Below are 72,089 nucleotides of genomic sequence, written 5' to 3' on the forward strand. Positions count from 1 at the left end.
TCTATTGGGCACGATATCCTTCGTTGTGAAGTTGAAATCGTGGGTGACTCATTCGTCGTGAAGTTGAGTCCAATCTTGGATGTTTCGAGCATGATATCATTCGCTGTGAAGTTGAATTCTCGTTCAAAAACTGAACTGAAAAGTGGCTTCTTGTTTTCAAATCGTAGTCAACCTTGGTCTTCTTCTTGGCTTACAGACCTCGGTTTGAAATTCAACCAAAAACTAGTTCATCGCTGCTACTATACGGTTGATACACCATCGAATTGAATGGATTCGAACTCGAAAATATTTGTTGACATACAACTTTTCTTGACTTAAGCTATGTTGTAAATTAGACTGGGAGATAGTTTCTTGTTGCTAAATCGCAACCAACCTAGGTCTTCTTTTTGGCTTAAAGACCTCTATTTAAAATTCGACCGAAAAGTAGTTAATCGCTGCTACTATGCGGTTGATACGCCCTTGAGCTGAATAGAATCAAATTCGAAAGTTTTCGTTGACAGATATCCATTCTTGCCTTGAGCTATGCTGTAAATGGTTCCTCTAAATGAAAGATGACACCCCTTCGCGGGTCTAAGCCGATAATAATTCTTTAGATGACTCCCCTTCAAGAGAAATTCAGGTGAGATGATTCTTCTTCAGGGTTTAATTTGACCTTGATTCTTCAGATGACTTCACTTAGCGGGAAAGCCAAGTGGTATTTCTTCAGGTGATTCCCCTCGCGGGTCTGAACCAGGTGATATGATATTTGGATGACTCCCTTTTACGGGGAAAGCCATGTGAGATGTTCCTCGAGTGACTCCTCTTTGCAAGAAAGACAAGTGAGGTAGTCTGTCATCCAGATATCATCTGCCGTGGAGTTGAAATCTGGCTTGAAAATTTTAACTGGAAACTAGCCACTTGACGTTGAGTTAAACTAAACTGAATTCGTTCTGAATTGACTCTCGAACCCATCTGAATTATCTCTCGAACCCGATTTGAAGTTGATTCTAAGATATGTCAATCTTTATATAGGTCAAGTTGATTAAGGTGTAGCTCCTCACCGCTGAGTTAAGCAACCACCATCGATTTTTTAAGTCACTTTTGAATTCAGTATCATTCGTCGTGAGGTTGAAACTTGACTCTAAAGTTGTAAAAATTATGTACGCGGAAAATGGTAAATGTGATGCTCTTAAATATGTCTAAGATATAAGCAAAATGAAATAGTTCTTGTTTTATTTCTTGGACGGAGTCTCATTCTTTGTCTCATGGTCTTGTGTTTCGAATCGATCTTGCCCCAGCACTGACGACTTCATAGTAAATTTCTGACATTTGATCATTTGTTGGCTTAATCCAGTGATCTTACATTCCTGATTGTATGGATCAATTTTTATCCAGATATTCTTAAGTTTTCTTTTAGCCTTTGTTTACTTGAGGGAGTAAGACGCTTTTACATTTCGGTTGATGATCAACTACTGGAACTGGTTGAATCATCATCGTAGTTAACACATCAATATTCATTGAAAGGCTTCCTTACATGGCTTTAAAGCTCAAATGGCAACTTCTTCAGCCAAGCCTACCTCCTCCAGTGTCCGTAAAATTATTCTGATTGTCATGGAAAAAAACTGCCAAACAAGAAGACATGTTGCCTTGAAATTATATCAAGCAACCTTAGTGCTTCTTGTGAGTTCTCTGCTTCTTGTACTCGTAGAGTACTTTGAATTTCTTGCATAGGAATCTTGGCAATAAATTTTGTCTTTACTCTAAACGTCGTTAAGTTATAAGCATCTCGCCCTCTTCCTTTCATACTCATTTGGGTTGTCATTATCATAAGGGTTTGCATTCCTGTTGTTTCTCTTTGATATGGAATCCTCAAGTACAATAGTAAACTCATGCTTAAGGAGGGACCCGATAGTGAATGAATTTCTCGTCATCACGGGCTAAATTCTTTCTGGCCAACTCATTGTTGTAGGTCTCTTGCACCTTACTGGATGACCATCTTCATAGTAAAGAGAGACATTATGTTGGATGAAGCAACCATCTGTATTGCTCATACTCACTTTGAAATGATTGGTTAAAATGGTTATTTTTGTTCCTTTGATCTAGTATCACGCTAGACCATGGATTGTAATACTACATTTTTCTTCGCAATGTCAACATTTTTCTTCGCACGGTAGTGGAAAGAGAAGATATTGGAAACCTAGAGATACCCCACATCGTTTCAGGTCCTTCAATCGATTTTTCGAGAAACTATGTCTTGTATGAGATATATCTCTTTTTTTTTTAAGGTTTGGCATACAAATGATGGCAGAGCATTTGAAGCATGTATCAATTCATTGAATATCAAATAAACGAATCACACAAATTGTTTTCAAAAGTTATAGCTCTTTGACAAGTGTCAAGATCCATAGTGATATGAGAAGGCCATACGATTTGGTTTTGATTTTCATAATTTTCAAATAGGATGTAAACAAAATAGCGCAACTGATGCATTCCACTGTAAGGCCTTTTAGAGAGCATTTCTATTTCAGTTCTCAGGAATCTTGTATTTGTTCAAGTTTCACAGACTCCTAAAGTAGAGATAACATCGAAATATTGATCTAAAAACAAAACCCCTGAGTGTTTTTTGTGTAGTCAACTATAACAGATATTTCCTGACTCCTTTAGACCACCTTTTATAGAAATTTAATTTCAAATCCATGTTTATTTCAAGCCTTATCACTTTTCTTTAAATTATACTTTGTTAAACTTGATGTCCTCGCTTTAGATTTTGCTGAGAGATTCATCTCGACACATAGAGACTAGTGTCATGATCTGAATGTACTCGTATTCGTAAAGTTAAGGAACTTAACATTGCTCGTTACTTTAGTGGAATACCCATAGTTAAAGGATTCAAGTGTCACAAAGTCTTCGACTTTACAAACTCAAACGAAACTCACTTCATAAACTCGGACATTACCACCGTAGATGCTTTTGACATTACCTTCGAAGATTAACAACCCACTACTTTCAGTTGAATGCCCCTAACATTGTTAAAATTATTGTTCATTAATATCACACTAATTCTTCGATTTGGAAATTTCCTAAGGTTGTTAGGAAGAATCTATTATATTCTGAGTATCAGTGGAAATCAGAAAATTTCATATTTAGAGCTCAATTCATAAGCAAATGGTCTAAGCCAAATTTGTTTATTCCACCATTCCATTTGTGAAAATTGTATATTGTCACGAAATTTCCTTAACAAACATGCAAAATAATTGGTCTTGTAATGTTATGCATCAGAGATGGCCCATCTTGTCTACTTCCATACTTGACGCGTGAGATATTTTTTTCTTATTTTGGGTAAAAGATATGGATATTTTTTATAAAAAAAAGAATTTGATCTTGGAATATGTCAAAAGGCTATAACCTTATTTCTCGAAATGTGAATTTCATTATACTTGATATTCACTAAATTTCAAACAAATCTATATTACTCAAAGAAATGTCATTTTTTTTTTAAATTTCAAGCATATAAAAGATAAATTCAAACAAGACATCATTTAATAGGTAACACAACTCTGTGGTAATAGTGATGATCTCCTCTTGTCTTATCCTAAGATACCCTATTCCTCGATTTCTGCATTCCCTTTTCAGATGTCTCTCCAGTTAAACAAACATCCGCTTCGGGAGTGTCATTGCTTTCATCGTAAAATTCTAGCTCTTTTATGTCCATCATTAGCTGGATCAAGGCTCTAGATTTGACACATTCTTGTACACCATGTTCGTGCTCATTGTGACAACAGCAACGACTGCCACCTTCGTACTTTGGTGAGCTAAAATGTGATGTAAGAAATCATGCCTTTACCATCTGCCTCCATACCCAGACCAGAGGAGACTTCACTTCAAAAACGCTTGTTTTAACTCTCTTTCCCATCTCCTCAATAATTGCATTAACTTCACTTTCCTAGTGGTTAGGCAGAGGGTTCTGTGCAACGTTAGGTGATTTTGAATTGTTGAAATGAATCCAGTTCTTGTTGCGCATTCTTTGGACAATCCTAGGTGAGGAAGTTTTCAATAGCATGCCCCAGAACACCTCCATGATATTTATAGTGTGCATTTTCATTATACCACCTGTGGTATTAGGGCTTTAGAGGTTCCTCTGGATATGGTGTAACACCCCCAACCCGTACCCGACCCGAATACGAGTCTGAGGTGTCACATTGACTTTTTAAACTTTAACTCTTGAGAAAAAATCAAAGAAAATTTAAAACTTTCATTAAACTAAAAGCAGTTTATTTATATAAAGTGACCAAAATAACCAAAATCAATTAGAGCATTTTCAACCCAATCAATTAGTACATGCCAACTATATTCAAAATAACCAAACACATTTAAATTATCTACTTTCTGATCTGAAATTTTGTAAGGGAGATGCTAACCTGTCTTGCTCTTCTTTGCTTCTCTTCTCGATTCTGTACCTACGTGTGAAACAATCACACGCTAAGTCTATGACTTAGTGAGGAAAATAAGCATGTAATGTAACTATAACTTGTAATAATGCTGTAACAATCACTGCTATCATATCCTATCACTCATATCCTTATTCATGTAACAAATACCTAGAACACCTATACAATATATCATTAAATGTAAGAACATACACACATATACTCATCACTCATCATTTCCATCATTAGCCTTATTTTACCATCAATATTATTATCATTTATATCCCTTAACAACATCCTCTTATACCTATCATTTTAATCAACATATGACTCATTCATTCATACAATCTAAATATAATAATATATATAACATGTAATATAATTCATAGAACAAAATCATATAAATCACATGTAATATGGTTATTGTTATCTCTTTATTAGCCTATGTACACATGTGAGAACTATATATATGTGAGTCTATAGAGGTTGTGCACAAATGCTGTCACTACAACTCATATAATTGCACCGAAGTGCCACGTAGAAATGCACCGTAGTGCCACGTAGGATTGTACCGAAGTGCCATATAAAATGTCCCTAAGGACCACGTAGAAAATTCCTTAAGAATCATATACATATACAAAGGATCAAGTATGTGTCTCAAAAGACATCACACATGTTCCAAGGAATACATATATATCCCGAAGGACCTCGTAGACCCTCGACTCTTGGCATGCCAACTATACCCCTAGCTCTCATGACACATAACATGGGCATTATTATCTATGTCATTTCATATTCACACATTCATAACACTTATCTCTTATCGCATGTATGATCTCTTATAATCATGTAATCACATAGCTCATGTCATTTCTTGTGAAATCATACATATCATGTAAGACATATCAGACATGTACACACAAATCACTTCATATAATTCACATAATTTATTATCTCGTAGATCATATCACATTTTCATACAATTTCACAAATCATTGTCATATACGGATATCACATTTGTACTTACTCACATAGATAATGTTATATAGCACTAAAATCCCATAGTTCCTATTTCGTAGCATATATATATATATTGTTCTTATATCTTTTTATAGACATATAAACACCTAGATCATAATTCCCTAATTTATTGTACTTAATCATATCATCATTTATATTTATAACCCCTAGCTCATATTTTGTTCTCTTATGCTTACATAGATCCTATAACATATATTGTAGCATACTAACATATATCACTTATATAAATTCATTTATATACAAATTTCTTATATTCTCTTAATTCAAGTTTACGTTACTCTTATAACCTTTTCCTATGACTTCATAGATCTTTACAATGAAATTTCTATATCATAGCTCATAACATATAATATGAAAAAAGTTGTAACATCCGCAATACCGGGTTAGTGACTAAATTGAAAAGTTTCAGAATTTGGTGATCAATTTAGGAAAAATTGAAAAGTTTAGGGATTTAAAGTGTAATATTTTGATAGTGGATTAATGGTAATTATGGAAGAATTGAAAGGGTATTATGGTCTTTTTATGTAAAAGATATTTATCTTTTATTTAAAGAGAGAAGCTTATGAGTGAGGAAGTATCTGGAAAGCTTCATTCTTCTTCTTTCTTCTTCCCGTTGGTTTACTTCATAAGGGTGAGTTTAATTTCAGCTTCTTAATTCTTGAATTATAAATTAGTTTTGATTCTTTGGGTATTAAATAAGCTTAAGGAAAGCTTACATGGGATTTAAACAATAAGATAAAGGAATTAAGAAGGAATTTGTAATATGAGTTTTAAGATGAAATTTTGATATGATATGGTTGTTGAAGTTTTATGAATGAATTTGACTTGTCATCAATCTAATTAAGAAGTATGAAGTGTTAGAATTGGAATTAGAACACATTGAAAATTTAGTGTGATTCTTGAATGCCATGTAAATGATGGAATTTTGGATTTAAAGAAGTGATTATGGAATAGAAATGAGTTTAAATATGTGTATGGAAGTTAGGAATATTAAAGGAAGTAAAATATGAAGGTTTAAGCTGAAATGAAGTGAATTTCGAGCTCAAAAATATGATTTCTGGGCAAGGGGAATCGGTACCCATTCAAGGGGAACCGATACCCCTTCAAACGAACAAAATTTCCAGAATGTCATGAGGGAATCGATACCCCCATAGTAGGGAACCGATTCCCCCTAAAGGAAAAATGTGCATATTGGTTTAATAAGTTCGTTTAAGTTGCTAGTATCCAATTACAAGGTGTAGGTATCTAATAATTGTCTTAAAATGTATAATTATGTAGATTCAGAGCCTAAACGAGTTCCGAAATCATTGACAAGTAAGATCGATAAAAAGAGAAGATAAGAGATTGGAATGGACTAGTGAGGCCAGGTGAGTGCATATTAGTATTATATGATGTTAAATGGAAATAAGACTTGTAACAAGTCTATTTCCATAGTAAAATGCATGAATTTATAAATAGAAGTATATACGTGTATGATTTATATATGTTGACATGTTATTGTATATATGTATTATATGGTTGATGTGAATGTGTGATATGTTATGATGATATAAACCATATGATATGATAATAAACTATATGAATATATGATTATGAATAGGTAGAAAGGAAACAAATGATGATATAAGAATCCATTATAAGATTTATGATATGAAAATATGATAGTGAGCTATGTGAAAGAACTATGAGATATATGAGTTATATGTAAAATATATGCGAACAAGATATGACATCTATGTTTATATGAAACAATGCAAGGTGATATGAGCTGTGTGAGATATGAATATAAGATCATATGAGAAGTGAAAATAATTACATGAAAATAGACTAAGTGATTACATGTATATATGAAAGAAGCTATATGATAAGATCTATGTGATTACATGCAACATATGATATTAGATATATGTTTACACATACATGTGGTATGTGACAGAAAAGAAGGAACATGTGATTATGAGATCAATGATTACACGTACATATGATACGTGACTGAAAAGAAAAGATAGGTGGTTATAAGAGAAAGAATATGAATAAGTAATGTGAACTGTTATAAATGATAATGCCCATGTTATGTGATATGAGAGCTAGGGGTATAGTTGGCATGCCAAGGGTCGAGGGTTTACCTATGTTCTTCGGGACATATGGACTGTTTACCTATGTTCTTCGGGACATATGGACTGTTTACCTATGTTCTTCGGGACATATGGACTGTTTACCTATGTTCTTCGGGACATATGGACTGTTTACCTATGTTCTTCGGGACATATGGACTGTTTACCTAGGTTCTTCGGAATCTATGGACTGGTCCTTCAGGACATTGATCGAGCTGTGGTGACAGCATATGTGTGCACAACCTCAATGTACTCACATACCTTAAGTTCTCACTAGTGTGCATGGGCTAATAAAGTGATTAAACAAGCATACTGAATGTGATATGTATACGATGGGTTTATAAGTGGTTTGAGATGTGTTACATGAACCATATAATGTTATGTGTGTTTCTTAATGATAATGATGGTATATGTTTATGTATGATTTATGTTATATGAAATATTATATGTTTTATATGCCTCACTAAGTCTTCGACTTAGCGTGTGATTGTTTCACACGTAGGTTTCGAGAAGAGTAAAGAGTAATGCGGAGCAAGACAGGTCAGTTTTCCTTACCAAATGTCAGATCAGAAAATATATGTACTATATATAGAGTGTAGTTGGCATGTAGTCTAAAGACATAAATTGTATGAACTCTGATATATATTTTGTAAACGTTTTGAATAAGTTAAATGTTATCAAAGTTTTTAAATTACTCACTATTTTATACGAATAAATGTTTGAAAAGTCAATGTGACACTTCGGACTCGTATCCGGATCGGATACGGGTTGGGGGTGTTACAAAAGCATATACACATAATACAATCCTTAATCATGCTTCTATTCATGCAAACATAAAATATTGGAAACAGACTTATCACAAGTCTAATTTCCATATAATAATATGCACAACCTAATAATATGCACTCACCTTGGCCTCACTAAGTTTCATCCCCTTTTTATGATTTCCTCTCTTTTGATCGAATCTTAACTTGATACTCGTTCCAGAACTTGTTCATGTTCAATATCTACATAATCATACATTGATACATATCAGTATTTAATTGTTATACTCTAATCTATCATTTCTTATACCAAATGAAATATATATTTCAATTTCCCCTTGAAGTGCATCGATGCATTCTACAGTGCATCGATGTATTCTTTAACATGTGCATCGATGCACTACCCATGCATCGATACACCAATCACCTTCGATGTTTTCATTTTAAGTGGGGTGCATCGATGCACTAACTGCATTCGATGTTTCCATTTTTAAGGGGTGCATCGATGCACTTCCTGTGCATCGATACACTCTGAAAAATTCTGGAAATTTACTCTTGATGCATCGGTCTCAATGTGCATCGATGCACATAGCCCAGAATTCATTTTTAAGCCCGAAAATCTACTCAATTCAACTCAAATGCTTCATCTTTCATCCCCTTTCATGTTCTCAACTCATATACACATGTTTAAACTCATTTATGTTCATTTACCTCTTCTTGAACCTTAATATTCTCTCCTCTTTATTAACTTCCAGAATCATACCAGATTTTCAACATGTTTTAAAACTCATTTTATCACTTCATATCTCTTAATTTAACCCTTGGCAAGTTAAATTCAACTTCAAAATCTATTAACTCCTTCTATTTCACTAATTCACTTAAAAACTCTTCATATTTAATCCTTCATAACTCATCCATTTTGAAGTTTCAACATACTTTAATCTCTAAATAATCTTTCTTAGCACCCCAAGAATCAAAACTAAGCTTAAAACTCAAGAATTAACCAACTGAAATTAAACTTACCTTTGCCATGGAGCTTACGAGAAAAGAGGAGGAAGGAGATAACCCAAGCTCCAGACTTTTCTTTTCTTCTCACCCTTTCCACGTGTTTTATAACCTTAAAAGAAAGATAAAAATCTTTCTGGTCAAATGACCATTTTACCCTTTATTTCCTTTAATAATTACTAAATAACCTTCATCATATATTTTCAATAATCATTGAACTATTTCATTCTTTTACTTTAGTCACCAAATTCTGAAACTTTACAATTTAGTCACTAACCCGGTATTGCGGATGTTACAAATCTCCCCTCCTTTTTAAGAAAATTCGTCCTCGAATTTTCACTGAACAGCTTTATAAAAAAATATCTTCTAATGTTCTCATGTTGCTTCATTTACTTAATATTTCTTGTCATCATCAGAAAACTTACTTTTCAATCCTTTAGATTTTCAATTACCTTTATCGTGTCTGATCCTTTAACTCAATTCCTTTTATTTCTTTATTCCATTCTTCCTTTATTCATTGCTTATACACAAATCATATCTTTCCTTTCATATTCACATACTCTTGTCTTATCATCTATACTTATCTCTATGTACCAATCTTCATTGCATCCTCATAGCTTTGATAGCCCCTTTTTCTTATACAGAACTTCATTCTTTATCATTTCTTATACTTGTATTTTCCTTTCTTAAAGTTCCATGCAAATACTTATCTCCTTTTTTTTACATCATAGCTATCTGATCAGAATACACAACTATATTCAGATTCATATCATAATCAATTAACTCAGCTTTATCTTTTCCTCCAATCTTATAACTCTATTACCTTTACTTTGATGGCTCATCAATAGTCTCTATTCAATCTAGGGCATAATCCCTACTCAACCAATCATATACATCCTTTCCAAAAGAAATTATCTCAAAATTAGTTTACATAACTTATCAATTTCACCTCTATTCTCATACATCCTCAAATTTCTGTTATTCAAACTCAACATCATAACTTCCTTTGTCTTATAAATTGATCGTCGATATATACCTTCTCAAACTCTTCTTATCAATCCTTACCTTTACTCAAATATACAAATCCTTATTTCCTTTACTATATCACTTTACTATGGTCCAAATATACAACTGTATCCAGATCCATTTTATATTTGGTTGTCTTATCCTGACAACATCTCAAAATATTAAATTATATACCTTTTCCATCACATAATCTGGTTAACCAACGCTAACTCTGTCCATCCAAAATGCAAACCCTTATTCTATCCACATTTTTTCTTATACATGGTACTATTCCTTTATTTCAAACTCATCAACTCTGGCTGTATATATCTTATACACTTGTCACTAATGCACTTATTCTCGAACTCTCCACAAATTCTAACCACATATTTATATCTTTTAATGTCCTTATGGTGACACTTGCTCACCATATTCTATCTTATTCACTTTATAACAAAACTTCTCCATATCACTTTTTTGATTCGAAACAATGAAAACCTTTTATCACTATTCAAATATGATTTCAATTTTCTGAAATCAACCTTTAATCTTATAAGACACTTTCTGAGGTTTCTGCTCTTTATCCTGCCTGGCCAGGGCAGGTGAATTTCTATAACCATCAAATTTGTCAGTTATCGATTCACTTCGATAATTTCTATAATCAATTTCTACTATATTATATAAATATTGTTCTATTGGCAAGACAACATACTCCTTACCCTATCAGATCAGAAATTTTCACTCTGTGTTGGCATGTACATATTTTATGACACTTTGGACTTCAGTTTATGCTGAAAATCAACTAAAATGTAGCTCTGATAACATTAAATGTAACACCCCCAACCCGTACCCGACCCGAATACGATTCTGAGGTATCACATTGACTTTTCAAACTTTGACTCTTGAGAAAAATTCAAAGAAAATTTAAAACTTTCATTAAAATAAAAGCAGTTTATTTACATAAAGCGACCAAAATAACCAAAATCAATCAGAGCATTTTCAACTCAATCAATTAGTACATGCCAACTATATTCAAAATAACCAAACACATTTAAATTATCTACTTTCTGATCTGAAATTTTGTAAGGGAGATGCTGACATGTCTTGCTCTTCTTCGCTTCTCTTCTCGATTCTGTACCTACGTGTGAAACAATCACACGCTAAGTCTATGACTTAGTGAGGCAAATAAACATGTAATGTAACTATAACTTGTAATAATGTTGTAACAATCACTGCTATCATATCCTATCACTCATATCCTTATTCATGTAACAAATACCTAGAACACCTATACAATATATCATTAAATGTAAGAACATACACACATATACTCATCACTCATCATTTCCATCATTAGCCTTATTTTACCATCAATATTATTATCATTTATATCCCTTAACCACATCCTCTTATACCTATCATTTTAGTCAACATATGACTCATTCATTCATATAATCCAAATATAATCATATATATAACATGTAATATAATTCATAGCACAAAAGGATATAAATCACATGTAATATGGTTATTGTTATCTCTTTATTAGCCCATGTACACATGTGAGAACTATAGATATGTGAGTTTATAGAGGTTGTGTACAAATGATGTCATCACAGCTCGTATAATTACACCGAAGTGCCGCGTAGAAATACACTGTAATGCCACGTAGGATTGCACCGAAGTGCCATATAAAATGTCCCTAAGGACCATGTAGAAAATTCCTTAAGAATCATATAAATATACAAAGGATCAAGTATGTGTCTCAAAAGACATCACACATGTTCCAAGGAATACATATATGTCCCGAAGGACTGCGTAGAGCCTCGACTCTTGGCATGCCAACTATACCCCTAGCTCTCATGACACATAACATGGGCATTATTATCTATTTCATTTCATATTCACACATTCATAACACTTATCTCTTATCGCATGTCTGATCTCTTATAATCATGTAATCATATAGCTCATGTCATTTCTTGTGAAATCATACATATCATGTAAGACATATCAGACATGTACACACAAATCACTTCATATAATTCACATGATTTATTATCTCGTAGATCATATCACATTTTCATACAATTTCACAAATCATTGTCATATATGGATATCACATTTGTACTTACTCACATAGATAATGTTATATAGCACTAAAATCCCACAGTTCCTATTTCGTAGCTTATATATAAATTGTTCTTATATCTTTTTATAGACATATAAACACCTAGATCATAATTCCCTAATTTATTGTACATAATCATATCATCATTTATATTCATAACCCCTAGCTCATATTTTGTTCTCTTATGCTTACATAGATCCTATAACATATATTGTAGCATACTAACATATATCACTTATATAAATTCATTTATATACAAATTTCTTATATTCTCTTAATTAAAGTTTACGTTACTCTTATAACCTTTTCCTATAACTTCATAGATCTTTACCATGAAATTTCTATATCATAGCTCATAACATATAATATGAACAAAGCATATACATATAATACAATCCTTAATCATTCTTCTATTCATGCAAACATAAAATATTGGGAACAGACTTATCACAAGTCTAATTTCCATATAATAATATGCACAACCTAATAATATGCACTTACCTTGGCCTCACTAAGTTTCAATCCCCTTTTTATGATTTCCTCTCTTTTGATCGAATCTTAACTTGATACTCTTTCCGGAACTTGTTCATGTTCAATATCTACATAATCATACATTGATACATATCAGTATTTCATTGATATACTCTAATCTATCATTTCTTAGACCATAAGAAATGTTTATTTCAATTTTCCCTTGAAGTGCATCGATGCATTCTACAGTGAATCGATGTATTCTTTAACATGTGCATCGATGCACTACTCATGCATCGATACACCAATCACCTTCATTGTTTTCATTTAAAGGGGGGTACATCGATGCACTCCTAATGCATCGATGCACTCCTAATGCATCGATGCACTAACTGCATTCAATGTTTCCATTTTTAAGGGGTGCATCGATGCACTTCATGTGCATCGATACACTCTGAAAAATTCTAGAAATTTACTCTTGATGCATCGATGCACATTGAATGTGCATCGATGCACATAGCCCATAATTCATTTTTAGGCACAAAAATCTACTCAATTCAACTCAAATGCTTCATCTTTCATCCCTTTCATGTTCTCAACTCATATACACATGTTTAAACTCATTTATGTTCATTTACCTCTTCTTGAACCTTAATATTCTCTCCTCTTTATTAACTTCCAGAATCATACCAGATTTTTAACATGTTTTAAAACTCATTTTATCACTTCATATCTCTTAATTTAACCCTTGACAAGTCAAATACAACTTCAAAATCTATTAACTCCTTCTATTTCACTAATTCACTTAAAAACTCTTCATATTTAATCCTTCATAACTCATCCATTTTGAAGTTTCAACATACTTTAATCTCTAAATAATATTTCTTAGCACCCCATGAATCAAAACTAAGCTTAAAACTCAAGAATTAACCAACTGAAATTAAACTTACCTTTGCCATGGAGCTTACGAGAAGAGAGGAGGAAGAAGATAACCCAAGCTCCAGACTTTTCTTTTCTTCTCACCCTTTCCACGTGTTTTATAACCTTAAAAGAAAGATAAAAATCTTTCTGGTCAAATGACCATTTTACCCTTTATTTCCTTTAATAATTACTAAATAACCTTCATCATATATTTCCAATAATCATTGAACTATTTCATTCTTCTACTTTAGTCACCAAATTCTAAAACTTTATAATTTAGTCACTAACCCGATATTGTGGATGTTACATATGGTGACACTACATGTGTGTAAAAAAAGTTATTGATAAAGCTCTTTATATGTCATGGGAATATGATCAAAATGTTTCTTTCTTCTTTCTTTCCTTGGTTCCCTCAAATCTTGTCTAGAAGTACCTGACGGTAAAACTATAGTTGGTTTTGATTTAGAGATCGTAATGTTTTTTCTGGTACTGAAAGTGTTGATATTGTTGATCTATTCTTCTCTCTTCTTCATGGGAGGTCTTTTAATTAACCTACCTCTTTCTTTATTTCCTTGCTTAATGGTCGTTTTCACCTCTCTTCGGTCATCACCAAATCAAAATAATTCTCGAATGTAATTGCAACCAGATGCCCTAAGAAAGGAGCCTTCAGTGTATGTACAAAGATGTTTCTTATTTCTTTTTCATTCAAATGTGGATGAACCTGCACATCTAACTCTCTCCCTCACTGTACAGATTTTCTGAAATTTTTGATATACTTTTTCTCCATATTTTGCAGCATGACATGATCTGGTCTCATGTTAGTTACATGCTTATATTACTCCAAGAATAACTTGGCGAGATCTTTCCATGTCCTGATGTGTGAATGGTTCAGCTGATTGTATCATCAGATGAATGAACCTGTCAGGTTCCCCTGTAAACAGTGAATCAGAAGCTGATCATTCTCGACATATCCTGTCAACGTTCGACAGAACATAGTAATGTAGGCAAAGGGGCAACTGTTCCAATCAAACTTCTCAAAATCTGGGACTTTAAAATTAGGAGGAAGAATCAAATCTGGGACCAAATGTTTATCTTTCAAATGCTTGATCTTTTCCTTTATCTTCTTTGCTTTGTCCTCCTCATCAATGCATGGAATACGATAATCATCTGGATTATTTTGAAGGATGGTTATAGAAACTTGTGCTTTTACAGTAGATGAGTCCCTTTAAAGTCCTTATAAGATTCCAGGTGAAATAACTAACTGTGGAGTAGGTGGTACAACCACCCCTTTAGATACCCCTATCCCAGAAGTATTCATTTGAATCAAGCCAGACTACCTGGCAACAATCTGATCAACCCAGGAATCTTGGTTCCTAGTGATGGAATCAAAGATATTTTGTTGATTCTGACTTATTTTCTCCTCAAGCTCTTTTTGCAATTTAGCATATTTTACTCAAGCTGAGTGATCTTAACTTCCATCTTCTTCTTCTTTGAACGGGTATTATGAGGATGAGGTGTGTCCAGTACTTGATGAGGTGTGTCCAGTGTTTGATCCTTTCGTTGATGAGAAATTTTTTGTTAGTTAAGGTGAATGTAAATAAATAAAAAGGAAAATAAAAATGTAAAATATGAAAGAATGCATGATGTATGAAGTTTTCGAGTCATTGATCCAAAAACGTGTATGTTATTGTAAATAATCTTTATTGGGACAAAAGTGTTATTTCTAAGAGACTAAAACAACTCAACGATACATTTTAGGTAGGTCATCTAGGCCCTGAATGACTTCTAATAGATTGACAAGTCTTTTTGCTTCATTTTTCACTGGCTGAATACCTTGTCGAACAACTCTGGCTTCTCTTTCCAAGCCGAGTAAGGAACGTGTCGCTTTCTGTACTTGCTCTAAGAAGTCTTGAATAATCATATCTTTAGCTTTCACCCTTTGTGAGTCTGTTCCCAATGAAAACGCCATTGAAGTCCTCCATTAAAAGGAACTATCTGAAGCTTATTTGCATGTTTCTTGAATTTGTCAACAATGACCTCCAACTCAGCTATAGTTTTGCCATCCTATTCTTGTTTTTTTAAAGGGACCTCTCCAGATATGCTACCTTGGTCTTCAACCATTTGTTCTGGTGTTGGCTTTCTAACAAACGTCTTTGGGAAGTCTTTAATTGTTCTTTCAGTGTCTCTCTTTCATCTTGTCACTCGAACTTCCTTTTCAGGTTGTTGGCTTCACATTTCCAATATTCAGAAGATCTTTTCATACTGGAATTGTTCTGAACTTGCTCCTGATACCCTTTTCCCAAATCTTCCAACTCAAAGCAAACTTTCTTTTGTTCATTTTCTAGTATGTCTGCTCGATCCTTTTGAGTATCGACTTCTAACTTCCATTGGAATCTTTCAGCTTCAAGTTCCCTTAGTATTTGTTTCGGCTCCTCTTTTTCAGCTTCGAATTCTTTCTTTTCTATCTCCAATTCGGAGGGAATTGGTTTAAGATGCTCTTCCATGATCTGAGTATCTTCATGATTTGGTACGGGAACAGTGTCATTCTTCCTTAGCTTCCGCCATTCTAAATAATCTAGAGTAAGCATGTCTTTAGCAGCCACAATATTTGTCCAAAATATCTTCTTCCATGACTCAGCTACATCTTTGACCTTCTTCTTGTAGTTGTCCTCCTGGTATGCAAACTCTGATCCAAATATATCATGTGTAACCAGGACAAACTGACGTGCCCTATACTATCGAAGTGCTAAAAGTAGAGAATAACTAACTCCTCCCCATAACCCAAGTAACATTATGATTCTTGAATATCCACATTGATAAAGGATGTCACTATGGGTCACCCAAGGGGCTCTCCAGACAATGTCCTTATCTTGAAGGTGTGTGAATACCTTTACCCATTTTTCCTTCGAAATGCCTTCTCGCCACTTTTTTGTAAGGAATTCTTCCAGATGAGAGTAAGTGGTGTTGAATCGGCGGTAAGAAATCCCATCAGTCTTCTAGAAATGAATATGGATCTAAATCTAGAGAAGTTGTGTGCACCCTATAAATCTTCCCCCCAGTCTTTCTACAATGGTTTAGTGAACGAAAAGTTTCAGCTAAGATTATTGGCACAGGGTTCACTCGCTTAGGCAGTTGTTCGAACAGTTCCACCACAGTCACCTCAATGTATCTTAAAGTTTTTGGAAAAATAACCAAGCCATAGATACCCAGTGCAAAAAAGGTCAATCACCTTCCATTCATCAGGATAATTCCTCATTAATTGCTTGATATGGGTACATGCAATTCCTTCTCTTTTACCTTTGTGTTGAATCCGGTCAGTTACCAACTTTTCATCTACCCCTACAACCATTCTCAACCCATTATTGAAAGGATGACTTTTGGTATATTTGTTGTAGAACCGATCCATTTTGATTCCTTCACAATGTATTAAAGTAGTATACTCCTCAATTATGGGCATCATGTCTTCTTAGTTGAATGTAAAACAATTGTACCCCAGATTCCAAAATTGCACTAAGGCTCAAACTAGGGGCTCATCTATCTTGACATAGAGTAGATGTGTGATATCACCATATCGCTGACAGAATCTATGTTTCTTGTCATTTTTTCGATTGTCCCAAATGTTTCACAACTCCTGAACATCGTTCTGTTTAAGGCTGACAGAAGCATAACCAACCAGATCTGACACATAGTTACTTTGCAGATTGTCTCCCTTTTCCTTCTGAGTATTCTCTGACCATAGTCAAACCTCTTTATTTTTCATCTCTTGCATTACAACTTCTTTTTCCATTAATGCAAATTATTTGAGTTTAACGAACACTTTTTGCGGTTCAACACCTCTTTAAATGATACAAATGATAAAAATAAAGAAAACAAAAATGAAAAGGAGACAAGTTAGTATGATAAAAATAATAATCAAAATAAAAATAAAAATAAAAATTCCTACCCCACATAATATTTACCCCACATGCTTTTATTTCTACCCGGACATGATCTCTATCCCACATGTTAATTTTTAAGCAAGTCCTAATCGCATATATTTATAGTTCGCATGCTTTGAATTGAAAATAAAGTAGGAAATAACTCAAGCATCCTAGGTTTTGAAATGAAGTTTCGGGGTGGGATATTATTCCTTCCTGTCTCATGGTTTAGGTTCTAAAAAAGGTACCCGAGTTCTCCTTGTTTGTGCCCCCTTGGGATTTCCAGACCTCAGTCTTAAGCTTATTACAAGCTTGTGTGGACCAAGTTAAACTCGAGAGGACACATTCCCTTACGTCTGTACGGAGAATAAATTCACACGAAGACATAAGATATATGAATCCTGAAGGTTACTTGCTAGGACTTTACGGAGAATAAATTCTCATGAAGGCGTCGCTTTTACCTCCACTTACGAAAGAGTTTGGAGCTCGAGTGTAGAGCCTGAGATGAATTTTTGAAAAAACTGAAATCATTAAAAACATCAGTACAACCATTTATTTAAAAAATAATCAAAGATAAATAATAAGAATAAAAAAGATAAATTAAAATTTAAACTTACAATTTTAACTTAAAAAGACAATCGGAAATTAATTTTGGCCTGACTCACTTACTAATCCCCAGTAGAGTCGCCAAGCTGTCGTAATTGTCCATCGAGTGGGGCCGAAATCGGGTTCTAACTTAATTTCGATGTGTTAGAGCCGCTAACGATCATTTAAAATAAGGTTGATCGGATACCTTAACTTACTGTTTACCTGATATTCGTTTTACCAAAAATTAATCGGATTCGGGAGTCAATTACAGTCAGTGAAGGATTTACAGCCTTGTAATGCCCTTTCGGTACCAATTCAATTTTTCGATTGTCTTAATTGCGAAAATTAAAAGTTATTTAAAATTCGATCTGATTTACTTACCTTTGACCAATTAAAGTTGTCCTAAAAAACCAAATTAATGTTAAATAATAAGATAAAATAAGATAAGATAACATAAAATTTTAAATTAAATTAAATTAAATAAAAAGAAAATAAAAATTTAAGAGGGATTAAATTGGAAAACATTAAAAATTGAAGGTCTAATATGTTAATTGAAGGCTACAAGGGGAAAAATAAAAAGTTAGGGGCCAATTCACAAAATATAAAAATTATAAACTTGGATTAAATTGAATAAATTCAAAATTCAAGGGAAAATTTACAATATGTAACCAAAATGAATTACACTTCAAAATCAGAGGGACTGCGAAAATAATTAAACTAGTTCGTAATTACACACAAGCCTCCCTATAAATAGCCCAAAAACCACAAAAAAATCATTCTAATCCATTTCACACAAAAAAATATTTTCTCTAAAAAAAAACTCTCAAACCCTATCCCCAAAATCCCAACCGACCAACGACCGGCCACTAACCAGCCACAGCCACTGCTTGGGTCACCCCCTCCGATGGATGGAAAAACCCAAACTTTACCAAAACACTCCCCTCAACACCCTAAACCCGAATCCTCTAAAAAAAACCCCAAACGACGTAGATCAAGGATGAAAGTTGTGACTTTTACCTTTCCCAGTGAACCTTTTCAACTTCCATCGATCGAAACCTTCTCGATTCCTAAGCTAAGTTTATTTCACTCTCGGTTTTTTATGATTTTTTGTTTGGTGAGTAATTCGAATAGCTAATATTTGGTTTATTTTTTGGTGTTTCGATGCTTCCTTTTTTTTGTCCTCCATGTCTTTGTTCGATTTGCAGGTATATATAGCCCATCGGGAGAGTTCTTTTCTTCCTAATTCGGTGGTGGTTAGTCGAGAACTATGGGGTTGTTCTCCCTGTTGTCTAACGTGCTTGGGTTTGGGATATATTCCCCTCTAACCGAAAATCATGAGAAATATGGGTTTGGTTTGTTTGCTCCGATTCTGTTTTGATTTGGGTACGATTCAGTGTGTAGTAGCGTGCGCTTTGGGTACGAATTCTGGCCATTGGATCAAGTGGTTAGATCCAACGGCTCTTGTGCGACTGTGCATGTGATGAAATGCTTAGGGCTTCAAAACCCTAATTATTATGCGATCTAAATCGTTGATCACTGCTCGATCTAATGGTTGTATGCCATGCCGCGCTAGGACTATATACCAAAACCCTAATGGACCTTTTTTCCTACTGGCTTGCTCGTTGAGCCTTACACCGGGTTTACTTGCTGAGTCAGGCTTGTAGGCTCGGTTGGGCTTAATTTTTGGACCCGGACTTTGGATTTTTGGACTCATTAGACATGTTTAAAAAAATAAAATTAATTAATTAAATAATAATATAAATATAAATAATATATAATAATATAAATAATATATAATAAAAACTATATAATATTATATTTTCAAAAATAATATATTTTTAAAAATTATATATTATATATGTTTCCAAAAAATCGTTTTAAAAACTATATATATGTTTTCAAAACTATATTATATATTATATATGTTTAAAACTATATATATTATAAGTTTTCAAAAATGTGTTTTCAAAACTATATAATATATGTTTTCAAAAATGTATTTTCAAAATCATATTATATATTTTTAAAAACCGATTTTTAAAAATTATATATTATATGCTTTCAAAAAATGTTTTCTAAAAAATATATATTATATATTTTCAAAATTTATTTTCAAAAACTACATTATATTATTATATATATACTAAATAAAATTCGGACGAAAATAAGTGACTACAATAGTATTATCCATATAAATATGATTGCTGAAATTTTAATTCATCTCCAGGGGCGGAACACAAGCTGGACTAGAAGGGGTCATGGTCTCCCAAAATTTTAAAAATTCTAATTTTATCCTTACAATTTTTTAAAAATTCAATTTACCCCCTATTTTTAGAAATTCAAATTCAAATTTAATTTTAATTTTTTAATATTTTTAATTAAACATCCTTTCATAATTTTTAAAAATTCTCATTAAACCTCTCAAAATTTTAAAAATTGAATTTTTTAAGAAAAAATATAAATTAAACCCTTCAAAAATTTTAAAAATATTAATTTAAACATCTAAATCTTTTAAAAATTTAAGTCGATCTCTCAAACTCTATCACTAAGGTTGGCCATTGTCACGTAACAAGAATATTCCTCGACAAGTATTAATTAAGCAAACAATTTTCATATTCAAGATCTGATCCGACCGGTACAAATCCTGTTTTTTCCTTGTGAAAGTCTACAAATCTAGTGTTTGAGATTAACATAACATAGTTTGGTTTATCTACCCAACTCACAAGAATTTCAAGTCTTGTTTTATTTATTTATTTATTTTATTTTTTTTGAAAAAAATTCTCGTGAAAAAGCACACACATGTAATAGCATAAAAATGACAGTTACACGAGGAAATTTGCTGGGCAGATACAATCAAAACCAATAAATTTTCCCATTTAAAAACATTAATAACTTAGATATTATGAAACAGATTCAGATTTTCCATTAACTTCAAAGAGATCAACCTTATGTATTTCTTCAAATACACTCCTTCAAAGTTTCTTTTCCATCACAAAGTTGAAGAATTTGTAAACATGAGACTGGAAGACATCCACTTTAAGCTCAAGGTAAGCAGAATCCAACGCCATTTTCAAAAAAAAAAAAAATTGGGTCAAAGGTGACTTTCTTCATGAATTTAACGTAAGAAAAACGAAATGAATCGTTTCATAGATTGAAACCCAGATTTTCTTTTCCATGTTTGATTTCATATAAAGCTTAGTTTTCAATGTACCAGCTCTGGGATTATTTTTTTCTTCTCTTTTTTTTGATGTTTTCTGGGTTTTTTTTTTTCCTTTTTGGTGATGGAGCAGGCATTTAAGCTGAGGCGATTTCGTATAGGAGATGGTGGGAGCAAGAAAAGAGAGAATGGGGTTAAAAAGAAGCCTTCATGGATGATGCCAGTCTCTCATGGATATCATGTGGTTGAAAATATGTTGCTGAGAGGCTGCTCTGATGAACGAGAATTTGATACAGTCGTGGTCCAAAGAGCGCAAATTGATGAGCTCGAGTTATGGTTCTTTGGAGTTTTTGATCCCCGGATCGGCGATGGTGTTACCAAGTATGTACAGTCTCATTTCTTTGATAAGAAGCCTAAACAGGTAAACATGGAATCATATGTGCATGTGCAAGTGTGGATTGTGATTTTGTCCTTTGAATCCCTCGCATTTATATCAAAAACTTTCGTTGCAGTCTCGAATCTATAGGAAGACTAAGGAGACGATAAAGAAAGCGTATCCTGGAGCAAAAGCAAAGGCGAGAGAGGAGCAGAAGGAATACGTGACATTTCAAGCAGAGTCGGCGTCTGTGATGGTTATCAACAGAGAAAAGCTCGTGGTGGCTAACCTGGGTGGCTATAGAGCCGTCGTATGTAGAGATGGTGTGGCTCATCAGCTAAGCAGCAAGCACTATGGTGGAGCTAGAAGACATTGGGCCCGAAGATTGTTTCCAGGTATATGCAACCACCCTGAACAAATAATACATTTTGTTAGTGGCATTATTTGATGCTGTGTTGTGTCATATTTGTGCCTAAAGTTCGTATATTAGCATGCAATTCAAGTAATGTGGCAGCGATAAGGCATCCCAAGAGCTCAGAACTTGTGGTTGGGGCCGAAAATCTCGATGCTGAGACTGAATTCATCATTATAGCAGGCACTGGAATCTGGGAGGTACATCAAAATAAAACCATTTTTCATTGTGTTCCAATGATTTCTCAGATATAGGTATAGGGGACATGACCCTCTATAATTCAAAGGCATGAAAAATACTTCAAAAGCATACGTCGAACACATGTCGTTATCCGACATCACAGCCGAGTCTGAGTAACATAGGCTCAAGCTGCAACTGGTTCTACTCATTATGCGCACTGTTCTTCATTCCAGGTGATGAAAAATCAGGAGGCTGTGAATCTCATTATGCATTTAGAGGATCCACAAGCAGCAGCTGAGTGCCTAACAAAGGAGGCTTTAACAAGAATGGGCAAGAGCAATATATCATGCATCATTATTCGTTTTGATTAGTAGCACTATCTGTTTTCATCTAGAGTTTTAAGCATCCATTGTTATGTATCAATGCATCATCATTCGTTTTGATTAGTACTTTAGTAGCAATATATCATGCATCATCTTTCCTTCTCTCTCGATTTGTTCTCTTAGATTACAACAGAAACTCTTTCAAGAACCAACTAAGCTAAACCTCATGTTCGACGTAAGGAAACCAATGAAACTCCCAATCCTTGTATAAAAGACAGCGAGACTTGAAAAACTTGATGGAATTTTCTTATTTTCAGTAAACAATGGCAGAATTCATGGATACAAAAGAGAGTAAATATAAGTCGGGTGGAAAAGTCTGCTAGAAACAGATTTCAGTTCAAAAACATCAACCAATGACTGGCTGCGGAAAGAACATTTTTACAAACATATTCGTAATGGTAACTAATCTTTTCAGGTTGCAAAAAGGGAAAATAACAAAGTTCATGGCTTCAACTTCATTGTCAAGCCGAATACTTCTTTTCATTGGTCTTGCTTCGGAATGATGACAACAACGAAAATGAGCGAGAAGCTGCATGATTATATTTATGAGGTCCTTAAGATTCTCCACCTTAGTGATGTAGAATACTGATATTCGTGAGCATTGGGGAAAAATGAATCGAAGGGTAACAAGAAGAAAATACTTACATTTTTGTGGAGTATTACCAGTTGTCAGGGTCTCATCCTGAGAGATCAGATTCTTCAACGTATGAACTGATAGCAACCAGAAAACTAGTCAGCTTCAGAACCAAATACAATCTTAGCACATTTGGCTAGTGACTAAATAACAGAAGATATGAAAAAAGAACATTGTTCAAGCTCCACCGTAACATGTTTTGATTATATATATCCTTTTTAAGAGCCTCGTACAGAAACAAAATATCATTCATGCACATACCGTGACATTTATCTTGTTCAAGAAATGAGGTAAAGTTAATGCAGAATGCAAACAGGCTATCAGACCCCGAGATAGTCCCACTTTTTTTGGTTAAAAGATAGTCGTGCATTTTGTATCTTGGAACACAAGGCAATTACCTTCACTAGAAGAGACAGCGTTCACAACCAACTCCTCAGCCTCACTGTTTGAGTCAACACTATGTTCGCTTCTAGTTGAGCTATGGCTCTTTTTTCCAAACTTCAACAGCCGTCGAAACCCTTTCGATGACTCCTTCACCTGAGGCTTATCCAGCACTTCAGGAATCTTTTCTAGCTTCAAGCCATTAGTGTCAGCTACAAGAGCTCTAACATTCTCTGAGTCTATTGTTGCAGCCTGCATGCTAGCTGGAGGTGCTCTGTCATACTCTGAAATTTCAGTACATGTATCTTCCAAAGAAGAGGCCCGAGCTAAAGGGGCTTGATACTGGTTTTCAGCAACACTTGTGCATGTAAATTTTGACGATTCCTTCTCAGTGCTACTTATGTTTCCCTTTTGAACCTGCAAATAAGTGCACAACATATTCAGAGACATGAAATATTTATTCAGTGTTGCTTAAGAATAAAGTTCCAATTTAATATGGGAATTGCTATAGAGCAGAAACTACAAAAATAAGGTTCCAATGAGCTCTCTACAAGGATGACCAGTCCTCATTTGCAGTGTGCCATGATTAAATAATAAAAGATGATTTAAATGTTTGAATAATCAACACAATTCTACGTATGAAAAAGGAAAGAAATGTGGTTAAGCGGCATGATTCTTGTAACAAACCAGTACTGATAATTAGAACTATAAAACTCTAGGCTACATTTTTTATAAATCCTACCTCATAAGCTTGTGGTTTTTGTTGTATCTGGTGTTCTTTATCAAGTGCTTCAAGATTCAACGAAGAAACTGGTGCATGAATGGCAGCATAATCTGACGTCATCTCAGTTTCCCTCCTAATTTTAGCGATACCATCATTTTCCTTCTGAACTACAGTAGTTCCTTCTGATGAGTTTACTGCCGGAATGGATTCAAGCATCACAACAGTTTTCTCAACCACTGTACTGTCATCCTCATCGCCATTAAGTGGAACTTTTTCCTTGTTCCTACTTGGTTCATTAACATCGGTGGTCGAAGAAATACTTCCAGTCACCTTCTGAGTCATTGCATTTCCTTTAGATTTGCTACTGGTAACATCAGGGGCTTTAGTTGTTTTAATTTTAAGCTCGGGAAGAGACGCAATCTTACTTTTATCATGGTTCACAATTGCTGATATTTTTTTGCTTTCAGGCCCACCAGATACTTTTTTTTTCTTTGATGGCTCGGAGTTCCGTGATTTCACTGAAGAAACAAGTGGGCTGCTACTTGTTTTCGGTTCTGATAATCTCCTAATCCTTGCCATGGATACCTTTATATCAGGAGTTACACCACCAATGTCCTTCTTCGTTTCAGGCAATGATGAAACTGACCGGCTTAATCTATTTCCATGGGATGGGGTTCCAGTGTTCAGTTTGCTGGGTTTAGAAGCTTTGTGAGAATCAGCTGATCCCACAGAAGCAGGCTTGATGGACCTTTGTAGTGGCGATGACGGTCCAGGCTCACCATCAGTAAACTTTGATGCCTTATAAGAGCTTGGAGAAAGTTTTGATGGCAATTGTTTCCGGCTTTGAGCAACCACCGATGCCTGAGCCGGAACAGAACCGCCTCTAGCAGCAATTCTCTTTTGTCTCTCCATCTTTAATGCTTCAAGTCGTTTAATTTCGGCCTTCTCCTGAAAAAGTGGTAAAAAAAATGAATTACTATTAACGAAAAAAAAATTCATTTGATAAAGCATATGAGCTAGTTGTAAAGAGACTGAGGTTGTACAATAAGCATTCGAAGAATTCAGTGCACCAAAAGCACCATACCTTCTCCTTCTTTATTTTCTGAAGATCAGCTTTATAGGTTCTTAGCCTCTCAGCCCGGCCTTTAGCTTCATCCAAAGGACTCGGTTTTGAAGGTTTTCCTCTCCTTATTGGTCCTACAGCCTTCTTTTTCTCAGAAGGATCAGCAATAAGTTTCGATTTTCGGTCCTTTTCTGACTTTTTAGACCCTTGCATTCCCTCTTTATTTTTCTTAACCAGTGAAGTACCATCTTTGACATGAGCCTGCATTTCATAATCCAAAGCCGGATCATATCCGATTGACCCCATTTCTGTTACACGCTCAGGCATCAAACTCAAATCATTGGGTTCACAATTGACCTGGCTTCCAACCCTATTAGGTATATTTTCTGCTTTCTGAAGTGACAACGAGAAATCGGAAACCATATTCATAGCACTACGGTCATCAGTTCCAGCCTGAGTGACTGAAGTGGACCTGAATGGAACAATGTAGGAATCATTGTTTATATCATTTGATGATCTTCTTTCCAAACCGTTGGATGAACGTTCAAACCGATTAAAAGCCTGTGGATCTGATGGAGAATTTGTAAAATCTGGCGGATTATATTGTCTATCTAGGATGAATTCATCATTTATAGTCCTTGGATAAACTCTCCTGCCACCCATTTCAGCATCAATGGAAATCCTGCCACCATCAGCAGAGTGACCACCTCTTCCAATGGTCAAAGATTGATCATTCGATGCTTTCGGCATGCGAGAGCCACATGCAATAGTATCATGCATGACGGTTGCATTCCCTTCTTCGAATTGACCCATTTCTAGTCCCCCAAAAATTAAAGGGTCTTCACTTCCACGCACTCTGTTCGGTCTTCTCTTTCCGTGAACTTCCTTTTCTGTCGAAAACATTTCTTGACCAGTTCTACGTTCTTTGTCTTCAGCATCTCTAAGTAAGTAATTTTGAAATGCTTGCCAGTGTCCACCATCTGTCTCCTTCCCGTTTACTGTTTCTTCGACAGACTTTGTTCGACTTCCATTCTCCTTTGAGGATCTCCGAGTGTTCTTATGCTCTGTATCTCCATCTTCCACATCCTCTTCAGAGCCAGAATATGACTGTGAATCACTACCTGAAGAGTTCTCCCTTTTTGAAGTGATATAATTGATGTTCCGAATGACTACCACTCCCGACTGCTTTTTACCTGACTTGCTACTCTTCTTTCTCGGTTTTGGACTTAGTGAAGTTCCATTATCCAACTCCTCGTTATCTTGAGATTTTGCTCTTTCCATCTCCCAAGTATCTGATCCACTATGGCTTTCTCTACTCTCCATTGAATGATGTTTCTGTATTCTTTTACCAACATTGTGTCTCGGATCCTCCATTGACGGATAAGGTTGCTGAAAAAATGGACTACCTCCAGGATAATTCGGGTAGTAAGGCATCCCTTGCATAGGATATCCTTGAAAGGATGGCATACCAGCCGGTGGAGAATGGATAGGCCAGGGAGGAAACATGGGATGCAGATACTGAGATTGGTAAGATTCTTGACGATCCGGGGTTTGTTGATCCATTGAAGGCTTCTCATCTGGCCATATCAGAATTTTATTTATTTCAGTTCGTAACTTAGGTGATAAACTAGGATTTATCTAGACACCTATAAAACACATACCTGTACTTGACTCAACACCATATTTTCCGTTGTTCTCGGAAAACACAATGCCAGCTGCATTTATAACAGGAAAATCAGATCGACTGGACATTGCTTTATCTGCTTCAATCTCAAGCCACTGGCCAGTTTCATGCTTTCTTTTCCATAATTCAGTAAATTTTATACAAGCATCCCTGCAATGAAAAGATAACTTAATTGAGAGACCATTCACAGGTGCACAAATTACTCTTCCAGTGGGCATTATTGACGGAAAACTGTCATATTAAACTCGGGTAACTTTGATCTAAGAGAAATCAACCGATTAATATATGACATTTAATCACCGATAAGATTATATGGCTGCATAGAACTAAGTTCCCTATTTGAAAAATACCACGTACCTAAAACGAGAGGCTCCAAAAGTTTCAGCAAATGAAATCAAAGATGCCATGTGATCGATGTCAAAACCAGCAGCTACAGCTCGTGCAAATGCCATACTTTGCTCTTTCTGCAGCACTGTCTTCCTTGTCTCCAGGACTTTCAAAAGTTGAGCTCTGGTGATAAGCCGAAACAATACGTTATATATGGCCTTAAGGTTATTCAAACAAATTATACATACTAAAATAGATGATAAGGTTACTGCATTAAAGAATTGATTCACTAGCTATAAGTGAGGACTTTCCAGGAAGCTAGATGGATGGAAAAATACATTTCAAATATGGAAAAATCAAAGTGACTCCTCAAAACTATTCATAATATTCAATTTGATACAAAAATTTCCATTCAGCCACACTACAACATACTTAGAATTTCCTTCCGCAGAATATGCATTCGCTTCAGAACACGGTGCACTTGGCTGCAAGGAAAAAAAAGATTTAAGCAAATTTGTGAGAAGATCTAATACAAGCTAAGAACTATTTACGTATACTGACTGAGTAAAGGACGATGGCTTTCTCGTCATTGGAATCTGGTTTAGCCCTGCTGCCTGTCGAAAGCCATCAGGTATTATACAATAACAAATAAAAAATTAAAAAGAAAGAAGTTTTGAATAAACATGAAGCTTCGTTAGTAACTCAAGAAAGGAATGGTACCAAAATGGTATTGACTTCTTGGTCCAAAATCCATCCTTAATTTGTATTAAAAATGGTACCAGTCCAAGTTAGAGTGAAGGCCAATACCATAGGCTAAAAGTTACGAATGATACCTTCTGTGCCGTTGCTTTCCACAGGTTTTACTCGATGTTCTTCGACCTGTCAAAAGAAAAGAAAACATGTATAATGAATCTATATGGTTTACAACATATAATAAAACTCCCAAAAATATCACTTACAGCACTCAATCCTACATTGTTATTGCTTTGAATTGCAATAGCCTCTTCAATCTGCAAAATCTCAGATTCAACAGTATACACCCGTTCCAAGATCTCGGGGGTACTCACGAACCGAACAAACCTTCAAATGCCAAAAAGATAAATCACTTTCTCATGCAAAATTTCGAGCCATATTCGACAAGATCGATAGACATGATAGACTCAACCATCACACTAGTACAACACAGAAACAGTGATCCAATGCCATTTTACAACAACGACAAAAATGATTCATCAAATGAAAACAATCCCATCAATAAAGAAGCACCAAATAGGATTGTAAACCTCTCCACTGTTCCTTTTGTGAACCAAGAAGCATCAATGGTAAGGTCTGGTTGAAGGATGATTGAATAACCCCCCTTGGCAATCTGTTCTTGTGCAGTCTTCAAATGGGCAAGGAATGGATTAAGCAAACCAGAAGCCATCTTCTCAGTCTTCCCATTTGCGCATATCACCAAATCACACCTGGTAAAAGTGAAAGCAAAACATAATAATTCATATCTACAATCATTACATACAAACAATACTAAGTTCAAAAACATATATAAACACACTCTAATGCCAACACTATGAAGCTATGTATTAGCAACAAATCAAAGAAAATCCTAACCTGGTTCGAGTTGGTGTGAGCTGGAACACCACTGAGTCAAGTCGAGCAGAAGATTTCATTGTTACCCCTCAAGAAACAGATCTTTGAAAAGCAGCAATTTTTCATGAAAATTCCAAAAAAGGAACAAGTTTTGACATTTGGGTTGTGAAGATAGCTCACTCAGGTAGCCAAACAAAGGCTTGCAGTACCTCAAGGAAAAGGAAAGTTCTGAGAGAAACAGAGGGTTTTTAGATAGAGAAAGTGAAACCAAACAAATAAAAAAGCTTCCTTTTAGATAGAGAAAGAGAGGATCCAAAGACTGTTTTTGTTTTGTTAGAGACAATTGGTGTGATAGTTGGGAAATGAAAGCTGATGACTTTTTTGCTGGAGGTAGAAAATGGAATGCTCAGGGGTATAATGGGAAACCAGGTTAAAGTTGATTGCTAATATTGAAAATGCTGAAGCATGAGGGACAAATATTAATTGGTTGATGATATGATTTGCTTTGGAATTTACAATAGTAGCCTTTTTTCATCAATGATTTATTAATTATATGTTTTTTATTTTATTATCTTAATTTTTTATTGTCACATTATACATCAAAAGTGTCATTTTCACCCTATTTTATTCATCGTATATATTTTTTTCTGTCGACACGTTTTTTTATCTTTTGATACGTTTTTAATCTTCTTTATAAGTTGTTTGATCTTTTATTTTGTTTAATTTTTTTAGGATTGGATTTAATATCGCATCGACTAATTAATATGGTGTTAATTTGTTATCCTATTGATTTGCTTTGCTTTGGACTCTTAAATAAATTTGGATATGCAATTTGTGTTAAGGAGAAAATTTTCTCACAACGCTCGACTCTTATTTACGATTATCAGTGATCTTTCAATAAATTAATTTTTTATTGTGGTTCGTTTGTTAATGCAGTGGTTTAATTTAAGGTACCACAATCGAGAGGAAATGAATTTTATTTTTAATAGGCTTAATACCCAAATAAGTGCCCACACTATACATTTTTTACCGAACAGGTGCCTATAGTATTTTTTGGCCCATCCAAGTGTTTATTGTTACAAACATTATCACTTTAAGTGCTCGGGTCGTCAACAGCGTTAATTTCTTTTGTTAATTAACACGTGTCACAATTTGATAATTTTAAAACTTTTTATAAAATTTAAAAAAATTATATATTTTAAAAAGAAAACATATAAATTTCAAAATAACCCAAAAACTTTGAAAACATTCATTTCAACCCCTAAACCCACATCGCCCGCCACCTTTTGCCGCCGATGAAGCTCCACCCGACATCACCTCCCACGTGCAATCAAAATCCCTATGAAATTATGACTGATCGACGACTAACGACGCTGAATCGAGGTTTTAAATCACGTATACCCTAGGATGAAAATCGCGATCTCACGTGATTCTAACGACCAATCTACTACAACTACGACGATATATAACTAAGATGATGGAAGAGACTACGTTGGCGGCAGCAACAGTCGTGGTCGGAAAAGGCGGCGACGATGGGTTAGTGTAAGGATTTGAAGATTTTAGGGATTTTGAGGTTTTTTTGTAATTTAAAATAAACTATTTTTTAAAAATATAATAATATTTTTAATATTTTAAAAAAAAATATAAATTTCAAAATTACCAGATTGTGACACGTGTCACTTAACGTAGAAAACTAACGACTGTTACGTCCCGAGCATCAAAATTTAATACGTTTGTAACGTTAGATACCTGGATGGGTAAAATAATACTGTAGGCACCAATTTAAATAAAAATGGTATAATTTGAGCAATTATTTAAGTATTAAGCCTCTTTAATATTTTTATATTGTTCTTTATAATGGATCAATGATTATATTTTTCTAAAGTGATATAATTCCATCCTTTAAAAAATGGTATAAAATTATTGGTCAGAAATTAAAGGCTAATGAAAGCATAAAAGTCCAATGCCACCATTATCTTAAAGGACTTAAACCAATAAAAAAAAATTAAAACGATGTCATTAGTCTATATATTTTGTATTTTAGTTTATATATTATAATTCTACAATAAGATTAACGTTTTTCTTTGATTTTAATTTTACTGTTTAGACTTTTATAACCGATTCATTACCAATAAAACTATATTTTTCTCTCTCATTAAATATGCATTTTTTTAATAATTTAAGATAAATATCTGATGATATTCGAATATAAGACTTTAAGAAATAACAATAATTTCTTCGACATTGAAATCACTTCATTCGTGCTGAATATACATAGATATGTGCGTATATTCATCATGAACAAATAATATATATATAATTACACCAATCTAATTTTTGTGCGAAAGGTGTGAATCATTTGCTTTAGCCGTTATTGATTAATGGATGTTCAATTTAGGTAAATGCATATTTTGCTACTTGATTTTAGTTTCAACATGCGATTTACTATCTAAATATTTATTTAGTTCAATTGGGTATTTAAACTTGATTTTATGATTTAATTTGATACCTAAAACTTCTTTTTTGTTCAATCAGATACTTAAATTTGACTTTTCGATTCAAATTGACAATTAAATTTAATTTTATAGTTCAAATAAATTATTTACCATAAATATTAATTTAGACTCGAAAGTGAAGTTTGAGTATGAATTTAAACCGAGTTATATTGATATACTTAAGTGATTCAAACATGGATCAATGCTTATAGAATTTATAAACAAATCAAACATGTAAATTAATAAATCGCTATAAATGAAATGAAACAGATCGCGAGCAACCTGAGATCTACTCGGTCAAAGCTCGTTGATTACTCTAATCGAATTGATTTGACTCTAATTCTTAACGAACATAAGTGATCTACTTGATACTTGACTCGAAAAACTCGTGAGTTACTCAGAAAAAAATATATATTAAAATTTTAAATTTTTGAAATTATATTAGTAATAATATTACTATTTGTATGTTATTAAAAAAATACTTTCATATATTTAAAGTTCATGTTTAAATTTAAGTCGAGCTTCAATTTTTTATTTACATTAAAACTTAAAAATTTTAAACTCGTGAATTTTTAAATTGATCCGAAATCAATTTTACACTTTTTTGAATTGAGTCAAACTCAATACTACTTGAATTAGACTCGATTGTTCATATCCCGACCAACCCAAACAAGAAGTAACAATAAAATAAAGAATCATTCCCCCATGAGCACCACAAACAAGGCCAGGAAAAATAGTGAAAGATGGTCCCTTCCTCAATCAAACACCAACATTAATCAAAGACTAATTTGTGTTACCTAAAAAAATTTGAAAATCCCCACCTAATTTCATCAGCAAACTCTAACTTTCTCCTCTTCAAAGGATTTTCCCGAGAAAATTAAATCGTCGTCCTTAGACCATCACCCCAAATTCTTGCGGATAAATCTGTTTCTTTTAGATTCTTTTCCCGTATTCCCCTTTTTCCCGGAGCACATCAAAATATACCTTTTGTTCCCCTTTAATACTCTCTCTGAACTTTTTTCTCATCTAGAAAATGCAGCTTGATGACTCCAAAAGGCTTGTTCTGGTTAACTGATTAATGGACATTCATGAATTTTCAACCAAGTTTTCTACCTTTGCTTGCCCCTTTAGTCACTTGAAAGGATAACCCCCCTTTTTCTGGGAGTTTTTGGAGGGTCTTTCAAGGATTCGGTAATCTGGGTTTTGATTTTCGGAGTTGATAGATAATAATTTTGATGGATCTGAGAGTTTGTTTGAGGAGAAACGGTTTGGGTCAATTCCACTGTTGAAAGACAATTTCGATACTAATAAAGTGGAATAAGGAGGGAGGCTTCCTTTTATTGTGATAAACTAGAGTACGGTTAGATCATGGAACATATTATCGGTGGAAAATTCAAGCTTGGTCGAAAGATCGGGGGTGGATCGTTTGGTGAACTTTATTTAGGTATAATGATTAATGTTTTTTATTTTATTTTTCCAGCTGCTTTATTGATTTTTGATGCATGTGATTTGCAGGCGTTAATGTACAAAGCGGAGAGGAAGTGGCTGTTAAGCTGGTAAATTTTTGGGGCCTTTTACTGTTTTTAACCAACTTTAATTAGTAATGGTGGAATTTTTTTTCCTCTTTCTTTTCGTTTACTACTGTGTATTGGTTGATCACTAGGTAATTAGATATGTTAAAATTGATGACCGGTTTAGCTGAGGATTGTTGCAGTTGTATTTGATGTTATTCTTTGATGCATTTCGTTGTGTTTCATTTAGATACCTGGTATTTAATATCATCGATCTGTTGTCGGGGGTGTAGAGTAGATTTGTATAAGTGAATGTTTAAGCCCAAAGAAGTTTTTTTTATGCCTGTTGAAATCGAAGAAAATCAACTAGTGGATTTTGTTCTTTTAAGTAGTTCACCGAGTTGGACTTGGAGTTGGAGCTTAGATGTCTGAAATTAATTCAAGGTTGCTCTGAAGATAAGAGTATGCAGTGAGCTATAAATCCATTGCTGGAGAGTTCATATATATGCTTACTTTTATAATGATAAAAAAGGACTAATTGGTAAAAGTTTACTTTGATTATTCTTAGAGTTGGACCGTGGAACATTGTATGGTAATATAGGGGTGAGTCTATCAATTATTCAAGCTGATAGTTCCCGGTGATCTGTTTAAGTAGTGCTTAAAAGAATGTCTAGTAGTTTAGTTGTTAGAATGTTGTTATACTTCTACTTTTTTGTTTGCCAGTAGATACTTCAATTGAATTTCATGATATTGCCGATGTTTGAAGTTTTGGATCTGTTATCGATATGTACTCCTCTTGTTTCCCAGGAACCTGGCAAGACAAAGCATCCCCAACTACACTATGAGTCAAAGCTGTACATGCTTCTTCAAGGGGGAAGTAAGCTGTACATTTAAAATGGTTTGGAGTTGAGGGTGAATACAATGCCATGGTTATTGATCTTCTTGGACCAAGCTTAGAAGACTTGTTCAACTACTGCAATCAGAAGTTTTCTCTAAAAACAATTTTGATGCTTGCAGATCAGTTAGTAAGTATGCTACCTATTTTGGAAAGTTTAATCTGGTCGATTGGCTGCCTTACTAATAATTGTTCTTTCTTGTTGCTTCAGATAAATAGAGTTGAGTATATGCACTCTCGTGGTTTTCTTCACCGTGACATAAAGCCTGATAACTTTTTGATGGGTTTAGAGAGCAAAGCAAATCAGGCATGTTCTTCTGTTTAATCCACGCAACGCATGTGTTTTTTATTAGATAGCATTGATAAGGTTTTCGTGCAAATTTCAATTCCTTTGCAATATAATCTTCCTAGCAGCATTTATCTTTTCCCATTGACCGAAATTCAGTTTGACATATTATTATCGTTGTAGTCAATATACATCAGGGTCTTCAAGTTTCTGTTGTTTAATTCCATCGTTTCCCATTTTTCATTGCAGGTATATATATTTGATTACGGCCTTGCAAAAAAGTATAGAGATCTTCAAACACACAAACACATACCGTACAGGTAAAAGTTCTTGATGTTTTTACTTGTAGATTTTTTATATTTTCTCTTGTAGACGATAAGTTCTTATAGAATGGCCTTTTAGATGAAAAGAGATTATTAGAACTTTAATCAGTCACGTTTGTCACTTATCGGCAAACTTGTTGCATCTGTTTTGGGATTTCTAAGACTTAAGAGTTCCTTATAAACAATTTGGTTTTATATGATTAGCTATTTTGTGGAAAGCTTGATACTTGTTCTGCTTTTACCTTTTGTCTTTAATTGTCAGCTCTTCCATTAGGGATAGTTCTCTAGCGATAACATTTTATATGTACCACAGTGATCTCTTCTTGTAACTAGCCATTTACACTCGTTAAGTTATCCATTTTACTTGTAGGGAAAACAAGAATCTTACGGGGACAGCTCGATATGCAAGTGTTAACACTCACCTTGGAGTTGGTGAGTGAACTGACAGCAATGAATGTTCATTTGTGTTTTACTTTCAGCAACACCCCTTGCCATTGATTTTTTTTGGCTTAATATGTGATCCAACTATGCTCCATGGAACTTGCAGAGCAAAGCAGGAGAGATGATCTGGAATCTCTTGGTTACGTGCTTATGTACTTCCTGCGGGGAAGGTTGGTTGAACCATTTACTTTGTTGCCTACTTCACAACCCGGTTTAAATGTTGAGTCACATTATTAACTTTCTTGTTCCCTGTCAGCCTTCCATGGCAGGGCCTGAAAGCTGGCACCAAAAAGCAGAAGTATGACAAGATTAGTGTTAACACTCACCTTGGAGTTGGTGAGTGAACTGACAGCAACGAATGTTCATTTGTGTTTTACTTTCAGCAACACCCCTTGCCATTGATTTTTTTTGGCTTAATATGTGATCCAACTATGCTCCATGGAACTTGCAGAGCAAAGCAGGAGAGATGATCTGGAATCTCTTGGTTACGTGCTTATGTACTTCCTGCGGGGAAGGTTGGTTGAACCATTTACTTTGTTGCTTACTTCACAACCCGGTTTAAATGTTGAGTCACATTATTAACTTTCTTGTTCCCTGTCAGCCTTCCATGGCAGGGCCTGAAAGCCGGCACCAAAAAGCAGAAGTATGACAAGATTAGTGAAAAGAAGATGCTTACTCCCATAGAGGTACCGTTACTTGCTTCTGTTAATACGGGAAATTCTACTTATTCCCCGTGTTCTAGAAATTGAAAATTGAATGCATGCCTGATATGTAATATGCCATCTTCAGGTCCTTTGCAAATCATATCCTTCTGAGTTCACATCATACTTCCATTATTGTCGGTCGCTATGGTTTGAAGACAAACCAGATTACTCATACCTGAAAAGGCTCTTTCGGGACCTTTTTATTCTTGAAGGTTAACTTGCTATTTTAAGTCCCATTGTTCATATATCGATGAACACTTTTCCGATTTTTAAAAATTTAATCGATCTTCTCATTGTTCATTTCATTATCACAAATTTGGATGAGATCTTTTATCATAAAATCTGTTTGATTTAACTCCTAAATTAATTGATTTTGATTACTAATTGATGCAGGTTATCAGTTCGACTATGTATTTGATTGGACTATACTGAGGTATCCACAGGTTGGCTCTAGCTCAAGTGCACGGGTCAGTGATCTTTAATTTGAAGACCTTGATTTTCATGGAGATACTGATTTTTTTTCTTCATTAAGAATTCCGATACTTGTATTTATTGTCATTCCTCAATAGCCAAGTCTAAAACCAGGTTTAAACCCCCCCGGGAGCATCTGCTGAAAGAGAAGAGAAGCCTTCTGGTCAGTTCCTTTTCACAACTCGGTTTGAGAATATATTCCGACAATTTTTCTGGTTATAAATTTTATATCATATTTGAGACATCTCACTTGTCCATATTCCGACTTTTGATTTCCTTAAATTAGTGAACTTAACATTTTTTATGCATATCTTTATTTACTGCAGCTGGGCAAGAGATTCGAGAAAGGTTCTCTGGTGCAGTTGAGGCATTTGCAAGACGAAACAGCTCTGGCCATGGTTTGCATGGTGATCAGTACAGATCTTCAGATGCGGTGAGCAACCTTTGCTTCTACATTTTATTTATTGTTTTCCGTTGAATTTTGCTTTCTTTCTCGGAGATCAATGCGTTAGCTATTGCTACTGAATTTAATGGATTTCTTTTTGAACTTTTCTCTCCTCCAGCAACTTGATCCTGACAGAATGCGCTCATCCTCGAGAAATTATAGTGCTTCAAAGAGGCCTGTCGTATCAAGCAGCCAACCTGGCTCCTCTGGTGAGCCTAGTGAGAATCGTTCTAGCAGGTTACTCTTGAGCAGTGGTCGCCCGTCAATGGCTCAGAGAGTTCAACCTGGCTTTGAATCAAAATCATCATCTTTCACTCGTCCTGCAGCCTCAAGAGGTGGCCATGACGACACCCTCCGGAACTTCGATCTCTTGACAATTGGAAGTGGGAAAAGGAAATAAACACACAACGGGTAAGAAGAATTTGCCCATTCTAGTTTCTTCTGATGGTCCGAGATAGCTGTACTATAATTAGTTTTCACAAACCGTTATTCCGTATACGTGTCTGTCATTGGATTCCATCCACAACAGTCCCCAAAGAAATCTATCCCACAAAAAAAAAGAAAGAAACTTTCCGATCCCGTCCTCTCGAACAATTGTGAAATACTCTTGCTTGCTGTTAGGATGCCTCTGGGTAGACTCACTAAGAGAGATAAATGATGTCATTTTAGGGGAAATATTCAGATACTTCCGACATTCTAGCTTGTAATAAACCCAGAACTATGGCCAAGAACCTTTCTGGCATTTATGCCATCTGTTAATATCTTCAAATCTTGTGTTACCATTATCTGTAAGCTGAATGATGCTTCTCATTTAGCATAATAACACTATAACGGTAACAACTTGTTTGGTGACATTTGATGGCGCCTCTTCTGTCGTTGGCGGTTTAGACCCCTCCTTTGCATTACCTGCACCCTCTTTCTTCTTCGAAGGCCTCGATTTATCTTTTGGTTTCAACTTGTTGAGCCAAAACCATGCAGTTTCCATTGTCAGCTCTTAAATGTACGTTCTAGCTCATCATTGTTTACCGGAAATTGAACAGGGAGGATTGGACAGAAGAGAAGATGAAACTTTCGGCGTTAAAATTGCAGAGAATAGTGAAGCAAAACCCTATAGAGAAACATAAAACATAGAGAAGAGAAGGTTGTGAGAAAACTACATTAAAATGACGTTTTAGAAAAACAAAATTTTCACCAAAACGACGTTGCTTGCATATATATATATATATAACAACCCATTTATAATGCCGTTAGTGAAAAAACAGTTGAGTGACAAAAAAATTCAATAAATTAAATTTTGTGAGAAAATTGAAAAAAATTTAAAGTATAGTGAGTGAAATATGTGAGAAAATAAAGTTTAGTTACCAAATTTATAATTTACCTTTAATTAATAATTCTTGGCCTTTGCAAAGACCTTATAAGATTTTGAATACTAAAATATTATATATTCAAAATTTAATGGAAGTTTATTAATAATATTATCTATTGAACTTTAATTTTTAAGGGTAAATTCCACTATTTCTCGTTAAATTATATTCTCTCCTATTTTAGTCATTATACTTTTAATTTATATATTGAACTTTTGAATTGTTTTTGTTTTGATTACTCCGAATTATTTTATTATTATTATTTATATATGATGTGACATTTTTTATATTATTTAATATAAAATAATTGAAAATATAAAATAAAAACAAAAGGTGGCCGTCGACCATCGATGTCCGCTGTAGATGGTGGTCGTTCGGTCCCAAATTTTATGGGTTTTGTTCGACACCCTGAGTCCAAATCTACTCTCCATTTTGTTTGAACTTGCTTTGAAGTCCATGAATTGAAAATCGAAAGTGAGGAAGTCGAAACGTTTTAGTCAAGATTCGTGGGTTTGGGGACATTTTCTGGTGAAACAACCATCATATTCGGACTCAGAGGGTCGAGATGAACAAGACCCATAAAATTTGGAACCAAACGACCACCATCTACGGCGATCGACGGTGGTTGACAGTGGTGTTTGACCACAATTTGTTTTTTATTTTTTATTTTAAATTAAATAATAATAAAAAATGTCACATCATTAAGAAATAATAATAAAAAATGTCACATCATTAAGAAATAATAATAAAATAGATCAAAGTGATCAAAACTGGAACAATTCGAAAGTTCAATGAATAAATTAGAAAAATTAAAAGTACAGTGAGTAAAATATGAGGTAACATATTTCAGTGGGGAATGATGTATTTTACTCGATTTTTATATTAAACAAGTATAAGGATTAAACTCTTGGAATTAGACTAGGGGATTAAATGTTAAAATTGTAAAGAGTTAGACCAGGGGCATAATTAAACATTTGTGACATACATGGAAGTTGATTATAAATTAAGTTCTCTAAAATGCAAATTACTTAAACAAAGCATGGGTAAGCAATTATATGATTGTACAAAAATGTGACTATTACCATAGTAATTACAAAAATTCTAATTTCTTAAATATGTTTGGTTTACCTAGTATATTTACATCTTAATCTCTAAATATACAATAATTTAAGTTGTAATTTTAAAATAATGTTATTATAAAATTGTAAACACAAATTTTTTTTATCAAATACTCCACCAACTCACCATGCCTGCCATTAGCCATGCCCGGTTGCAGCAGCCTCATGCCTCCATCTCCAACACTCCACGCCATCTACCTCTCCAAGTCAGCACCAAATCATCACCAAATCAGCAACCATACATTTTTATTTAAAATGTAAAAAATGGGGATAGGAGAACCCAACAAAAACATATGTAAAAGGGGGGATTTTCTCTTTTCTCTGGACAGAAGAAGGGATTTTTGTAACAATTCTCTACCTTTTCTTTTTTCATTCGGAATCAATACACAACAACAAGAACATTTAAAGGTTATTTCTTTTTTAGTTTCGTTTTTAGTTTTTCCCTTTTTTTCGAATAGAAAAAAACGTAAAAATTAGGGAGAGTTTTAGATGTTTACCTTTGTTTGGGGCCAGTCGGGGTGACCACCTTTTCGTGGTGGCCGACGTTGGAGGCCCTTGGTCCTTGGAGGAGGCGTTGTTCATGAGAGGAAAAGGGGAGGGATTTTTTTTCTTCTTTCAACGTTTATGGAGATGACATAAATGGGGTTTCATTTTATTATTTTGGGTAAATCACGCGTCAGTTCCCCAGTTTCTGGAGCTTCATGCTTTGTTCACCTATTTTAGGGGGTTAATCGCCAAATGGTCCCCTTAATTTTAGCACCTTTTTTAGTTTTAGTCACTAGTTTAGGGTTAATTACCTTTAGGTTCTTATAGTTTAGGCGTCTATTTACATTCTGGCCACTACTCCTGGGTTAAATCACCTTTAGGTCCTCCACTGTTTATAGTCTATTTGCATTCTAACCACTTAAAATAGGAAAAATCATGAAATAATCCCTTTATGTTTAGCTTGTTTTAGCATATTGGTCACTGAAGTTCTTTTATGTTATTTTGTTTCGAATTTGGATACATTGTTTTGTTTATTTTAATTTGGTCATTAATTTATGTTTTTTTCTTTCAAATTAATTGCTCACTTTTACTTTCTTCCATTTTTTTAATTTGAGCACCTTAGTTCCTTTTTTTACATTTGAGTTCCTTTTATTTATTGTAATTTACTTCTGGCTCTTTATTATTTAAGCTTGTTTATTTAGCACTTTAACTTTTGCAATATTTCATTTTAGTATTTATTTCTTGTTTGCTAATATTTTGTGATGTTTATACCTTTGGCTTAATAATTTTTATTTTAGTCCCACGTTTTTTTGTGTGAAATCAATACCAACTTTTACGTTATTTACGTTTTTATTTTGGGTACCTTGTCATATTTGAATTAATACCCTAGTTAAAAATGTTTGTTTATTGTGTACATACACTTGCATTACCATATATTATATTATATATATATATATATATATATATATATATATATATATTCCATATTTTTATCATATTGAATGCCTTATTTTGCTATCTTGCATTGTGGTCCTTATGTTATTTATGATTGTGTTTCATTTAAACACTTATATTTGTGTGATATTTATTTTTGGGTCTTTGATTTTTATTGTGTTTATATTTTTGCCATTCTAGTTTAAATTTTCATCATCTAGCATGATTAATATAATTTGGATTAATTGTCTTAATTTTTTATTTGGCCGAATCAAATTATTTTAATCTCGAATTCTTGGGAGAAATTATTATATTCTTTTTATTTTAGTTAGAAAGAGAAATATTCGTCCTAAAGTATTCTAGGGATTATTTTCTCTTCGATTGGAAATATAAGAATATTTTCTATTACTTATTAGAATTTTTTGTTAAATACAAATTGTATGGTTGAATTTGGAATAATAGAATTGTAACTTAAATTTATATTCGAATTCTTAGATTTCCACTATTAGAGACAATTTATAATCAATGGGGTACCAATTTCGGGCGTTGTGGGGGTGCTCATCATTCCTCGCACGTAATCGAACCCCGAACCCCTTTTTTATTACAAAAAAGAATGAATTTCTGGTTACACATAGATCGGTGCATATTTAAAAATGATGTTTTCTTAAAAACTCTTTTAAAAGTTGATTTATGGGTATTCGACTTACCTAACCCAAAAGGTCGATGGTGACTCCTCATATTTCAAAACATTTTCAAAGAAAAAATTCCAACTCGTACTAAATTTTTTCTCGTCCGGGCGAAAAACGGTGTCTACAGCTTGGCGACTTCGTTGGGGAACTTAGTGGATCAAGCCTTAAATCGATTATATATTGTCTCTATAGTTGGAAATTGAGAATTTAGTTTTATTTAATTCACGATTCTTTTGATTTCTTTCAATTCTTTTATTAGAATTCAGTTTTATTTAATTAACGATTATTTTGATTTCTTTCAATTCTTTTATTATTTTATATTCTTGTGTATTAATGTTTGTATTTGATTGATTTTCAGATATTGAAAATTTGGATTCGTTTTATCTCGATTTTAGTGTGGTTGTTTGTCAAAAGTTTGAGAATTTCTCCTCACACACGACACTTGCATTGCATAACATAAGCTCTATACTCGAGCTCTTTCCCCTTTAAGTGGGAGTGAAAGCGACGTCTTCGTGAGAATTTATTCTCCGTGTTATATCTATCAAGTAGCTTTCGGGGTTCATATGCCCTATTACTTCGTGAGGATTTATTCTTCGTGTCAGGTATAGGGAAATGTGCCCTCTCGAATTGAACTCGATTTGCTTGAGCCTATAATGGGTGAGGATTGAGGGTCTGGCTCACCCAAGGGGGCACCGACAAGGAAAATTCGAGTACCTTTAGTCCTAGAACCAAAACTCTGCATATAGTAAACTGTAGAAACCCTCCCGATCTAAGACCATGCCGAAATTATGTCCGTATGTACCTAAATAAGTGTACACAAAGGAGAAATGAACTCTAACCTTCATCTTTTAATTTATTCTATAGATTATTTTTGAAAAAATGCATGTGAATTAGAACACATGTGGTTAGAGTTTTAATTTCCTCTATGTGTTTTTTTTACTGTATTTTATGGTTCATTTACCAGTTGAATATAATCTTTTCATATTTCACTAACATACATTTCGTCTTTTTGATTATTATTTTTGCTAACATATTTTCCTTGTCCCGTTGCTTTATTTTGTGTATAAACATGTTGTTAATACCCAAGTTATTTATCAAATTAGAAGGCTTTTAAAATGACAACGCCACATGAAGGGGTAAATATTGTTATCTGCTTTGACATGTTGGGACGTTGTGAGTTCTTTGAAAGTTGTTCTAGGATAATTACCTTGGAATTAACACATGTTTCATACATATCATGTCATAGAAGGTATTGATTCCCGAGTTAATAGTTGCATTAGAAGGCTTTTAATACGACAATGTCACTTGAAGAGGTAGAATAGAAATGCAAAAACGCATCGATGGTCTAGAAGGGTGCTCCAAGAAACAACTGAAGATGTACATCAAGCTAGAATACATGAAGCTCAAATGACGCAGTAAAACAAGTTTTTCAAGGGTGCTACGATGATGTTGATACAACTACTCGAAAAGAAATAATATGTTTGAAGTCATCAAGCAACAACAATAACCAACACGAGACAATGGATGATGTCAGTCGCATATGATCGCTCAACAAATGCTTTTTTGGAAAATAAGTCGAAGCGTCGGAATTGTCCATCAAGCCAGGAAATAGAAGAAATATGTTGTCTTGTACATTCGATCAAAATTGAAGAAGTTGAGTAGTATGACATTTTTGTAGTTTCCATCCGCCTCAGTGTATTGAAACATTGTGTGTTCTTTGGAAGTTGTTTTATGACAATTACTTTGTAATCAATTCCTTTGTTGCATTTACATTTTGCATTCTCATTTTTGCATCTTTGCATTTGCATGTGCATCTGTTCATCTTTGCATTAGCATATATACATCGTACATTGCATGATATACATTGCATCTCAACGTGAATTAATCACGGGTCCTAGGAATAACTCGCGGAATCTTTTGAGATAAATTGAAGTCACCCCTTTCATATCTAGAAAAGAATTGAAAGCTAAAGATGTGGTGTTAGTGTCGTCTGAAGTTCGAGGCGCATCATTGAGATATGTGGGGCACCGAAGAGAAAGGTCCATAATTTGTTTGACCCAGTGGTATTGACCTTTAACATGTCATGAGACATTCTGGTGTTGATCAGGAAAAAGTTCTTCAATTCATAGTGGAACCATATTACACTGGCATTGTCCTGTTTGAATGTGTTTTTTTTTCTTTGTATACTCAATAAATATTTTATTGATTGAACTTATGTCGTTTTTCAAGGTTATGAGCAATAAATCAAGTTTTAATCTCGTAATTCTGTGAATATCGAATGAATTAAAGGTTCTTTTACTACATTAATTATATGCTTTTGACAAGTGGTAAGATTAAACCTTCCATACCCCATCCAAAGCCGAAAGAATCATTACTTGGTTTCTTACTTGAAATAATAGAGAATGAAACTTGACATCACTTCCCTCTGAAATAATAAAATCATGCCCTTATCCTCCTTGAGGCCCCAAAATCTGTATTTTTTACATTCCCAAACAGAGTTAACATTTCCATAACATTACCTTTTTTCATAATCATTATTTTAAAGTCACACATTTCCCTTCATAAACACAAAACTAGTATTCTTTTCCCAACTTCAATAAAACCTAGAGGCATAAAGTACAAGATGCATGCGTGTACAAGGACCATTCTTGCAAGAAAGACATGATGAAGTGTTATAGATCAAGTTTTTTCAAGATAATTTGAAATAATTGGGGCATCCTAGGATCAAAGTGAAGTATAAATAGAGGAAATCATTGAAATAATTCTATCTTGCATTAATTACATTGTTTTCATTGTAAATAAGGTTAATCCTAAATACTCGTCCTCTTAGGGATACCTCTTTTACAAGGACTTTCGCGTATGAAATGATGAACGATTTTTTTTCAACTATCCTTTATATATATATATATATATATATCCCTTGTTGTCCCCAGTTGAGCCTATAGTATTTTCCTTCTGATTCAACCCTAACCAAGGATCACCCTCCACATCGGGGGGCAAGGTGAAGGAAATCTGCTTGCAAGGATGAAAGTCATCAATCCAGATTTTTTTATAGAGGCAAGTCATGGTGAGAAATAACAATAGATCGCAAGGTGGACCAAATATGAAGCGCTCAAAGATCAAATCGAGTCGATATTGTAACATCCCAAAATACGGGTTAGTGACTAAATTGTAAAATTTTAGAATTTGGTGATTAAAGTAAAATAGCTGAATAATTCAATGATTTATTGGGAAATATTTCCTGAAAGTTATTAGTAATTATAAAAGAAAGTAAAGGGTATATTAGTCATTTAACCAAAAAATAATTAAAAAATAATTATGGTATTTTAATAACCATGTGGAGCATGTGTAGGAAACAAATATTTCTAGACAACTCTCCTTTCTCCTTTCTTCTTTCTCCTCTTTTCTTCTTCCTCTCCTCCCGTATCTCCAAGCTCAAAGGTGAGTTTTATATTTAGTTAATTTCTGGTTAAATTTAAGGTTGGGTTATGATCATTAGATGATAATTAAGCTTAAGGAAAGCTTAATTTGTTCTAAAACAACAAGGTGAAAGGTATAGAAGAGATTAAAAATTTTGAGTTCTTGAATGAAATCTTGGAATGAAGTTCATAATTAGAATTGAAAGTTGAATTTGACTTGTCATCAACTTAATTAAGAGATTTATGAAGTTAGAAAGGATTTATAACAAAGTTGAAAGTTTAGTAAGATTCTTAAATTTTAAGAATCATGATTAGATATGGAAGATAAAGATGGTTTACATGGATATAAGTTGGTTTATGTAAAGGTATTTGAGTTTAATGGCATGATAGGAGCTTAAAATGGAAGATTTGGATGAGTATTGGTGAATTTTCGGGTTTAAACAGTAAATTCTAAGATTTAACAGATTATACAGAGGGTACTGATACCCTATGGGGGGTACCGATACTACCCTAAGAGAAAATAAAAATTTAGCTTTTATTTGGTCTAAGATATTAAGGATCGAATCATGATATTTTGAATACTAATTTGGATATTATATGTATGATTGTATAGATATCAAGCATAAGCAAATTCAAGAACGACTGCAAAGTTAGGATCAATACAAAGAGATAAATCATAGAAGTGAATTTGGAATAAAGTGTCAAGGTGAGTGTAATTTAATTTGGGCTTACGTTATATAACGAACATTGGCCTGCGATGAGCCAGTGACGGAGTTACTATGGTAAGAAGTAACTCTTAAAATGTTATGGTATGTGACATAATTTACATGATTACATGTATATGTGATATGTTTGACATGTTGTTCTATGTGTTGTGTGATATATATATATATCACACAACACATAAGAACATGAGAAATAAAATAAGCTATGTGATAAGGATATAGAGAATGAAATGAATGACATGAAATGTATGTATGCTTGATTATATGATTGATTTTTTTGTAATGTTTTAAACGTATATGTAAATGGAAATTTTATACCGATGAAAGCTTAAATTTTTATGAGTTTTATACATGTTTACAGAAGTTACTGTAGCAGGGTATCGATACCCTATAGCATTTTGGAAAATTTTAGTGTTTGGTACTGTTCACGACACTGTTCATTATTGTTCACGGTAATATTCATACCGTAAAATACTATTCATAAAAACGTTTATTTCCTTAAATTTGTTATAACGAACATCATTCAACAATAAAATGTGTAATAATATGAAAATATGATGAAAGTGAATTCATGAGAACAATAGGAACTAAGTAAACATGTGTAAATGTTATATAAATAATGGAAACATGAATAAGACAAGTACATAGTAGTATGATCAATTATGAGAATTAGTGCATTAGAGTCATATAATTTATGGAGAATTAAAGAAAACTAGATAAGATTGAATTATAGAATGAACTGAGAATAATATAACACTTAGGGAACTTGAATATAAAAGGATGATATGAACATATAATATAAGGTATATGTTTATAAATATGACATAGGTTATGTGTTATATAATAAATATGAACATATGAGAACAAGAGATAAAATAAGTGATTTTGTGATAGAAGCTATATGACCCTGAATGATGTAAATAGGAATAATGTAAGTAATATGTAACTATGAGTATTGGAGTATGTATCTATGTGATGTGATATATGAGGTCATATGAAATATTATATGACTATGTGATTATATGAAAAGGAATATAGGTATATGTGAATTATATGGAAATGAACTACGTGACTAGATGTGATCTTATGAAAATTTATAATAAATTATGTGAAAGAACTATGAGATTATGTGTATATGTGATTATGAGAAGAAGAAAATGAACAGATGAATGTATGACTTTGAGAAGTCATAATAATAAGATATAAGCTATGCAAAAGTGATCTACGCGACTATATGTATATGTGACCCAAGTTTTGTGATATAAGCTACGTGATATGTGAAAGTGAACTACGTGTTATGTGAAATGATAAGTATAAAGATAATGCCCATGTTATGTGTCATGAGATCTAGAGGTATAGTTGGCATGCTAAGAGTCGAGGGTCTACGCGGTCTTTCGGGACAATTATACATGGTCCTTCGGGACATATATGTAATTCCTTGGAACATGTATGTGGTACTTCGGTACACATATTTGGTCCATTGTATTATGTATATGGTTCTTAAGGAGTGGTCATTCGGGACATATGTGATATGTGGTCCTTTGGGACATAGTGGTCCTTAATGACATTTCTACGCGGTCCTTCAGGATAAATATTCAGTGCCCCTAGTGGGAATTTATACGAGCTGTGGTGACAATATTTGTGCACAACCTCAATGTACTCACATACCTTAAGTTCTCAACAATATAAATGGGCTAATAAAGCAATAATATAAATATATTATATGTGATATGTGTATGTGTGACATGTTATAAGGAATGAATTACAAGGATTATATGATGCTATACATGATATAATATAAGTTGTTTTGTTTGTATTATTTAATTAAGAATAACTAAAAGATATAAATGATAATAGAATGAGGTAAAGATGGAAAGGATGAGTTATGTATATGAATATATTGGATTATATGAAACTTTATATGGTTTTGCATGATATGATAGTATTAATTGTACATACATGGTTATAAGTAAGAGTTTAAATTATATGTTTTATATGTCTCACTAAGTCAACGACTTAGCGTGTGAATGTTTCACACGTAGGTTTTGACGAGCTTATGGAACGATGAAGAGCAAAACAAGTCAGTTTCTCCTTACTGAAGGCCGAATCAGAAGAGAAATGAATAGTATGTATTTTATAATACTGATTGTAGTTTACATGTAAATAAAGGTTTGAATCTGATATGCTCTAATCGGTTCTGTAAAATCATATGATTGTAATTTATGTAAATATAGTTGTGTGTGTTAATAAAAGTTTTAAAATTTTTCACTATTTTGTACAAGTAAATGTTTTGAAATGTCAATGTGACATCTCGGATTCGTATTCAGGTCGAGTAAGGGTTGGGGGTGTTACAGATAACACAAATAGAAAAAGAAAAGATATAGTAAAAAGAAAAAGAAAAAAATATAAAAAAATAGAGAAAAGAAAGAAAAAAGAAAAAAAAGCAAAAAAGAAAGAAAAAGTGGAAGAAAAAGCACTTCAAGATGATTGACTCAATAATCCTAAAACCACAAGGATGATCGAGTACGACAAGTTTGAAGATCCAGATTCAAAAAGAAGATCAAGAATGTGATGGCATAGCGAGACGAAGATGAACTCTTGGGTGAAAACCCAAAAATGGGTAGTCCAGAGGGATCCAGGAAAATGAAGAAAATGAAATGGTTATAAGAAAATTCAAATCAGGCAGAGCAAGATTGAAGATGGATCATTGGTTTGATCACCATTAAACACTTGTTTGGGCCTATTTATCATTTTCTTTCATAACCGTGAGCTTTAGCCTATGTTACGTGCCAGAAAAGTCCCTTCTAATCATACATGGATTTCTAAGTGGAGAGACTATCTTCAGATTTCATTCTACCCCTTAGGGTTAATTTTATTTGCAAAAAAAGTAGTTTTCTAAAATCTTTAATCATGATAGGGAAAAATAATAAAAGGAGGGTTCAAGACATAAAATTTTAGATGACGTCTTGAAACCAAAGGAGAATTCGAGTTGAACACCTAAAAAGGCAGCTCAAATACGAAGATTGCCAACTACTGAACAGAAGACGATCTTATACATCTTGATAAAGCATTGCACAACCCAAAGACACTCACGAGGGTTGGGAACCATTGAACATTTTTGGAAGATAAGCATAACGGCTATTGCATCATATCAATAAATACCAGAATCAAGGACACGAGAAGCCAATCTAAAACACATTACCTCCCCAAATTAACCTGAAAGACAATACTTCCCCAAATTAACCTGAAACACATTACCTTCCCAAGGCATCATAAGCCTTATATCAACATTAATCTTTACACTTTTTAAATGTATATAATTTTTGAAGGATTAAAAGAGAAGTTGTGTAACACCCCCAACCTGTACCCGACCCGAATACGAATCCGAGGTGTCACATTGACTTTTCAAAACATTTACTTGTATAAAATAGTGAATAATTTTAAACTTTCACTAAATAAGTTTGGATAATTTACATAAAATAAAATCATAAGATTTTATAAAACTTATTAGAGCATAACAGATTGAAATATTTATTTATATGCCAACAACAATCAATATTACAAAATACTTACTATTTAATTCTTTTCTGATCTGATCTTTGGAAAGGAGAAAATGACCTATCTTGCTTAACCTTTATCATTCTAATTCTTCTCGAAACCTACATATGAAACAATCACACGCTAAGTCGTTGACTTAGTGAGGCATATAAAGCATATAATAGAAAGCATGAAACATTTCATATAACATAATGCATACATGTACATATATAATCATTATCAACATCAATATCATTATCACGATCTTTATCATTCTCAACATAAATATCATTATCACGATCTCTATAATTATCAACATCAATATAATTATCATGAGCCCATTTAAAACATGTCATCTTGTATTTAACCTTTGTAACATATCATATAATACATTTCACCAAGCAATACACACAGTATCACATATAAATCATGTAATATACTTCATATAACAAATCATATACATCACATACAATGTATTTATGTTATCTCTTTTAATAGTCCATGTATTATTCCATTTATACTTTTGAAATCTTTTGTAGGCCCATATACAATACTGATATCATTTATAAGCCCATGTACATTACTGAGAACTCAAGATATGTGAGTACACTGTGGTTGTACACATATGCTGTCACCACAACTCGTATAAATTCCCGCTAAGGCATATAAATTCTCGCTAAGGCATATAAATTATCCCGAAGGATCTCGTATATATCCCGACGGACCTATCATCCTGAAGGATGTCATCTATGTACCGAAGGTCCTGTAGAACCCTCGACTCTTGGCATGCCAACTATACCACTAGCTCTCATATCAAATAACAAGAGCATTATCATTTATAGCATTTTACATCACTTGTATCATTCTTGTATGATCTCATAGATCATTGTCATATAACCCGTATCACATAGGTTCATATCATATCACATATGCATGTAATCATGTAGATCGTATCATATAACTTGTATCATTTCTCATGTGTTCATATAAAAACGTATGTCATATCTTGCTCACATATGAATGTATTCACATATATTAGATTCACATATCTCATATTTTATTCTCATATGTTCACATCAATCATGTCACATAAAATAACATGTCAAACATATCACATATAATAACATATGACACATATACCCATTTTCATGTACTCATGCACACATAAGCATCATATCAATCACATGCTTGTACTTATGGAATCATGCATTCCAACATGGGAAATAGACTTATCGCAAATCCTACCCAATGATGTATAAAATATCCATATATAATGTTATGCATCCATCACAATCAAATAACATTTTAGGAGCCACCTCTTACCATAGTAACTCCGTCACTGGCTCATCGTAAGCCAATGTTTATTCTATAACATAAGTACAAATTAAATTTGCACTCACCTTGATACTTTATATATCCAAAAGATGTTCCTCACTATAATCCACAACAACCCTTTTATACTTGACTTGTCTTAGTCACAAATCAATCACGATCTGTACAAATCACATTTTCATAATGATACATATGTTAGTATTGTACTAACATAAACACATCTCCAATACAAAATCCATAATATACTTGAAACTCATTTTCTATCAAAATACTTAACACTTAATAATTCTTTTTAATATTGACATCAACTTTTCCAATTTACACAAAATGATCATTCACCATTTTATCACTTAAATTTTAAATGCCAAAAATTTCAGAAATTTCAGTACTGGAATTATTACCAATCAATTACTTTTAGAAAGGTACAATTACCTTTAAGCACCCCAACTATGTAAATGTTGCACTTAAATCACTAATCTTTTCAAACTTCCAAAATGGTCATATTTCACATCTAAATGTTCATTTCGATCCCAAAACAACAATTTCTAGCATAGTTCATTAACTATTAGATAATTATATAACTATTCACAACTTTTCCAAAATTATTGAATTAGTCCCCTAACTTTTCAAAAATTACATAATGGTCCCCAAATTTTTCTAAGGCCTGTATAATACTTCCTACATCATTTCCAGACCTTATATAATTTTTCCATAATTTTTCTCACTCAAATACATCATGATCGAATACTTTAACATTTAAAATCATGTTTTCATGATTTTGCTCGATTTTGATTCAATTCAATCATGAAATCAACTTTCAATAAACCTTTTAACATCTATACAATCAAATCCCTAATCAACTCTCACCAAAACATAAAGTTCTACAATTTTCTCTTTTGGCCGAATTTAAAGAATAATTTCTAGAAAGATTGAACATGTTTTAACCATAAATCAAGCTTGAAAATGAATCTACAACCTCTGATTCATCAAGATTTATCATCAATTTCATGAATCATATCATGAAAATAAACCCTTAGATTTGGGATCTTTGAAATCCAACAGGAGTAGAAAGAAATATTGGTACCAAATGATAGCGTTTTTCGCGTAGATCATTTTCCTATTTCACGGTATAACTCGAATTCCAAAAGAATTAACTCAAAAATTGAAAACAAAATTTATTTCTTACCTTAGAAAAACTCACGTGAAGCTGCTGGAAAATATAAAGAAATTCATCTTACAATTATTCATCTGTATTTATTAATAATGAATTAAAAATTCATTAAATGTCAAATTACCACTTTACCCTTATAATCAAAATATCCATACTAATTTACCCTTAATGAACTTGATATTTACATTAATACCAAGTTACAGCAACATCATCTTTCAATAGTCAAAGATAGACAAAATATTTTCCCACTTTACCATTTTGCCCTTGCAATTTCCAAAACTTACAATTCTGTGACTTTAATCCGTCCAAATTAAATATGGAATTAAACCATTAAATATTATTTTCCAACATTTAAAAAAATAAAAATAATATTTTTTGTTTCCTTATTTTATGACCCATTTGTAACTTTTAAAATTACATTTTGGTCCTTAAACTTTTTAAAGTTTATACTTTGGTCACTAAACTTTCAAAATCTTATAATTTGATCACTAAACTTTCGAAAAAAGCCATTTAGCTCTTTAAAATTTTCCCAAGTTTTCTACTTTGATCCTTAAACTTTCAAAATTTGCATTTTGGTCACTAGCCCGTTTTTTGGGATGTTACAAATCTCTCCCCTTAAGAAAATTCGTCCTCGAATTTTCACTGCATAAAGAGATGGGGTAATATTTAAGAATATCATTAAGATCAGCATATAACTTTTGTCTATTGGATGTCACTTTGAGATTATGTTGAATCTCCCGAACTTTCTCTTCTACATCTTGAATCAAATTTGGACCAACAACACTCCGATCTTTGAATTCATACCAGTTCAACATACTTTTCCGTAGAAAAATCAGATTGAACATGAATGACATGTGTTTACTTGGTCAATCGATCAACTATCACCCAAATTGAATCTCTTTTATTCGGAGTTAGAGGTAACCCCGTCATAAAGTCCATCGTCACATTCTACCTTTTTTTCACTGGAGAATAGAGATTGGTTGCAACAATCCTAAATGAACTTGATGTTCAACTTTAACTTGCTGACACATCAAACATCTAACAACAAACTCAATAATGTTTATTTTCATAATCGGCCACCAAAATGACTCTTACATCCTGATACATTTTGTTCCCGCCTAGATGTATAGTCAGTAGACTATAATGTGGCTCTAAAAGAATATATTTCTTCAACTCATCATTATGAGGAATACTAATTCTTCCTCGATAAAATAGACACCCATCAAATTTGACTTCAAAGTCTTTAGTCTCATTTTTCTCACAAACGAAATATATTTTTTAAGCATCTCTCATCTTTTTTTTCTTTTCTTTTCATTTTTCTGTTTTTTCATTTTTTTTTTCATTTTTTTCATTTTTTTCTTTCTTTCTTTTTTAGTTTTTATGCCTTCTACAGAGATAACATGACCAAGAAAAACAACTTTTAACAGCCAAAACTCACACTTTGACAGTTTGGCATATAACTTTTTACCCTTAAGTATCTCGAGCATAATACGAAGATAAGCATCATGCTATATCTTTGTCTTCGAGTATACCAGAATATCCTCAATACATACCACCTCAAATTAATCCAAGTAAAATTTGAAATACTCAACTAAACAAATCCATGAATGTTGTCAGAGCCTTTGTCAAACCAAACGGCATTACTACGAACTCGTAGTGTCCATACCGTTTTCTGAAAACTATTTTTGAAACATCTTCCTCTTTAATCTTTAACTGATGATATCCCTTTCGAAGATCAATTTTAGAGAAAATTGTTTCTCCTTTTAAGCTGATCTAACAAGCCATCAATCCTCAAAATAGAATATTTGTTCTTGATAGTTACTTTGTTTAACTGTCGATAATCTATGCATAATCGCATAGACCAATCTTTCTTTTTCACAAACAACATCCGGTGCACCCCAATGTAAAATACTCAGTCTAAAGAATCCTCAATCTAGCAGTTCTTGCAATGGGTTCTTTATTCTCTTAACTCAATCGCAACCATTGCTGATATCACGTTAGTGATGATTTTACTTTTTCATCAATCTTTAAAATTTTTAATTTCTCCGCATCTTTCTAAATTAATCGCTTCTTGTGACCATTAACCCAACCTTAATGCAGAGACAACCAACTTAAGATCAAAATGATCTAAAACTTGTTAATAATAATCCCATAAGATTCACTGGTAACATAAGCTCCTAAATCTTTATCGGACATTTACTATTTGTCTGACTAACACTTGTATCATGACCCATGGGTCTTCCACCATAATAACACTTTTTTATCAAGTTGAATTGAATATCTCTACTTTAGAATTACTCATTTCATTCTTATGGTAATATGTATAACTTTTCCAGATCCATAGAAATTATTCTCAAACAGTTGAAACATTTTCCATATCAAATGAAACTCTAAATGTCCACATTGTTCAATAAGAAAAATTGACAATTTGTAGCAATAACTTCATAGCAGTTAATGCTAAAATCACACTAGTAAACAAATTTACTCTTTTTTTATCTTTACGAACTTGACACTTTTCAAGTTCTTGAGATTACATCTTAATCTAAACAATAATTCATTGCAGCATGGAATGGTATACAATCCATTTTCGTAAATTTACCTTCAAAAGGTAACGCTATCAAGTTTTATGGACTTGATATCTATTATCAATCAAACTCATAATCATTTGATTCATTAATAACTCAGCTACAAATGTGATTAACTTATTAAGCTTACATTCATACCCATATACAATATAATTCCCTTACTTCAAGCCATATATTATATGATATTTTTCTCAAATTAAGGAGGAAAAATTGGAATTCAAGAAGTTGGAAAGACCAGAAGAAGTTTTCGCATAAGGCGTATGCACGACTTATTCATCACGAGTTATCGTAGAAAAAGTCTTCAGTTAAGGCGTGGGCACATCTTACTAGTTCGAATAACCTTAAATTAGGGTTACGAATTTACAAAGGAAAAATAGTTTAATGATAGCTAGAAAACTCTTTTGAATCATTCTTATGGTGACATTTGTCCACCACATTCTAGTTGTCCACGTAGTAATGAAACTACTTCATCTAATTTCTCCACTTCAGAGTAGTGAAAACACTTTTAACATTATCTTCATATCATTTAACCAAAGGTCTGTAACAACAGAACCTTCCTCAAATTCACCCTTGAACTCGGGTTAAGAGCACCCTTTTAACTCATTCGATACATTCATTCTATGAGTTAAATAAGCATAAAATTGAAAAACACATCAGAATATCATTCAACATCATGAAAAATATTCTCTATTAACAAGACAACACACTCATTACACAATCAGATCAGAAAATTTTTCACTTTGTATTGGCATGTATACTTTTTAAAACACTTTTGACTTCGATTTAAACCTAGAATTGACTAAACCATAGCTCTGATGCCATTAAATGTAACACCCCCAACCCGTACCTGACCTGGATACGAATCCGAGGTGTCACATTGACATTTCAAAACATTTACTTGTATAAAATAGTGAATAATTTTAAACTTTCACTAAATAAGACTGGATTATTTACATAAAATAAAATCATAAGAGTTTATAAAACTTATTAGCGCATAACAGACCCAAATCTTTATTTACATGCCAACTACAATCAGTATTACAAAATACTTACTATTCAATTATTTTCTGATATGATCTTTGGAAAGGAGAAACTGACTTGTCTTGCTTAACTTTTATCATTCTTCGTCTTCTCGGAACCTACGTGTGAAATAATCACACGCTAAGTCGATGACTTAGTGAGGCATATAAAACATGTAATAGAAACCATAGAACATTTCTCATAACAGAATGCATACATGCACATATGCCATCATTATCAACATCAATATCGTTATCGTGATCTCTATCATTCTCAACATCAATATCATTATCATGATCTTTATCATTATCAACATCAATATCATTATCATGAACCCATTTAAAACATGTCATCTTGTACTTAACCTTTGTAACATATCATATAATACATTTCACCAAGAAATACACACATCATCGCATATAAATCATGTAATATACTTCATAAAACAAAGCATATACATCACATACAACGTATTTATGATATCTCTTTTAATAGTCCATGTATTATTCTATGTATACTTTTGATATCTTTTGTAGGTCCATATACAGTACTAATATCTTTTATAATCCCATGTACATTACTGAGAACTCAATGTATGTGAGTACACTGAGGTTGTACACATATCTTGTCACGACAGCTCGTATAAATTCCCGCTAAGGCATATAAATTCCCACTAAGGCATATAAATTATTCCGAAGGATCTCGTATATGTCCCGAAGGACCTATCATCCTGAAGGATGTCATATGTGTCCCGAAGGACCTGTAGAACCCTCGACTCTTGGTATGCCAACTATACAACTAGCTCTCAATTCAAATAACATGGGCATTATCATTTATAACACTTCACATCACTTTTATCATTCTTGTGATCTCATAGATCATTGTCATATAACCCGTATCATATAGGTTCATATCATATCACATATTCACATGTGCATGTAATCATGTAGATCATATCATATAACTTGTATCATTTCTCATGTGATATAAACACGAATGTCATATCTTGCTCACATATGAATGTATTCACATACATTAGATTCACATATCTCATATTTTATTCTCATATGTTCACATCAATCATGTCACATAAAATAACATGTCAAACATATCACATATAATAACATATGACACATATTCCCATTTTCTTGTACTCATGCACACATAAGTGTCATATCAATCACATGTTTGTACTTATGAAATCATGCATTCCAACATGGGAAATAGACTTATCGCAAATCCTACCCAATGATGTATAAAATATCCATATATAATGTTATGCATGCATCACAATCAAATAACGTTTTAGGAGCCACTTCTTACCATAGTAACTCCGCCACTGGCTCAACGCAAGCCAATGTTTATTCTATAACATAAGTACAAATTAAATTTGCACTCACCTTGACACTTTATATATCCAAAAGATGTTCCTCACTATAATCCACAATAACCTTTTTATACTTGACTTGTCTTAGTCACAAATTAATCACGACATGTATAAATCACAATTTCATAACGATACATATGTTAGTATTGTACTAACATAAACATATCTCCAATAAAAAATCCATAATATACTTGAAACTCATTTTCTATCAAAATACTTAACACTTATTAATTCCTTTTAATATTGGCATTAACTTTTCCAGTTTACACAAAATGGTCATTCGCCATTTTATCACTTAAATTTTAAATACAAAAAATTTCAGTACTGGAATTATTACCATCCAATTACTTTTACAAAGGTACAATTACCTTTAAGCACCCCAACTATGTAAATGAAGCACTTAAATCACTAATCTTTTCAAACTTCCAAAATGGTCATATTTCACATCTAAATGTTCATTTCGATCCCAAAACAACAATTTCCAGCATAGTACATCAACTATTAGACAATTATACAACTTCTCACAACTTTTCTAAAATTATCGAATTAGTTCCCCAACTTTTCAAAAATTACAAATGGTTCCCAAATTTTCTAAGGCCTGTAGAATACTTCTTACATCATTTCCAGACCTTATATAATTTTTCTCACTTAAATACATCATAATCAAATACTTTAACATTTAAAATCATGTTTTCATGATTTTGCTCGATTTTGATTAGATTCAAGCATGAAATCAACTTTCAATCATCCTTTTAACATCTCTAAAATCAAATCCCTAATCAACTCTCATCATAACACAAAGTTCTATAATTTCCTCTTTTGTCCAAATTTAAAGAATAATTTCTAGAAAGATTGAACATGTTTTAACCATAAATCAAACTTGAAAATGAATCTACAATCTCTGATTCATCAAGATTTATCATCAATTTCATGAATCATATTATGAACATAAACCCTTAGATTTGGGATCTTTGAAATCCAACAAGATTAGAATGAAATATTGGTATCAAATGATATCGTTTTTCGAGTAGATCACTTTCTTATTTCACGGCATAACTCGAATTCCAAAGGAATTAACTCAAAAATTGAAAATAAAATTTCTTTCTTACCTTGGAAGAACTCACGTGAAGCTGCTGGAAAAGATGAAGAAATTCATCTTACAATTATTCATCTTTCTTTATTAATAATGAATTAAAAATTCATTAATGTTAAATTACCACTTTACCATTCCAATAAAAATATCCATACTAATTCCCTTAATGAACTTGATATTTAAATTAATACCAAGTTACATCAACCTTATCATCTTTCAATAGTCAAATATAGACAAAATATTTTCTCACTTTACCATTTTGCCCTTGCAAATTCCAACACTTACAATTATATCACTTTAATCCAACTGTCCAAATTAAATATGGAATTAAACCATTAAATATTATTTTCCAACATTTTAAAAAAGTGAAAATAATATTTGTATTTCCTTATTTTCGTGACCCGTTTGAAACATTTTAAAAATACATTTTGGTCCCTAAACTTTTCAAAGTTTATACTTTGGTCACCAAACTCTCAAAATCTTATAATTTGACCACTAAACTAAATCCATTTATGGAATAAAATTCTTTTTTGGGAAAAATACCATTTATTTCTTTAAAATTTTCCCAAATTTTCTACTTTGATCCTTAAACTTTCAAATTTTGCATTTTGTCACTAACCTGCTTTTTGGGATGTTACAAGTTGACTTATTTGAGATTTAATGAACTCTTGTTTTCACAATTTGTTTTGATTGTGAACCTGAAGAAAATGAAAATATTTTTTAATCTATTCAACATTTTTTTTCACATTTCTAAAATAAAAGAAATGAGAAAAACATTTTCAAACGGGACAATCTCAAGTGAAAAAGGTCATTAAAGCTGGTAAGGCTCATTCAACCTCAAATAGAGAAAAGAACAAACGATGCCAGAGTAATGAAGACATTTCACATCATTCCAAATGTTAGAAAGATTGTAGGATAGAACTTCTAACACTTCTTTGTGACGTTATCGATAATCCATCATGAAGCAAATGATCACCTTAGTCGAAAGGGGCACATATGTCAACTAATGGCAAAGATTCAAGACATTTATGTTAGAAGAATTGACCACTTCTTAAATTTCCATCAGATTGTGGCATCATCCCTCAAGTTATTCGATAACATTTCTGTTTGGAGACACTAGAGTGAGATCATTCGAGATTAAGATCTTGGCATAAAGAGAGCCATGAGTACCCATATTGGGGCATTACCAAAACCATATCTCGCTGAGATAACAATATTCAAATCAAACATACATTGTCAATGAGCCTCAATGTTTGGGAGTGCCAAGGGAAGAATGAGGACAAGAAGAGTTTACCTAACTGTTTCTAATAGAACCATTGAATTAGAAATAGAAGAAGCATCAATACTATATGCCTAAGTGCAGGAGAGCACTTCTTCTAAGATTGTAATGAAGAAACTAAAGATAGAAGATAGAAAAGATATGATTGCACAAGATAATCAGATTACTCCCCAGAAAACTGAAAGCTTAAGCTGACAAGTTGCCATTGAGGCAGAATCCATTCAAAGATGATCTAGTGAAGGAAGATTGAGTTCTCCACTTTGATCCAGAAGAAGAATTAATGATCAACATTTTTGTATTCAAAAATCTCATGAAGTACATAGAGATACATATCTATTGCATTCACATTTCATGCATCAAGGCATATTTCACAGATTTTCCAAGAAAAAATAGAAAGAAAACTCAGAATTCAAACCTCAAATGGAGGGAATTATAGTAAGAGTTATAGAACTTCAAGAATTGAGGAACCTAATACACAAAACAATCATCATTTTGAAGTGGGGCATGTTACCAGACTAAGTGATTTTTTAGAAACTAAATCTGATTTTTGGAAGTTTCTTGATTATTTTTAAATGAGTTTTTTAAAGAAACTAAGTCTGATTTTCAAAAGTTTCTTGGTGATTTTTAAATGAGCTTTCAAAGAAATTAAGTTTGATTTTAAGAGGTTTCTTGACTTGATTAATTTAAAAGAAGCTAAGCCTAATTTTTAGGGGTTTCTTGATGTTTTAAAATAAATTTGAAAGAAGCTAAGCCTGATTTTAAGGTGTTTCTTGATGTTCTCAAATGAATTTGAAAGAAGCTAAGCTTGGTTTTCAAGGGTTTCTTGATGTTTTCAAAACAATTTGAAAGAAGCTAAGCCTACTTTTTAGGGGTTTCTTGATGTTTTCAAATGAATTTAAAGGAAGTTAAGCCTTATTTTCAAGGGTTTCTTGATGTTTTCAAATGAATTTTTAAAGGAGCTAATCCGAATTTTTAGGGGTTTCTTGATGATAATTGTAAACAAAAGTTTTTAAGAAATTGAGCTTGATTTTCAAGGGTTTCTTGATGAGTAAGTCCTTTGGGCCATCAATAAGTCTTTCGAGCATGATGCTTAAATCCTTCAGGTCATCTATAAGTGTTTCGAGCAAGATGATAAGTCCTTTGGGCTATCCATAAGACCTTCGGGCATGATGTTTTCATATGATTTTTAAAAATAAAATGAGAAAGTGATTCCCAAGGTTTCTCATTTAAATATTTTATGAAAGTTGATTTTTCTTCAAAAGTAAGAAAATTATTTCCAAAGTTTCTTACTTAGTAAGGCTTTTGAGCATGATGCTTAAATCCTTCGGGCCATCTAAAAGTCTTTTGAGCAAGATGATAAGTCCTTTGGGTCATCCATAAGACCTTCGGGCAGGATGTTTTCACATGATTTTCAAAAAAATGAGAAAGCGATTTTTAGAGATTCTCAAAATGATAATCTTTTGCAGGTTTAGAACTCTTCAAAAAAAGGATAAACCAGTCAACATTTCCAGTGGAGAGTTCATAATGAGAAGAACTCATCGGATGAGGGAGAAGAAGTTCATAATGAGAAGAACTTGTTCAACCTTAGCTTGATTCATCACATATGGAGTTGAATCAACAACAACTCACTCGAGAGATCAATATTTCTAGTGGAGAGTTCATATTGAGAAGAACTCATTCGGTGAGGAAAAAAGTTCATAATGAGAAGAACTTGTTCAAGCTTAACTCAATTCATCACATATGGAGTTGAATCAACAACACCTTACTTGAGGTATCAACATGTCCAGGGGAGAGTTCATAATGAGAAGAACTCATTCGATAAGGGATAAGAAGTTCATAATGAGAAGAACTTGTCAAATCTTAGCTTGTTTCCATCGCATAAGGAGTTGGAGCAGTACCAATATTTCATTCAATTCCATCATAGAAAGAGGTGAATCAACATTTTCATTTCACTTAAATCCATCGCATAAAGAGTTGGATCAGCATCAACTTTTTACTCGATTCTATAATAGAAGGAGGTAGATCAGCACCGATATTTCATTCGATTCCATCACAGAAGGAGGTAGATCAACATTTTCATTTCGCTCAAATCCATCACATAGGGAGTTGGATCAACATCAACTTTTTGCTCGATTATATCACAAAAGGAGGTAGAACAACACCGACATTATGTTCGATTCCATCACAGAAGAAGGTCAATCAATATTGTCATTTTTGCTAGATTTTAACACAGAAGGAGGTGGATCAACATAATTGAAGGAAAAAGAAGTTCATATAAGAGAGCTTGTTTGACCTCAACATGACCTTTATGGAAGATTGAAGAGCTTACATGTGAGAACTCGTTTACTCTTTTCGGACAGGGGGAAGCGAACCCAAGATGAAGAAGTTTGTATAGAAGAGCTTGTTCAACTTCAACAATTTCCTTTTAAAAATGATTTAAGAGTTCATAATAAGAGGAACTTGGAGCTCGAGTATTTGGCAGTTCGATCAGATGAAAAAATTGGTGCTTCATGTATTTTCTCTATTCCTGTTTAACAGTAATGAGCAAAGAGGGGCAGCTGTAAACACCAATTTTTTTATCAAATACTCCACCAACTCACCATGCCTGCCATCAACCATGCTCGGTTCCAGCAGCTCCATGCCTCCTTCTCCAACACTCCACGCCATCTACCTCTCCAAGTCAGCACCAAATCCTCACCAAATCATCAACCATACATTTTTATTTAAAATGTAAAAGAAAAGGGATAGGGGAACCCAACAAAAACATATGTAAAAGAGGGGATTTTCTCTTTTCTCTGGACAGAAGAAGGGATTTTTATAACAATTCTCTACATTTTCTTTTTTCATTTGAAATCAACACACAACAATAAGAACATTTCAAGGTAATTTATTTTTTAGTTTTTCCCTTCTTTTTTGAATAGAAAAAAGTAAAAATTAGGGGGAGTTTTAGACTTTTACCTTTGTTTGGTGGCTGGTCGCCTTTCGTCAGGTTGACAACCGTTTCGGGTGGCTGGCGTTGGAGGCCCTTGGTCCTTGGGGAGGTGCTATTCGTGATAGGAAAAGGGGAGGGATGCCTTTTTTTTCTGCTTTCAACGTTTCTAGAGATGACATAAAAGGGGTTTGATTTTATTATTTTGGGTAAATTATGCGTTAGGTCCCTGATTTCTAGAGCTTCCTGATTTGTTCACCTATTTTAAGGGGGTTAATCACTAAAATGGTCCTCATAATTTTAGGGCCTTTTTTTGTTTTAGTCACTAGTTTAAGGGTTAATTATCTTTAGGTCCTCATAGTTTAGGTGTCTATTTACATTATGGCCAGTAATCCTGGGTTAAATCACCTTTAGGTCCTCCATTGTTTAGAGTCTATTTGCATTCTAACCACTTAAAATAGGGAAAATCACGAAATAATCCCTTTATGTTTAGCTTGTTTTAGCATATTGGTCACTGGAGTTCTTTCATTTTATTTTGTTTCGGATTTGGATACATTGTTTTGTTTATTTTAATTTGGTCGTTAATTTATGTTTTTTCTTTTAAATTAATTGCTCACTTTTACTTTCTTCCATTTTTTAATTTGAACACCTTAGTTCCTTTTATTTACATTTGAGTACTTTTATTTATTGTAATTTACTTCTGACTCTTTATTATTTAAGCTTGTTTATTTAGCACTTTAACTTTTACAATATTTCATTTTAGTATTTATTTCTTGTTTGTTAATATTTTATGGTGTTTATACCTTTGGCTTAATAATTTTTATTTTAGTCCCACATGTTTTTTTATTTCAATACCTACTTTTATGTTATTTACGTTTCGATTTTGGGTGCCTTATCGTATTTGCATTAATACACTAGTTAAAAATGTTTGTTTATTGCGTACATACACTTGCATTACCATATATTATATTATTTAAGTGTATATATATGTTCCATATTTTTATCATATTGATTGTATTATTTTTCTATCTTGCATTGTGGTCCTTATGTATTTATGATTTCATTTATGATTGTGTTTCATATAAACACTTGTATTTGTGTGATATTTATTTTTGGGTCTTTTCTTTTTATTGTGTTTATATTTTTGTCATTCTAGTTTAAATTTTCATCATCTAGCATGAATAATATAATTTGGATTAATTGGCTTAATTTTTTTATTTGGTCGAATCAAATTATTTTAATCTTAAATTCTTGGGAGAAATTATTATATTCTTTTTATTTCAGTTGGAAAGGGAAATATTCATCCTAAATTATTTTAGGGATTATTTTCTCTTCGATTGGAAATATTGCAATATTTTCTATTTCTTCATAGAATTTTTCGTTTAAATACAAATTGTATAGTTGAATTTGGAAAGATAGGATCATAACTTAAATTTATATTCGAATTCTTAGATTTCCACTATTATAGACAATTTATAATCGATATGGTATAAATTTTGGGCATTGTGGGGGTGGTCATCCTTTCTAACATGTAATCGACCCCTAAACCCCTTTTTATTACAAAAAAGAATGAATTTCTAGTTACACATAGATCGATGCATATTTTAAAATGATATTTTCTTAAAAACTCTTTTAAAAGGAGATTTACGGGTATTCGACTTACCTAGCACAAAAGGTCGATGGAAGCTCTGATTACCGCTTGATGTAAGGTACTTGTACCTTTTCAAATGATTGTGGATCTAGGAAGGAAGCAAAACAACCTGCAAAGTGAATGGCTCAAAATAGAATGGTTATGGGTGGTAGACGTATGGGTGAATTGGTAGGCTATTTAAATAATGAGTAATGGAAGCGGAAGATAGTTGATAAGGCTATGGTTATGGTGATGAAATAAAAGGATGGTTGTGAGGATAGTATCTTGAAGAGATCTCAAAGAAGAACCAATGCTATATAGAGCAGAGACCCATTCTTTATACCAGGACTTAAGAAGAGAATAATCTCACTTTAATTGAATAAAAGGTGTAGTTACAAATGATGGAATGTTTTCCTATTTATAGGAAATGGAGAGACATGGCCGAATAAATACAAGATGATTCGGCCAGCCTATGTATCTCCCTATAAAGACATAATTTTAATGTTAAAAGAGAGGATGGTTCGGCCCTAGATGGAGGGAAATGATCCTTGGCTGAATAGTTCTTGTGTCTCCTCAAGTTGGCGCCAATTTGGATGGGAGATGATGCTTGGCCGAATAGGGAGAGGTCTCTTCATCTTGGCGCCTAAATGAGTTCACATGCAAGGCACATGGGGGCTGGTCATATGCACGGCACATGGATGTTCTAGGAAGCCTTGTGGTGCACCCATGTGCATTGGATGATGGCTGGTCATGTGCTTCTTCTTAGGCGTACATGTGTCTCCTCCAAGCTAGCTTGAGTGTTGAGCTAGCTAGCAAGCATGGGGCTGTTTGTGAATGATCTTCCTAGCCGAGTCCTTTTGAGCTCCATATCAGTATGTTCAGCTACATTCAGCTACCTTTGTCATCACTTTTTAGCAATTCAACTTCAAATAGTCCAACTAGCTAAGTTTAGCTAGCCTGAAGCTTCTCCAGCTGAATTGAGCTTCCCTTAGCATTCCATGAGCTGCCTTGTACTTTGTGAGCTGTTTGTGAGCTATATATGATGTCCAAATCATTCACCAAGCTACCTCAACGTGCATCACACTCCATTGTACCTATATGTGCAAGGAAACAAGGTAAATTCATGATATTGAGCTAAAACGAGCTAAATACCTTGCTGCCATGTTTGTTTATGGTAATGTGAGCTAAGTATGATGGTCATGAGCTAAGTACATCATCTTCTAATATGTGTAAGATAATGTATAAAGCCTAAGAGTTAATATGAATGCAAATAAACTAATGAAATGCATTATAAGTATGCTGCCTTGATGTATATATAATAATCATGCTTAATATGATAATAAAACTATCCTAACATGCTTAACATATTAAAATTAACAATGTGTAAGATGTGTTCATACTAAGTTATTCTTTAGCTATTAAAACATTATATAGCATAACATAAGAGAGTGTTAAGTTATCAAATGAATCAAAAGCTTCAAGACACTTAGTTAAGAGAACTTCCCTGAATTGTTTGGCCCTTGACCTAGTAATGGGACCGTGTGGCATGACCTCCGGATCTGGTGTAGACGTGACTATATCATCCCCCCCTTCTTTTAAGCGATTTGTCCCCAAATCGTGTCCATCCTCTAAGGGAGATAAGTCAGTAATGTTGAATGAAGCACTGGCACCACCAAACTCACTGGGCAATTCAATTTTATAGGCATTGTCGTTGATCTTTTCTATAATCTGAAATGGACCATCTCCTCGGGGTAGTAGTTTAGACTTCCTTTGGTTTGGGAATCTTTCCTTCCTAAAGTGTACCCAAACCCAATCTCCTACGTCAAAAGTTACCTTCTTCCTTCCTTTGTTTGCTTGTTGTTCATATTGTCTTGTTCTTCTCTCAATATTGTCCTTGACTTGTTGATGGAGTCTTTTAACAAATTCTGCTTTGTTCTTTCCATCTTTGTTCACTATCTGATCATAAGGTAAAGAAAGTAAGTCCAAAGGAGTTAAAGGATTGAAACCATACACTACCTCAAATGGAGAATGTTTAGTTGCCGAGTGAATGGTTCGGTTGTATGCAAATTCCACGTGTGGTAGGCATTCTTCCCATGTCTTAATATTTTTCTTGATGATGGATCGTAGTAGCGTTGATAAAACTCTATTAACTACTTCAGTTTGACCATCTGTTTGAGGATGACATGTAGTAGAGAATAGTAGTTTTGTGCCTATTTTACTCCACAAAGTCCTCCAAAAATGACTTAGGAACTTAACGTCTCTATCTGACACAATGGTTCGAGGAAGTCCATGTAACCTCACCACTTCTCGGAAGAATAAGTTGGCAACAAGAATAACATCATCAGTCTTGTGACATGGTATAAAGTGAGCCATTTTGGAGAATCGATCAACCACCACAAATATTGAATCCTTTTCACTCTTTGTTTTTGGTAAACCTAAAACAAAGTCCATTGAAATATCTATCCATGGCATGGTTGGTATTGGCAAAGGCATGTATAATCCATGAGGCATGACTCTTGATTTTGCCCTTTTACATACTAAACACCTTTCACATACCTTTTCAACATACCTTTTCATCTTTGGCCAAAAGAGGTGTTCTTTCAGAATGCTAAGAGTCTTTTCAACTCCAAAGTGTCCCATGAGTCCTCCTTCATGTGCTTCTTTGGTTAACACTTCTCTTATGGAACCTTGTGGAATACATAATCGTACTTCTTTGAAAATATATCCATCATGCTGATAATACTTATCATGAGCACCTGTTTCGCATAACTTATACCTTTCTCCAAAGTCCAAATCAGTAGCATAATGTTCCTTAATGAATGAAAAACCAAGAAGTTTGGAATCCAAAGTGTTAAGTAAGACATACCTGCGTGAAAGAGCATCTGCCATGACATTATCCTTTCCTCTCTTATAGTGGATGACATAGGGAAAAGACTCAAGAAATTCAACCCATTTGGCATGTCTCTTGTTGAGTTTGTGTTGTCCTTTGATATGCTTTAATGCTTCATGGTCAGTGTGTATCACGAATTCCTTTGGCAATAAATAGTGCTGCCAAGTTTCCAATGCTCGAATGAGTGCATACATCTCTTTGTCATATGTTGGATAGTTCAGAGTTGCACCATTTAGTTTTTCACTAAAATAGGCAATGGGTTTTCCTTCTTGACTTAAAACAGCACCAATTCCAATTCCGGAAGCATCACATTCAACTTCAAATGTTTTCTCAAAGTTTGGCAAGGCTAGTAATGGGGCCTTTGTCAAATAATCTTTGAGTTCATTGAAAGATTTGTCTTGTTCATTGCCCCAAGAGAAGTTTGAATTCTTCTTAATAATCCCTGTTAAGGGTGCAGCAATGGAACTAAAGTTTGGTACAAACCTTCTGTAAAAACTGGCTAATCCATGGAAACTTCGAACTTGACTGACATTAACCGGTTTTGGCCATTCTTGTATTGCCTTAATCTTCTCTGGATCCACTGATAATCCCTGTGAACTTACAATAAAGCCTAAGAAAGTAACTTGATTAGTACAAAAATCACACTTCTTGAGATTAGCATATAAATGCTCTTCTCTCAAAGTGCTAAGAATAGATCGTAAGTGTTCAACATGATCTTTCAATGACTTACTGTATATCAAGATATCATCAAAGTAAACAACACAAAACTTACCAATATAAGGCCGAAGGACATGATTCATTAAACGCATAAAGGTACTAGGGGCATTAGTAAAGCCAAAAGGCATGACTAACCATTCGTACAAACCTTGTTTGGTCTTGAACGCAGATTTCCACTCATCACCTTCCTTCATTCTTATCTGATGGTAGCCACTTTTCAAATCAATTTTGGAGAAGATATTGTCTCCGCTAAGTTCATCAAGCATATCATCCAACCGAGGTATAGGGTGCCTATATTTGATACTGATTTGATTCACTGCTCTACAATCCACGCACATTCTCCAAGTTCCATCTTTCTTTGGTACCAACAAAACGGAGCACATGGACTTAAGCTTTCTCGAATGTAACCTTTGTTTAGGAGTTCTTTGACTTGTCTTTGCAATTCCTTTGTTTCTTCAGGATTGCTCCTATATGCTGGTCTATTAGGAATGGTAGCTCCAGGAATGAAATCAATTTGATGTTCAATTCCTCTAATCGGTGGCAATCCATCAGGAATTTCCTCAGGAAACATATCCTCAAATTCCTGCAAAAGATTAGAAATAGAAGAAGGCAAACCTTTAGGAGGGTTAGTAAGAAGAAAACTTTCCTTATACATAAGTATAAGTAGAGCTTTCTTAGTTGATAAATGTTTCCGAATATCTTCTCTGCTGGCATAGATATTCATCTTTGGAGTATGGATTTCTTTGGCCTTCTTTTCTTTCTCCCATTCTTCTATGCGTGATTTGAGGGTCACTTGACATTCCTGAACTTGGCTTGGTAACAAAGGTGCCAATATGATTTTCTTTCCCTGATGTTGGAATGAGTACTTGTTAGAGAATCCGTCATGGGTGGCTTTCTTATCATATTGCCAAGGACGTCCTAGTATAAGGTGACTTGCACTCATGGGCACCACATCACAAAGGACTTCATCATTGTATCTTCCAATTGAGAAAGGTACAATCACTTGCTTGGTTACCTTGGCTTCTCCCACATCGTTGAGCCATTGGAGTTTGTAAGGATGAGGATGTTTGGAAGTCTTGAGACCCAACTTTTCCACCATGTGAGTACTTGCTACATTGGTACAACTTTCTCCATCAATGATCACCACACAAATTTTATCTCCCACGTGACATTTGGTATGGAAGATGTTTTCTCTTTGTTCATCATCTTGACTTTGAATGTTCAAAGTCCTTTTGACTACAAAAATGTTGGATGGAAGAGACATGTTAGCAAATAAGGAAAAAATTGAAATGTGTGTAGGACCTTACCAGAATATTCTCTCACAAAGCCTCACGAGTCACTACAAGAAAACTTGATGTCACTCAATCCGCTCGTGTTTGCACTCTAGGACTTTAATGGCTTTTACTTGTCCTCTTCTGATCTCACACACGCTCCAGCCTTTTTCCCTCAATTCTCTTGTCTCAAGTTCTAATGAACTTTTACTCAAGACTATATCGAATAATTTCACTTGTTTGGCGTCGGCTGCAAATGGTTAGTAGGAATGGAAAGCAAATATAATTGAAAAGGTGGCTTAGAAATTAGAAAGAAGAGAATGAAAGGGTTACTTACACAAGTCACTTCACAACCTTCTATCACCACAATCAATTTTAAAGGCTTACTTGAAAATGCTTGGTGATGAGAATTGTTGATGAGTGCTTCCAACTTTTCTTTCTTTTCTTTGCTTTTTCTTCTTTTTGAGTGCTTTGACTTCTGAGTCCTTCAATTTTCTTTGCTGATTTTTTTTTCTTTTTCTTTGATTTTGCACTTCACTTTTGCACTTATTTTTGTATTTTTTTTTTGTTGTTGTTACACGTTGCTTCTTCCACCAAAGCTCTGATTACCGCTTGATGTAAGGTACTTGTACCTTTTCAAATGATTGTGGATCTAGGAAGGAAGCAAAACAACCTGTAAAGTGAATGGCTCAAAATAGAATGGTTATGGGTGGTAGACGTATGGGTGAATTGGTAGGCTATTTAAATAATGAGTAATGGAAGCGGAAGATAGTTGATAAGGCTATGGTTATGGTGATGAAATAAAAGGATGGTTGTGAGGATAGTATCTTGAAGAGATCTCAAAGAAGAACCAATGCTATATAGAGCAGAGACCCATTCTTTATAGCATTGGTTCTTCTTTGAGATCTCTTCAAGATACTATCCTCACAACCATCCTTTTATTTCATCACCATAACCATAGCCTTATCAACTATCTTCCGCTTCCATTACTCATTATTTAAATAGCCTACTAATTCACCCATACGTCTACCACCCATAACCATTCTATTTTGAGCCATTCACTTTGCAGGTTGTTTTGCTTCCTTCCTAGATCCACAATCATTTGAAAAGGTACAAGTACCTTACATCACGACTCCTCACATTTCAAAACCTTTTCAAAGAAAAAACCCCAAGTCCTACTAAGGTTTTCCTCCCCTTGGCGAAAAACAGTGTCGACAACTTGGCGACTCCGCTGGGGAACTTAGTGGATCAAGCCCTAAATCAGTTATATATTGTCTCTATAGTTGGAAATTGAGAATTCAATTTTATTTAATTCACAATTCTTTTGATTTCTTTCAATTCTTTTATTAGAATTCAGTTTTATTTAATTCACGATTCTTTTGATTTCTTTACAATTATTTTATTATTTATTTTTTATTTTATATCCTTGTGTACTAATGTTTGTGTTTGATTGATTTTCAAATATTGAAATTTTGGATTTGTTAAGCTCGTTTTTAGTGTGGTTGTTTGTCAAAGGTTTGAGAATTTCTCCTCACACAGGACAATTGCATTACATAACATAAGCTCTATACTTGAGCTCTTTCCACTTTAAGTGGGGGTGAAAGCGACGTCTTCGTGAGAATTTATTCTCAGTATCAGACCTAGCAAATAGCTTTTGGGGTTCATATGTCCTATATCTTCGTGAGGATTTATTCTCTGTGTCAGGCATAGGGAAATGTGCCCTCTCGAATTGAATTCGATCTGCTTGAGCCTATAATGGGTGAGGATTGAGGTTTTGGCTCGTCCAAGGGGGCACCAACAAAGACAATTCGAGTACCTTTACTCTTTGAACCAAAACTCTACATACAATAAACTGTAGAAACCCGCCCGATCTAAGACCATGCCGAAATTATGTCCGTATGTACCCAAATAAGGGTACACAAAGGAGGAATGAACTCTAACCTTCATCTTTTAATTTATTCTATAGATTATTTTTGAAAAAATGCATGTGAATTAGAACACATGCGGTTAGGGTTTTAATTTCCTCTATGTGTTTTATTCACTGTATTTTATGGTTAATTTACAAGTTGAATTTAATCTTTTCATATTTCACTAACATATATTTCCTCTTTTTGATTATTATTTTTACTAACATCTTTTCCTTGTCTCATTTATTTATTTTGTGTATAAACATATTGTTAATACCCAAGTTATTTATCAAAATTAGAAGGCTTTTAAAACGGCAACACCACACGAAGGGGTAAATATTTTTTATCTGCTTTGACATGTTGGGAAGTTGTGAGTTCTTTGAAAGTTATTCTAGGATAATTACCTTGGAATTAACACATGTTTCATACATATCATGTCATAGAAGGTATTGATTCCTGAGTTAATAATCGCATTAGAAGGCTTTTAATACGACAATGTCACTTGAAGAGGTTGAATAAAAATGCAAAACACATCGATAGTCCTGAAGGGCGCTCCAGGAAACAGCTAAATAGGTACATCAAGCTGGAATACATGAAGCTCAAATGAAGCAGTAAAACAAGCTTTTCAAGGGTCCTACGACGATGTTGATACAACTAGCCGAAAAGAAATAATATGTTTGAAGTCATCAAGAAACAACAATTTGGACATTGTGTGTTATTTGGAAGTTTTTTTTATGACAATTACTTTTGGATCAATTCCTTTGTTGCATTTACATTTTGGATTTTGCATTCTCTTTTTTGCATCTTTGCATTTACATGTGCATATTTGCATTAGCATCTATACATCGTACATTGTATGATATACAATGCATCTCAATGTGAATTAATCACGGATCCTAGGAATAACTCAGATTCTTTTGAGGTAAATTGAAGTCACCCTTTTCATATTTAGAAAAGAATTGAGAGCTAAAGATGTGATGTTAGTGTCGTCTGATGTTCGAGAGACATCATTGAGATCTGTGGGGCACTGAAGAGAAAGGTCCAGAATTTGTTTGACCGAAGGGTATTAAGATTTAAGATGTCATGAGACATTCTGGTGTCGATCGGGAAAAAGTTCTTCCATTCACAGTGAAACCATATTACACTGGCATTGTCCTGTTTAAATGTGTTTTTGTTTTTTCTTTGTATACTCAATAAATATTTTATTGATTGAACTTATGTCGTTTTTCAAGGTTATGAGCAATAAATCAAGTTTTAATCTCGTAATTCTTTGAATATAGAATGAATTAAAGGTTATTTTACTACTTCATTAATTATATGCTTTTGACAAACGGCAAGATTAGACCTTCCATACCCCATCCAAAGCCAAAAGAATCATTACTTGGTTTCTTACCTGAAATAATAGAGAATGAAACTTGACATCACTTCCCTCTGAAACAATAAAGTCATGCCCTTATCCTCCTCGAGGCCCCAAAATCTGTATTTTTACTTTCCCAAACAGAGCTAACATTTCCATAACATTACCTTTTTTCATAATCATGATTTTAAAGTCACACATTTCCCTTCATAGACATAGAACTAGTAATCTTTTCCCAACTTCAGTAAAACCTGGAGACATAAAGTACAAGTTGCACGTGTGTACAAGGACCATTCTTGCAAGAAAGATAAGATGAAGTGTTACAGATCAAGTTTTTGCATGAGAATTCGAAAAAATTGGGGCATCCTAGGATCAAAGTGAAGTATAAATAAAGGAAATCATTGAAAT

At 33.5% G+C, this 72,089-nt stretch overlaps 2 protein-coding genes and 1 pseudogene across 5 annotated transcripts; 2 read left to right on the forward strand and 1 right to left on the reverse strand.

The window, feature by feature from the left end:
• Positions 1–21,324: 21,324 nt before the first annotated feature.
• On the forward strand, positions 21,325–22,907 carry LOC120125797 (putative protein phosphatase 2C-like protein 44). The gene is made up of 5 exons (XM_039144137.1): positions 21,325–21,410; positions 21,654–21,941; positions 22,033–22,291; positions 22,375–22,508; positions 22,722–22,907. The coding sequence occupies exons 1-5, from the start codon at positions 21,378–21,380 to the stop codon at positions 22,857–22,859; spliced, it is 852 nt and encodes a 283-aa protein (XP_039000068.1). The 5' UTR covers positions 21,325–21,377; the 3' UTR covers positions 22,860–22,907.
• Positions 22,908–23,104: 197 nt separating this feature from the next.
• LOC120125825 (COP1-interacting protein 7-like) lies at positions 23,105–29,481 on the reverse strand. Of its 4 annotated transcripts, none has more exons than XM_039144166.1 (13): positions 29,293–29,481; positions 28,968–29,147; positions 28,659–28,764; positions 28,518–28,563; positions 28,246–28,298; positions 28,117–28,169; positions 27,715–27,867; positions 27,335–27,507; positions 25,695–27,250; positions 24,629–25,558; positions 23,904–24,303; positions 23,517–23,582; positions 23,105–23,400 (listed from the first exon to the last, which is right to left on the reverse strand). In XM_039144166.1, the coding sequence occupies exons 1-13, from the start codon at positions 29,349–29,351 to the stop codon at positions 23,333–23,335; spliced, it is 3,843 nt and encodes a 1,280-aa protein (XP_039000097.1). In that variant the 5' UTR covers positions 29,352–29,481; the 3' UTR covers positions 23,105–23,332. The 4 variants fall into 4 exon arrangements, with proteins under 4 accessions (XP_039000097.1, XP_039000096.1, XP_039000099.1 ...); XM_039144165.1 differs by having other exon boundaries at positions 28,644–28,764; XM_039144167.1 differs by having other exon boundaries at positions 23,327–23,439; positions 28,644–28,764.
• Positions 29,482–32,918: 3,437 nt separating this feature from the next.
• Positions 32,919–37,249, forward strand: LOC120125827 (annotated as a pseudogene).
• The last annotated feature ends 34,840 nt before the right edge of the window (positions 37,250–72,089 follow it).

The sequence above is a fragment of the Hibiscus syriacus genome, unplaced genomic scaffold (genome assembly GCF_006381635.1).
Source record: "Hibiscus syriacus cultivar Baekdansim isolate YM2019G1 unplaced genomic scaffold, ASM638163v2 tig00110443_pilon, whole genome shotgun sequence".
Taxonomy (NCBI): Eukaryota; Viridiplantae; Streptophyta; class Magnoliopsida; order Malvales; family Malvaceae; genus Hibiscus; species Hibiscus syriacus.

Coding starts and splice junctions, on each gene's coding strand:
- LOC120125797 (XM_039144137.1), top strand. CDS start 21,378: ATGAGACTGGAAGACATCCACTTTAAGCTCAAG. Junction 21,411..21,653: donor ACATCCACTTTAAGCTCAAG/GTAAGCAGAATC, acceptor GTGATGGAGCAG/GCATTTAAGCTGAGGCGATT. Junction 22,292..22,374: donor GGCCCGAAGATTGTTTCCAG/GTATATGCAACC, acceptor TTGTGCCTAAAG/TTCGTATATTAGCATGCAAT.
- LOC120125825 (XM_039144165.1), bottom strand. CDS start 29,351: ATGAAATCTTCTGCTCGACTTGACTCAGTGGTGTTCCAGCTCACACCA. Junction 27,251..27,334: donor TGGTGTTGAGTCAAGTACAG/GTATGTGTTTTA, acceptor TGATATGGCCAG/ATGAGAAGCCTTCAATGGAT. Junction 23,401..23,516: donor TGGTAATACTCCACAAAAAT/GTAAGTATTTTC, acceptor ATAATCATGCAG/CTTCTCGCTCATTTTCGTTG.